The 72,089-nt window shown below is 47.1% G+C and overlaps 2 protein-coding genes across 3 annotated transcripts; one reads left to right on the top strand and one right to left on the bottom strand.

Annotated features, from left to right (window-relative positions):
* Positions 1–46,724: 46,724 nt before the first annotated feature.
* Positions 46,725–53,043, top strand: LOC136461907 (phosphate transporter PHO1-1-like). Of its 2 annotated transcripts, none has more exons than XR_010760484.1 (11): positions 46,725–47,599; positions 47,779–48,055; positions 49,740–50,160; positions 50,250–50,370; positions 50,500–51,100; positions 51,246–51,350; positions 51,478–51,522; positions 51,641–51,793; positions 51,869–52,147; positions 52,489–52,625; positions 52,728–53,043. XR_010760484.1 is itself a non-coding variant. In XM_066461271.1 (11 exons), the coding sequence occupies exons 1-11, from the start codon at positions 47,300–47,302 to the stop codon at positions 52,813–52,815; spliced, it is 2,511 nt and encodes an 836-aa protein (XP_066317368.1). In that variant the 5' UTR covers positions 46,728–47,299; the 3' UTR covers positions 52,816–53,043. The 2 variants fall into 2 exon arrangements, 1 of the variants encoding a protein (XP_066317368.1); XM_066461271.1 differs by having other exon boundaries at positions 46,728–47,599; positions 50,500–51,084.
* On the bottom strand, positions 53,044–54,263 carry LOC136461908 (classical arabinogalactan protein 9-like). The gene is made up of 2 exons (XM_066461272.1): positions 53,437–54,263; positions 53,044–53,345 (listed from the first exon to the last, which is right to left on the bottom strand). The coding sequence occupies exons 1-2, from the start codon at positions 54,157–54,159 to the stop codon at positions 53,259–53,261; spliced, it is 810 nt and encodes a 269-aa protein (XP_066317369.1). The 5' UTR covers positions 54,160–54,263; the 3' UTR covers positions 53,044–53,258.
* Between the last annotated feature and the right edge of the window lie 17,826 nt (positions 54,264–72,089).

The following is a 72,089-nucleotide window of genomic DNA, read 5'->3' as shown; positions in this document are numbered from 1 at the left end:
TTAGAAGATAGAAAAAGACAACACCAAAGTATTATCCCTATCAACTAAAAGGAAACAAGTGGTGGTGGTGGTGAAAGTGGAATGCAAAATCACAAGCGGCTTACCACCGTCTTGCCTGTATTCTTACCAACGCCAAACAGGAGCAAAACCAAAGTGGCGAAGCAATCTGTTGTTGAGCGTGGGTAACAGTTGCAAGATGAACCTGTGCTGACAGAAGAATATGTGGAGCTATGGGTAGGCACACAATATGACAGCAAGGATTAGCAATTAACGAGTGCAGAGTAGCGATTGTTCAATCTGGATCCAAAGTGCAAATCATAGTTGCTGGCTAAGACGTGTCGAGACGTAGCGCAACAAGGTGAAAACAAAGGACAATCGAAAGAACTCACAGAACAAGCAAATAACCCGGATTTCTCCTTTTTCCTGAATTTTTCCCGGATTTTCCCAAAAGGCACTAGTAGGAAACAAACTTTTTTTTACTATTTTTTTTATACTTTTCTCTGAACAAGGATCACAAAAGATGCAACCACAAAAATTGGCACCTACAACTGAGGTGGGATGTGGTCTACAGAAATTCAGCACGTTCTCTGAAAAGCGTGCAAAAACTTTGACAATTTTTTTTCTATATTTTCCCGAATTTTTTTGGCAATTCTGATGAAACTAGCCCTGTTTGGGTCGGGTCCAAATGGTGTCAAGAAGCTGCACAAAAAATTTTAGATTTTTCTGATAAACGAGCGAAAAGTTATGCCTGTTTTACCGAAGGTATCTCAAGGTATGTTTTTCGGGAGGCACAACACGGCGGCGGCAGTTAGGGCAAAGCGTCCCTAAACTCTAACACCGATCACAGCAGTAGGTATTCGCCTGATGATGTAAGGAGGGCTGCGATGCAGGCAAAATAAGAGCGGCTGGCAACCTATCTAGGGTTTGCGCGGCGGCGAGAAGTTACACAAGGCGGCTAGCGGGGCAAGTCGAGTAATGTGGTGGCTTCGACTTGTTGTTTGGGAACGGTGGATGGGATAGCGGCGGAAAACAAAATCACATCAACGGGCGATTGAACTACGACCACGAACACAATCCTAAACCAGCAACAAGACTCGACCACGGACACAAACTCAACAACACGAATCTGAAACAAAATTGCAAAGGCACAAAGGGCGATAGGACAGCGGAAATTGAAATATTTTTGGGTTTTTTTGTGGACTCTAGGTAATGAACAAATATGAATCTAAGGCAAACGAGATTATACCTCACGGTAAACCTAAAAGCTCTGATACCAATTGATGAGTATAGGCCCGATCTTCCGAGAGGTAGCCGGTAAGTTCGATTTGTGGAGATCTCGACGTTGGCGATCCGGCTTCAAATCAGACACGATTCGAACCCTGCAACCGTTACACCACCGCTCCGTTGGTTATCAACCAAGCACAACTTGATTGACTTCGCCAAGAAGGCTTTTCCTGCAAGCGAATCGAAGAGCACAAGCAAGAAGGTAAAACACGCAATCTGAAATTGCAAATATGAATGACGCGAATATCAATAGAGGGTTCAAGAACTCGGTTCCAAAGGACTAATCGACACAGTGGAGGAGATCAAGAACGGGGGCCCTGGATCACTGTAAAAGGATTTGTCACCACAGTTACAATGAACGATTCAGTTTCTCGAGGGAAAACTAAACTCTAAACAAAACCCAATTGTATAGCAGCGGCAGTGGCTGTGTTTATAGTCTAAGACTCGACCTAGGGTTGGGGACGGCCAGGGGTTGGGCGCCCACAACTTGGGCTTAAGGCCCGACACGATACATGGCCAAGTTGGCCCAAATAGGTGACGCAGCACCTTGCCGTGGTCACACAGAATGATCCACGGACCTTCTGGAGCTGGGACCAGATCCAAAACGACAGCATCGTCGTCCCCTTTCCAACGCATCCAAGAACGGCCCGTTTCGATGTCGTATGAGGAAGTTATGACCGAAACAGTAACGACGTGTCTGCTGAATCCGAGGACGACGTGGCAGCTGAGTTGGAAATGAATTGCAACTTGGGGAAGACCATGGCGTCGGTGTGTCCCACGTGGCGATGTCCTCATCATCCTCCCCTTCTCGAATTGGAGTCGTCCTCGACTCCATCTTGGCAATGTCCTCATTAGTAGACCCATCTTGTGTCGAAGGCAGAGATGGGCCATCGTTAGGGCTCCCACGGCCCCATGGAGGCCCCCATGAGGCACCACCTCCTTGATCTAGGTTAGAAGGGAGCGGAGCCGATCAGGAATGCTCATCTTGACTGGCAGCACCATCATGATTGTGGTAACTACCGCATCATGAAGTGTTGAATAATGCTCACCACTAGAGTGCGCCAGGGCAGTAGAGGAGTGCGCCCATGCGATCGCCTTGTTCTGCTCACGGGCAGCCTCCATCAACTGCCTAACTTGATCCTCATGGCCTGTCGTAGTCCCGCCACCTTCGCTTGTGCAGTAGCCAACCGCTCCTGAACACCTAGGAAGAAGAAGGGTAAAACTCAGAGCTACCCCCATCAAGATGCAGATTGAACAAATCTCAAAGGAAATGGAATCCAACTCACTAACAAACTTTGCCCGGATTGCCATTGCTACGGCCTTAGCCTCAGCAGCCTCTCCATTCATGGCGTCGAGCACGGCCTTCGTGACTGAGATATACTCTCTCAGTCGCCTCTCTTCCTGAGAGACATCGTGAAGGGCTTCACGCGTCACATCGGCCTCCTACACTACATCAAGGACACCTCCTCCCTAGCCGCCTCACCTTGATGGAAGCTACGATGATGATGGAGTGCCCCCATCAATAGGGGGCCTTGGAGCAGGATGCGATGTCGAGATCGCCCTGCAATAGACGACTGGCTCAAATAGCCCCTCTTCCCGACAAGGCCAAGGGATGGATCTATACTTACCCGAGTGGCACCAACTCCTCACGAAGAAGAACATGGCCCTAGAACACACGCTTCCTGGTGGCCCCCTCATCCGTCTCCACCCTCGCATGCTTGTCATCGGCCATGGATGATGAACAAAAGCTTGGGGGAAGTCACAGCAGGTGATGGAATGTAAGAATACATAAGCTATAGCACATACTTACTAACTTTCCTCTGTTTTCGTTGTTTTTATAGGCAAGGGACGCACATGGCCAATGGAATTCTAGTAGTCTCTCTAAGCTGGGGTGCCAGTTGAGGCCAGGCCATGTCCCCATAATCTCTGAGGGGGCGCCTTTCGAGAAAAATGCATGGGGAAATGAGCCGCAAAAACTAATGCCTCAGCTTCACCGAGAAGGAATCCATCTAAGCAACCATGGGAATCGTGGGGTCCAATGATCCAAAACTCTATGTACCATCACCTGAGGTGGTGTAGGCAAGTGATCTAACACTCAGGTCGAGTACTCGGCCTGGCTCACCTCTTCAATAGGTGTAAGCGGTAGTGATTCATTCACTATCGACCCTATCCCACTAGAGTCAGGGGGTATTTGGGAGGGTCGCCAGTATGATCCTAAACCCTCTAATACTCGGTGTTATGTAAATCTCGCAATACCCGGATGAGCTCAAAGTACCTTATTTCAGTGGATGTGTGCCCCTTTGTGGGAAACTAGAAAACTAGTTAGCCCATGGTTGTAACCAAAGTACGAGCTCCTAGAATCTGGAAAAAGAGTTTTATGGCATGCCCATTGTTGAAAACTAGTTAGCCCTTTGTGGGCCTCGAAGAAAAACGTGACGCCATTAGTATTTGTTAACAAACGACCCGCATCGCGTCACCCTAAAAACCAATTGGCATAGTGACATACGAGTGATGGTGGTGCAATTACCCCATCCTCATTATGGTTCTACGACTAGGACTTAATGATGCGCAACCAATCAATACATGTCGAAATACTTCGGGAACCAACTTCCAAAGTACAGTGGTGTTATCACCCAAACATGGCGCCTATGGATGTCCTGGAGGCCACGCTTCTAGTTATCAGGTGCCACCACCTAAACATGGCGTTGACAACATCTCGAGGGCTATGCCTAGGAAACCACGTTTCTCGATATAGGGTGTACCACCTAAGCCAGGTGCTCACAGTGGCTAGGGGGCTACGTCCCCTGATGTATGGTGTACCGCCGCCTCACTCAAACTTGAAGAAGATTCTTGGGACCCAAGAAATTCTCTTGGTACTCGAATGGAAACATACTAGCTCCTCAATACTTGGGAATATCTAGCTGCACTGCTCAAAATCTCAGCACCCAATGGAAACACTCATTGGTACTTATAGTTGAAAGCCCTAGTTTGTTTTTGGATAATTGATGAAACCTATGACTAACATTTGATCTAAGTGTGTGAATTAGATAGGGTGGTCCAATCCAAGTGGTGAAGCTAGATGATGGTCATGGTGAAGGTGATGGCCACAAAAGAGATTATCAAGTGCTTCACATTTGGAAAAGAAGAAAGAGAAAAACAAAAATGGGCTCAAGGCAAAGGTATAATGATAGGATCCATTTTTGGTTTGCACTCAAGACACCATAGAGGGTGTGAGTGATTTAGGATCGATAGCCATACTATAAAGAGGGGAAATCTTTGGCTAAGCGGTTATCGAGTGCCACTAGGTGACATGACTCTTGCATATGCATTTAGGAAACTAGTGTTCTAACAATTTACCCATGAAAATGCTTTGTGCAAATGTTAACACACATGCACATTGGTGATACACTTGGTGGTTAGCACATGGAAGCAAGGGTGGTGAAGTTTGAGTTGAAAAGGAGGATTTTAGGTGTGACTGGACGCTGCAACTTGGATCAGACGCTAGTGCAACATGCGTCTGATGCTAATGAAACATTGACCGGATGCTAATGCAACATGTGACCGGACGCGCCTGTGCAACTATTAATAGATAGGCAACACACGCACTTGCATGATCTAACATTGGGTGAGTCTGGTCAGTAGTAACCGAATGCGTCCGGTCATCAAAATACCTGTCTGGAACCTCTCTAGATCGCACCAGACATAGATGCAACAATGATCGGATGCTACTGCAACAAATGACTGGACGCTACTACAACAAGAGGACCGTTGGGTGCCAATAGTCAAATTCAAATAATCTACGACTGGACGCTACTGCAACAATGATCGGACGCTACTGCAACTTTGATCAGACGCTACTGCAACTTGCATCATAGGCTATTGCAACAATGCACCAGACACGTCTGGTCATCCTAACCAGCGAGTCCGATCGTTACGCAGGGAACCCCCTCTTGTGCCTAACGGCTCTATTTCATTTAGGGGTCTTTAAATAAACCATGGCTGGCCTTGGGCTCCCTCTCTTGGCACTTTGACATACTTGACATCCTTGTGATCCTAGGCAAACACCTCCCACTCATCTCCATCATTGATTCATCATCATAGTGACATTGGGAGTGATTCCAAGTGCATTTGCTTGAGTGATTACATCTAGTGGCACTTGGGGATCGTTGTGGCTACGGATTTCTTGTTTCTCTTGGTGGTTGCCGCCACCTAGATGGCTTGGAGTAGCGGAGGAGCTTCAGTACATGTTGGTGATTGTTCGTGGTTGGCTCTGGTGATTATGAGGGGTCTTGCACCTTCCCCGATGAAGAGCCATAAGGTAACTCTAGTAAATTACTCATGTCATTGAGTTACCTCACTTGTGGATAGGTTCTTCTGGTGTCTATTTGTTGGATGAGGTTTGTGCAACACTTCTTAGCTGCCAAACTACCAAGTGTTGGTCGACACAACGGGGACTAGCGTACCGACAAGCATGTGAAACTCGAGACAAAATATTGTGTCTCTTGTGGGATTGGATTTCTCCCGGTGATTGGTTATCTTCATATTGTGATTGGTTCATTTATCTATATGGTGGTATAATCACCCTACTCACTATATTACTTTTGTACAAACTAGCTGTAGCAAGCTCTTTAGTGTAGCTAGTTTTGAGAGTTTGCTTGGTAGTTTAGTTTCATCTAGTGGAGCTTTTTATTGTAGCCTTGTTGAGAGCTCTTAGTGAGTAGTGACTTAGCCCCTTGTGTGCCAAGAGATCATAGCAACTAGAATTATTGGGTAGGTGGCTTGCAACCCTTGTAGAGCTAGAGCAAGTTTGCATTTTGCCATTTAGTTTACTAACAAATGGCTCTAGTGAATTTGTAGAGTTTTAAATAGGTTATTCACCCCCTCTAGCCATACTAGGACCTTTCAACAGTACACATAACTTGTAGGGGTCTACGATGTCTCTAGGGCTAAAGCTACATGCTAGCTTATCATTAAGTCCTATGGGGGCTACTGTCCGATATATGGGCTAGGGGGATGAAACGATCCATGATTTCCTTGAAGGGAAATCCATAGATTACATCATAATGTGATAGTCTAGAAAGATCAAGCGGTCACATTATTATTATTCAGTTGATACCAAAGTTCATACATCACAGAATTACAAGGTATTACAACACTTGGCAACACACTAAGTGCATCGTTATTCTAGCGGTAATGCACACAGATCTTCATCAGAGTCGGTGTAGCACGTCAGCGAGTGAAGGCCCCTCCTTCGAGTGCAATCATCAAAGTTGGCATAGAATGTCAGCGGGCATAGAATTCATCTCCTCAACCAAACTTGAGTGCAAGAAGGAGACCACCTAATCCTTCTAATCTCTATTGTCATTATCGTAGAAGACATCCAAACCGGCCAAATATCTTTCAATACGATTTGTACTGGCCACTGGCTCCCACCCTATGCTTTGCGTTGCTTTGTGGTAAGTGGAATGCATGGGTAGAGCAAATGACCTTTTTATGGCTGTAGTTTTCCTATGCAAGTTCATCAATATTTTAAAATAGTTCATCAAGTTTTAACCCATCTCATCCACACATTGACCCATCACATCACACATATCTCACCACACTCTCACTCTGTAGGTGGCAAGGATGACTCTATCTCGTGCCTTGCCTTATTAGCTAACAACCAAAATCCAACAAATCCAGGGCGAAGAAGAAGAAAGGACTCCTCTCACTAATCAAGGGAAGTGTAGGTCATGACATGACTATATGTATAGATCGATCAACTATGCAGAGCGTGTACACCTAGAAATCCACAAGATCACCATCATCGACGCATGCACTGCCTAGGTTGATACCGGGCTGCCTTCCAAACTAGTGTGATACCACCCTGCCACTTAGCCCTAAGTCACCTTGGAGTCCACCGGCACGCTGAGACTGTGAGACGTAGTACCGGGCCCCTAAGGTCACTACACTATCTTAGGAGGGTGTGAGCCATATGCATGTACCTCCTTACACTATCACCTACATCCTAGGTAGTCGTGGCACTGCCCCAGTAGGTTAACATCCGTCCCCACCCATCTAGGAGTGAGTGGTGTGTACGAAGGGTCCTATGATCTGGTTCTCATGACATACTAGTCCTTAGGGGGACCAGACAAGACATCTTATCAAGTGGGGTTCACTGACACCCTGTGCCTTGACGGCACCTCCTCCCCATGGGCTCACCCCTGCAAGGCATCCCAAGGTCTAATCCACTCACATGTACCTGCCATAGGTACCTCTCATAGAGGATGCTCAGGTCACACCCTCCCAGCAAGACTTGCCCCAAGGACTCATCGTGGAATCATGTTCGGTTGACTCAACCCTCACCACACACCCAAGACACACGCCAAGATCTCCCCAAGTTATCACCAATTTTAGTGGCACCATGTGCCTTAGCCACTCACAAACAATCCCCCACCAAGCATCACATCATAGATATAATGCATAGTAGAAGTAAGCAGTAAGTAGTAAGCAAGCGTCTAGCCTATCAGCGGGTGTGTAGGGGTAAAGGTTGTGTCAAGGTAATGGCTTTCAAGCAATTCTACCATGCAACCTATCATAGATTATTGCATAAAATAAAGCACTAGCAGCTATATTATTGCATGTCTAATAGGATTCTACTAGGTTGGGTGGGATGTGGCACCTATTGACTGATCATCTCTGAGATCCTCAGTGTAGCCATTTCCCTCCAAGTCCTAGTGTCATTCATGTGTCCTTCCTCCCATGGGTTTCAGTCCGATCAACATCATCCTCGATGCATCTACCTCGCTTAGAGCGACAAACACGGCACAAAGCAATCAATACTCTAAAAAGGTAGCAAGACACCGAAAGAACAAGCTACACTGAAAGAACACCAAAGGGAAAATGACTTAGCCCTCTCGATGGATGTCCGATCCCTAGGCCAAAAGAAATAGAAGTGGTTGTTTGCTAAGCACAAGCTTAAGGCTTAGCCTAGCCAGTACTTACCATGCCAATTGTGTCGACCTGTATGGCTTTAATAAAAATGGCATGGACCCTAGCTCATCTTAAGCAAACACCATAGTTCATGGTCTTCCTATCCGGGTGTCATGGAGATTGACGGGAATCAAAAAGAGTGGCTAAGGGGGAAAGGAAGCAGTTCCGGTCTCTCTTAATCCATCTGCCATTATAATTGATGGGAACCAAGAGAGGGTGGAATGAGGGAGAGAAGAGAAGGGAGGTAGTCTACTTCTTCCAATCCACACGCCATGGCAAGAGATGGGGCATCAAAAAGGAGCGACATACAAGAGAACACGAGTGCCCAAACTACTTGTAGGGTACCATGACTTAGGTGCACTAAATGCATTGAGACATCCCTAGGGTTCTTAGCGGTGCGGTTGTCACCGCAAGAACCCAAAAAATGCTACGGTCTAAATAGGTACAAGCATACAAGGGCTTAAGCATGATAGAACCAAAAGAGGGGCACGGGATTCAGCTTCCTTTGATCCATTCGCCATAGCAAACGATGGGAATTGAAGGAATGGAATCAAGAGAGCAATAAACATCAAACAAGCAAAGGGCTCAATCCACATCTTATTGGATCGACGAGGATTGAGAACAAGAGAGGAGAGAAGAATGGAATCCACACTCCTTCGACCAACTTATCATGGAACGGACGAAGGTTGGAAGAAAGGAGACATGGTCCCATGATCCAAACCCACTTGTAGGGTACCACAACCGTGCAACTAAATTGGCACAAGGCTATCCCTAAGGTCCATAGCGATGCGGTTGTCACCAGTAGATCCGAAGGAACGCTATGGTCAAAGTGGTACAAGCATATGAGGTGGTTAGGAGAAACAAGCGAGCAAAAGAGGTAAAGCCTGATGGTCATGGCGAGGCAACTCATGGCCATGAGCTTCACCTAAACGAGTTGGCTTCTAACGGTTCCACAAAGGTTGTCCCCTAATTTGTATCCCACTAGATTAGGTCACATAGGTCTTGAAATGTGCGGGTAAGAACCGCATCGATATCGACATTGAGTCCACAATGGCCATGTCCTAGGGACGTGGATAGGGGCTATCGATCGTAGTACTATAAAGCCAACTAACAAGCGAGGGAACAAGTTACACTCGGTGTTACGGCCACGGCAGGATGAACCCATGACCAAAACTATTGAACAAAGTACGATCTCTCGACCGGCTCGAAGGCACGGTCCTCAAACAAACAACACAAATGACACAAAAGAACCATGACACAAACAACACAACAACTAACAGAAGAGTAGCACATATATCCATAGCATGAAGAAATAGACCGATGATGAAGGCACGACACATGCATTTATAGACATAGATGGATGATCACATATCAAGTGCATGAGTAAGTACAGATGATAGAAGATAAAATGATGTATGAACAAGTGAATGAAATGAAAAGCGGAGCTTTGCCGATGCCGAGGATGGCATTGGCTGGGTTAAAAAGGGTCGACCTTGCTACGATGAGGAAGAAGGGCTATAGTGGCACATTCTAGTGAGCTATGGCTAGCTGCAGCTTGTTGTGGCCTACTACTGGTTGGCTGCGGCTAGCTACGACTGGTTGCTATCTTGCTGCGACTGGCCGATGGCCGGCTGTGACTGGTCGGAGCTTGCTGGAGGCGGCTGCTACTGCTAGACGTGACCCTAATGGTGAGGAAGGAGGCTGGCGAGGTTGACGGCAACGTCTAGCTCCTTCGATTGTCATAGCAGGGTCGATAGCTTCCTATGACAGTGAAAACAGCGACACGAAGGCCAGTCTCAGCATGACAATGTTAGAAAGGGAGAAAGATAGGAGCTTGGCCCTTGGGAGCTCATCAGTGGCAGAGGAGATGGTGCTCTGGTGAGGTGGTCAGCACTGTAGTCAGCAGCTTTAGCACCAGGTTCTGCAGCAGGAGCGAGTCGAGGTGGGGGACACAGGGGCGCTGTAGGATGATGGCTTAGAGCAGGAGCTCACCATGGCTGAGGAGTGGGGGTATGCCTTCCTTGTGGTAGTGAAGAATCATGGCGTGAAGGCTGATTTTAGACAAAGACGCTGGCAAGGTCATCGACGGGGAGGAAAAGGCAGAGCTTTTGGGGTTTGGGGGCTCACCGTCGATAGAGGAGCTACGGCGAGGGTGAGGCAGCAGCTCGACGTAGACGTGGCGATGTCACGTGGTCAGAGAAGGAGCTCACAGTAGCGGTGCTGCTGCCCGGTGAGGTGGTCACAGAGAGGAGCAGAAGAGACCGATAGGGTGGTGCTGTAGGACAGAGGCGAAGGGGGTCATGATGGTATTCAGTGGCCCGGCGAGGAAGAGGAAGGCGATGGTGCTATGGCGTGGCTCCAATGTTGGTCAGCAAGGAGGAAGAGGCCGATGGTGTGGTCATAGAGGTGGTTAGGGCAGTGGAGGCGCTTACGGACGGAGAGGTGCATGGCGTCACCAGTGGAAGGAGCGGACACGGTTGGAGTAGAGCCGATCAGTGTCGAGGTTGCTAGGCTCAGGGCGGTGCGGTATGTCACGAATGAGGAGGCGGGATCACGGACGTAGCTGGGTCACCAGGGCATCATGATGGTGGAAGGAGCAGCTCGGTTAGATGACGTCCCGGTGGTGAGGTGCAGCATGATGTCGAGGTGGTGGCGACATTCGTGGCTTCCACCAAGACACGAACAGAGGAGGGGGAAGCACGATGAGGCAAGGGCGATGGTGGTCATGATGAGCTCATGGTGGCCGGCTACGACGTCGCGGTCGTGACCGTTGGTGGCCGAGGTAGAGAACGCTAGTGAGGAGGAGTAGGAGCTCGTGGTGGGGAAGCTCACGGTGGAGGGCGAGCTCGGCACGAGTGGTGGAAGCTCGATGTTGTGGCTTTGGCACAGCGTGGCGAGCTCATGGTGGCACCCTGCTTGGAGGAAGGAGAGCAGCAATGGGCTAGGGTGGCGCGGCGACTGCCTATGGCCCTACGGTGGCCGACAGCGGTGGACAAAGTGGCGGCTAGGGCTTGGCTTCGCAAAGAAGAGGAGGGAGCAGGTGTGTGCGGTGGTGGTGGTGGGGGAACAGGGGAAGATAGCAGTGGTGGGGCTTCTTATAGGCGCGGCCGTGGCTAGGGTTTGGTGCGGATGGCGATGCGCCTCGGTGTCCGTACCGTGGGACGCGTGCGTGTATCGAGCGGTGGGGCACGGGCGCCTAGGTTGTGGGGCACTGAGCGAGCAGAGGCGGCACCTAGGAGTGGTTGGGAGTGGGTCATGCCTAGGGTTTCCAAACCCAAGCGTGGCGCCTCAGGCCGGTGAGGCCGAGCGATGCATTGGTGGGCTCACGAGGCTAGAGCTCAGGCCTGCGGGGGTCGGTGGGCTCGCAAGCCACGTGCACTAGCAGGCCAGGCCAGGAGATGGCTTGGGCTACTAGTGAGGCAGGCGAAAGGGAGGAGGTGAGTTGGGCCGTGGCCTTGGCTAGGCCTGGCGTGAGGAGTGGGAGAGGAGGTGGGCCGCGGGGTGAGGGAGAGGGGAGGAGGAGGCCGTTTAGGCCGAAAGTGAAGGAAGGGAGGGGCTGCTGATGGGTCAGCTCAAGGGGTTTTAGCCCAAGGGCGAAGGAGATGTTTTCCCATTTTTGATTTAAGGATTTTGAGATTGGAATCAAAGGAATTTGAATGGGATTTTAAAGGAGATTTGAGACGAATTCAAAGAGGGATTTAGAATAATTCAAGGAGAGAAGGAAAATGATTTTTCCTTTATGAATTATGACTCAGGGGATTTGAGACGGAGAGTTCAAGAGAAGGATTGAGAAGGATTTGAAGGGATTGGGAGTAATTCGAGAGGAGGGAAAAGGATATCACGATTCCTTTTTGGAAAAAGGTAGGAGTGGTTTCCCATGTATAATTCAAGGAACTTGAGAGATTCGAAAGGGATTTTGAGAGGACTTTGCTACGGATTTGAGATGGATCCAATGAGGGGACTTTGCTATGGCTTTGTGCACTCCGAACAAAACACAAAACCCAAAACTGATTCAAGAACAAGGCACACACCTACAATCAAATCTAGATGGATGCAACGGTTTAGTGGTAAATCCTTCTAGGTTTGACTCAGGTTTGACCTAGCAACTACATGATTCACACATTGTAGGAAAATTTTTAAAAAGTTCGTATTTTTGGTTGTACGAAAACCCAGGATGTTACAGGGGACCTGCACTGCCCGTATATATGTGACCGTCACCAGGCTATCGGCTCAGTAGCCGCCAAGGAGGAGGCCCGCGAGGGCTGATGCGATTGACCAACGTGGAAATCAAGGCAAACCAAGACAGTTGTATCTAGACGATAGCTAGGACCAATCTATAGCGCATACCATGTAACAAACTAGAAAACTAATCTGTTAGCCTGATCGCCCTCTTTGTAACCCTACCTCCTCTGCCTATATAAAGGAGGGTAGGGGCCTTGGGCTCGGGATCCATCTTCCACCATTCCAATCTACTGCGTAGCTAGGAGCAATAGCCCCTATAATTGAGCATATGAATACAAGAGCAACTGTGCCACTAGAGTAGGGTTTAGCGCGCTATGGCGCCCTAAACCAGTATAAATCTCTGTGTCTCGTGTGCTACCATCTGATTTCATCTACGCGATCACGTTGCAAGTTATTGGCGGAGCAAAACAATCCGACACTTGGATCAACATATCACGAGTTGATACGTGTGACTCTGATAATTAGAAGAGAGGCTGTTGGGTTGAATTTTTTAATTGGCTCTAATTCACCCCCTCTCATTGCCTGCTCAGTCCTTCATGTTTTAAAAACATTGTTGATTTTTTCTCGTTAACTTTAGGATCGGCATGCATGCAGCAATGCAAACTAAGCAAAAGTTCAAGTTCTTGATTTGGCATAGGTGTTTGCATTTTTTAGATTTATTTAGAATTTAGCGGTATTAGGCGTGCATGTCTCGATGTGATGGCTTCATCAATTTTGAAATCTATCGACTTAGTCTTTTGAATCTGCTCCAATGGGTAAGGTTTGCGTGTGTTCATAGGAGGTGAATGTACATGCGCATTTGTGGACCAGTGGTGACTGGTTATCACCAGGACTCTCATACACTGGATTTGATTGCTAAGCTATCCATTGACCCTTAGGCTGTCCCTAATTATACTTTATTTGATGGGGTGTTGCGCTACAAGAATCGGATTTGAATTGGTGCCAACCATACCTTACAGCAGCAGTTGTTGATTGCTTGCCATTCAAGCGCTGTCAGCGACCACTTTGGCATCATGTTACTTATTTGCTAATGAAGAAGCTTTTTGCTTGGACAAAAATGAAAGTAGTTGTTGCGTCATTTGTCTGCTCTCGCCTGATTTGTCAACAAGCCAAACCAGACCGTGCCCGCCTTCCTGGATTGCTCCAGCCATTACCGGTGCCCAATGCCGCTTGGCAGCTTATTCCTCTGAATTTTGTGGAAGGCTAGCCACTTTCAGGATCTGCTAATTGTATATTTGTGGTCGTGGATTCTTTCACGGTTTCACCAAGTACGGCCACTTCATACCACTCTGTCACCCATTCACTGCAAGTTCCGTCGCCAAGGTATTTCTGTCCTCCATATATTGTTTGCATGGTACACCTACAACAATTATTTCTGACTGAGACCGTGTGTTTACGTCCATGTTCTGGCAAGAACTATTTCCCTTGGCTGATGTGCCACTCCGCATGAGTACCAATTATAACCCTCAGTCTAATAGATAGACCGAGCACTTAAACTAGACAATGGAGATGTTACTGCGATGCTTTGTGAATGCCTGTCCATAGAAATGGGTGTAGTGGCTTCCTTTGGCAGCGTATTGGTACAACAATTACCACCATTCCGCTATTGGTCGTAGTCCTTTTGAAGCCCTCTATGGTTAGACACCTCGTCCCTTTGGTGTGGCGCCTCAGATGCGATATGTGTGCAAGAGTTGTTTCACTGGATTGATCAGCGTCGTGTCATGGATGAGTTGATCAAGCAACATCTCTCTCGTTCCAAGCTCCACATGAAGAAACAAGCTGCAAACACCGATCCGAGCGTGTCTTCTAGGTCGGAGACTTCGTCTTTCTCAAGCTCCAGCCCTATGTTCAAGCCTCTCTAGCACCAAAACTGAACCAGAAATTTGCTTTCAAGTTTTTTGACCCTTTTCGTATTCTGGAACATGTTGGGGAGGTCGCATACAAATTGGAGCTTCCTGCAACTACTTCCATCAACCCAGTCTTCCATGTGTCTCAACTGAAGGTCGAAGTGCATTATATCCTGCTCAGGTGGTGCCTACATTGCAGGATGATCTGGCCGGTCCAAGAGTTCCACAACGCTTTCTACAGAGGCGTATTGTTTCTAGAGGTGTTAATACGATTCGTCAGGTCTTGGTGTAGCGGTCTCATTGGTCTCCAGAGCTTGCAACCTGGGAGGATCTCGAATACATGAAATAGGTGTTTCCTTATGCGTCTGCTTGGTCAAGCGGCGTCTCAAGGAGGAGAGAATGTGAAGGCTTCTACATCGAAGTCTAAAGCTCTAGTGTTGCCGGACAAGGAATATGAGAGAATCCCTTGGCGCAGCGCTCCTCTTGGCAAGCCTAGTACCAGATTGGCCGGAGAGGAGTGGTCCAGCTAAGTGGCCCAACCTAGCCGATGGAAGGTTTTATGCATTTCTTGTGTGCTTATCGCCATCCTGTGCGCTGAGCTATATAGGAGAGAGTTTCCTCTATGAGAAGGGACATCTAAGAACTGAAGAAGAATTCTATCAATACAATCATGCCCTTGCTATCTTCTTCTTCTCCTTCTTCTCCTTCTTCTGCTTCTCCTTCTCCTTCTTCTCCTTATTTTTCTTCTTCTCCTTCTTGTTCTTCAACTTATTCTCCTCCATCTCCTCCTCCTCCCCCTTCTTCTTCTTCTTCTTCTTCTCAACCCTCTCCCTCCCGCAGCAACATGAGAGGCACTCTCCCTCATGGCCTCGACGTGATGGCCTCGGCGCGATGGCCTCACCGTTGGGAGCTGGGGCTCCCTCTCGCTTGGCGACGCGACGGCCTGTGTGTGGGGAGCGGCGATGCGGGGAGCAGGCTCCCTCGCGCGCGGCGGCCATGGCACGAGATGGCGGCGCGGCATGCTCACCATAGGAGGAGCTCAGTGTGGCCTCGGTGAGATGAGCTCAGCACGGCGTCGCAACTGCCGCTCCAGCATGGTCCTATCGGGCCGTCGTGCCTATTGGCACGGCACTGCACGGCTGAGTCCCCGTAAGGCTGTGCCTGGGCCAAGGGTTAGGCATCGTGACACGACACGGCATGGCACGACAGCGCCGCCGTGCCCCATCGTGTCGTGCTTCACCGTGTCAGTGTCATGCCATGCGTCTATTTAGACATCTATAGCAGAAGCTAGGAGATCTTAGTCGTATCACGGTCTAGTTTTTTCTCCTTGTTTGTTGCGCTCACTAGTTGGGCTAAACTTTCTTTTTTCACGTGTGTGCAAGCTTAATGGCTTTGGTTTGTATTCTGACTATCATTTGTGTACCATCTACGGATGGTAGAGACGGAACTTTGTTCCCTTTATAAAAAAAATCCTACACCAAAAGTTGTAGTGCTTGACAAGATTTAAAACTTTGTAGTTAAAACTTTTTTCATTTGAGTTCATTTAGTAGCCAAAATGTTCAATATAAAATTAGAAAATATTAATATAAAAATATCATCTTTTATATGTAGTCACAAATGAGTGTGTGATGTAGTGATAAAGAGATGCTAGTGTTTTTTAAATCAGGCAGGAGAGCTGCTGATTATATTAAAAAGAAGATGAAGCCTAGACTGAGCAAAATAAGAAAACAATACAACTGTGGTCGGTTGGATTGGTCCATCAACACGAACTGAACTCAAACTCAAGAGAAGAAGAAAAACAACTCGGTCCTGTCGAAATGGGACATCGACATGAACCACGGAACACACGCTCAACCACCTTCGAACCACCACAAGCATGTCACCACACTGCACCGCAAAAAACCGGGTGATAGAGTCGTCAAGACGAGAACGCCGTCATCATCGCTCTCGTTGTCGTTGTCGATGTTGTCCCACACCAAGGTAGCCTGCTGCTGAGCAGGGCTAACCGCTGTAGTCTGATGCAAGCCATCATTGCCTCTAGCGCTCACCAAGCCGACCCGTCCATTGAGATCCAAGCGCTCACACCATAGCATCCAGTACCTAGCTGCCCCATTGAAGATAGAAGTGCCACACACATCCTCCAACTGTCAGTCAGAATGCCTCCTTGTGTCAGAAATAGCTGTCACTGAATGGGACCGCCTGCCGCCACACCACGTAGGTCACCTCGGTAACGCAAATATGCTGGCCACCACCTCCCATGTCAGCCTCATCGCCAACTCTGTGGCGACCTCCCACGTCGGCCTCCTCGCCAACTTGTGGTCGCAACTCGCATATGCTCCCACCAAACCATCGCCCTCCAATGCCAAGCAGAAGCAACACCCTCTAATCGTCACGCCAACGCCCTCCTCCTAACCACCTTCCTTGTGGGGATATCACCCCCGATATCCATAGGACAAGACATGGGCCGCACCACTAGGGGAGGTCCAGCCCACAAGATCAAGGCGTGCGGTGCTCGGCACTGGTCGGCGTGCACCGCAAGGCTACAAGATATGATATTGTATAATGCCAAATAGGATACTTTCCTTATAACCCTATCCCTCTAGAGTATATAAGGAGGGGCAGGGGTTTCCTAGTCGACAGGTACATGGTCATCCAGATCAATACAATCCAACAAAGACACAGGACATAGGGTATTACATCGATCAGATGGCCCGAACCTGTCGAAATTGTTGTCTCTGCTCCTTGTGTCACCATCTAGTTCCTGGTCACGCGCACCTCTGTCGATCAATTTACCATCGTGGGTTGCCCTCTCGGTGGACTATCGAGCATCTTTTATCGACAGTTGACGCACCAGGTAGGGGCTGTGCGTGCTGATCCATGACGAACCAGATGGCTTACCTCAAGATCGACACCACTCGTGGCAACTTGACTTCCCATGGCGGCGTGCTTCAGCAGCCTGACAGGCTCGATATCACTCGGCGATGGAATCAATCTACTACGGCGGCAACCCATGACTTGACCGATCAACTCTGGCTCTCCTAGATTGTTTCCGAAGTCAACACCGAATCATCAGATCGACAAAAGAAAAGCACCATGCATACGAGGTACAACTATCGCGCCAGCCGAGTCCGATTTCGACTTGCAGCAATCCAGCCTGCGCCTGAACACTGGCTTCCAAGTCAGGCAGCGGCACCAAGTCTCGGCTGAGTTTTCAACGATTCGGGACCCAGATGTGTCCATCATGAAACTAGAGCTCTGACCAGACATTTTGACTAAAGCTAAGTACATCCATTATATCTGCATTTATTACAGCTTTCTCTAATTATTTTCTCTGAGTTTTCACCATGCTTCTCCAATTATTATTTCTCCGGTTATTCTCCATAATTAAATGTCTACACGTTTAATATCTCCGTGTTTAAGATGCTCCATGCAATATCTTCTCCATAAACTCACCGACCAACCACGTTCTCACTTGCGTTACTAGAAACAACCATGTTCTTGATCTCACTCCTACACATGCACGAGCGCCAGCCCTCTGCGTTATGGGTGGTTGGCAGTGGCTCCTCGGCAACGCCTGTGCTTTTATGCATACATAGGTGCTAGCCACTCCGTGCTATAGAGTTTGGGCTAGTTGGGGTTGGTGATGCGATATAGAACCAACTGGCAGGAAGTTACTCATATTTAAAATATGAACACTTCAAACAAACATAATGTTTATCTACTCCGCTCTGTTGCCTTCATCGCCGAGTTAATATATGTCGATGGGGAACCCTACGGGCCCCCCATAGACCATACTGTAGGGAGGTAGGCCTTGGTAACAAGGCCTACAGCCCAATCACCAAGAAAGAATGCAGAGCAAAGCAACGTGCAAAACCGAAACTCCAACTCAAACTATACAAGGAAAGGCGCCCAAAGCGTAGCTTAGGACTCTGACCTTATATCCGAATAGGACACAAACAATGCCTCTCAGCGCCTGGACTATAAAGGGCTGGAGAGGGTACCCATTGTAAGAAAAAAAAGCATACCCGATACTCAAAGCAATACAATGCAAATAGGCTAACGCCAAAACTGGACGTAAGGTTATTACTCGATCAAGTCGAGGGCCTAAACCAGTATAAATCGTGAGTCTCTTTGCGTAACCACCGAATTCTGCTATTCACCAAAGCCTGAACAACTGTCCTGGGTACCCCCATGGCAGGCTATCGGTGGTAAAACATCGACAGCTGGCGCGCCAGGTAGGGGCTTTCGATGAATTTTTTTCTCGAGAGTTCGGCGGACCTCAACCTCAAGATGACCTTTTCGGCGGGAACAACCTTTGTCTTTGGATCCTGGATCTGTATGGCTGACGGCGACGGCAAGCTTCGTACCCGTCTCTGAGAAGAAAAAGAATTCGATGACGAAGTTCAATACAAACTCGCCGAGAAGATGACGAAACTCTCAGCTTCGGATACAACTCGGAATAAGGAAGAAAGCGGATATGAAACCGACTCTGAAAAAGAGATACAACCCGATTCCAAGACAATCTTCACGGCACAAGAGCCAAGCCTAATTGGACTCGGAGACACAACAACGATCGTGAAGGGATACGACCCGTATAACTCAAAGAAGAACTTGGGAACTTACGGACTGCGCAACGCGGCATCAGTCTATCAACACTTTACCCAAAACAAGATGAACTCAGCAAGAAGAATACTCCTGGAGGGAGCACAAGAAGGGATGATCATGATAGTGACCCCACAAGATTGTGTGGTGCATTGGCCAGGTTCTTTCACCTCAAGCAAAGTCCAGACTGGCACGCGCATTGAAGAACTACCTTATCAAGAGGGAAAAGAACTCGGATCCAGTTCAGAAGCTACAGACAGCTCAACTAAATGAAGGATGGAATACCGTACAAGAAGAGCTTGGAAGAGGTATACTGTATACATGGCAGAGCAGTTAGAACAACCTTTGGAACCACCACAGATACCAGATATAAAATCTTCAGATGAATCAGAAGGCAACATCTCGCCAAATGAGAAAAGCAACAGCAACGAAAATGATGAGCAAAGACTAGCAAGGCTAAAGAAGAACAAATTGAAAGCTGGAAGGAGGAACCGGGCTAAACAAAGGAAGCAAGTCTAGAATAAATACAAAGCGGAGCTAACGGAATATAACAGAAAGAAGGCAGAAAAAGAAGGCACAAAAATACAAAAAGAGAAAGAATTGAAGAATTAACAAAGGAGTTGTACACCCTCACAAATAACGGGAAAGCAAAGGAAGACCAGAAGAAAGAAGTCGGGGGATCAGAAAAACAACCCGGCGAAGAAATTCCACAGGAGCCACAAAGGGAGCCACAAAGGGAGCAGCCACCCAAAAAATCAAATTTTCAAAGGATAGGACTAGTAGAAAGTGCTGATATCAATGGAAGGAAGGAACACTACTCAAAGCAACAAGAAAGAGACAAACCAGAATTGAGCCAACGCTACCAAGAAATATCAAGAAGATTTGACAAAGAAGATGACTACAGAGAGTCTGAGTTAAAAGAAGACAGGTCTTATTACAGAAGGGCAAGATCGTCAGATTATGGAAGAACGGAACCATACGACAGATTCCCTTGTTTCACGGGAAGACTACAAACTTTAAAGCTACCGCACAAGTTTAAACCAGCAAATCATTCCAAGTATGATGGCAAAGTCAAACCAAGACAATGGCTAAGGGTTTACTCCCAATCTATTGAATTAGCTGGAGGAGACGACGACATCAAGGCTCTATTCTTCCCAATGGCCCTCGAAGCAATGCCGTTGCAATGGTTTGACAAATTGAGGCCTAGATCAATCAGGTATTGGGAAGACTTGCAAGAAGCTTTCTACAACAACTTTGCAGGCATTATTACCCATCCAATGACTACAGCCGAATTGAAAGGAGTAAAGCAAAGGAGAGGAGAAAGTCTAAGGGAATACTATAGAAGATTTGGAGAATTCAGGGCTCAAGTCCACGACATTACTGATAGGGAGGTGATAGAGGCCTTTGTAGAAGGAATCTGGGCAAACTGGCAATACAAGGACTATTTCAATGAAAACCCAAGAACAAATGAAGACTTCAAGAGGGTTGTTGAGAAGCTAATTTCGTCAGAAGAAAGAACTTGGCATAGATTTGCTAGGGACAACCCAGAGAATAGAAGACCCGATTACAGACAGCAAGACAAAAGACCAAGGCAGGACAATATGGTGGCACCACAGACAACAAAAGAAGATACAATGGCAATGGCAATGATAGCAATGGTAGCGATCACAATGGCAACTACAACAATAGCAACAATCGTAACAACAGCGGTTACAACAGTAATAGCAACTATCAAAGTAACAACTACCGAGGAAGAGCGCCAGAAAACATAGAAAACATGCCGTGTCACATACACCCAGGGGCTAGACACAAGTTAGTTGAATGCAGCACTTTTCAGTGGCAATTCATGAAGAGAGAAAACAGGAATCAAAACAACTCAGAACCAAAGCAAGAAGAATCCAAGAAGGAGGAAAAGAGAGCTAAAGGAGATTATCAAGAACCCCAACGCCAATTAGCGGTGATATTTTTAGGTGTTCCTAACACACGAAGCAAAAGACAAGAGAAACTAGCTCACAGAGCCATCATGGCAGCTGAACTAGCCATCCCAAGATATCTAGATTGGTCAGAGTACCCCATCCACTTCACAAGAGAAGACCAATGGACCAGTGCAGCAAACGCAGGATGCTACCCACTGGTACTAGGTCCGACTATCGCAGGAGTAGCAGTAACTAAAGTCCTCATCGATGGAGGAGCCGGGCTTAACATAATTTTCGTAGATACTCTCAAAAGCATGAATCTAGATTGTGAAGGTCTAATGACACCCACAAGCACACCATTCTACGGAATAGTACTCGGCAGAGCAGCTATGCCCCTCGAACAGATAACCCTACCCATCACCTTTGGCACACCAGACAAATACCAGACGAAATTCATCAAATTCGAAGTTGCAAACTTTGAATCATGCTACCACACAATACTTGGGAGACCAGCTTTAACAAAATACATGGCAGTACCACATTATCCATACCTACTGCTCAAGATGCCAACAACAAAGGGCGTATTATCATTGAAAGGAGATCTAAAGAAAGCACATGATTGCAACGTACAAGCAGTACAGATATCCAAAAGATTACAAGATATAAAGGAAGGAAAGGAGATTGCAATGCTGGCCAACGAAATGAACCCAGATGAGATTAAGATACTGGCTAAGAAGCCAAGCAACTTTGCACCACCAAAAGAAGCTGCTACCAAGACTATTGACCTACTGACTGGTGATCCAGAGAAGACGGCAATCATCAGTGCAAATCTTGACCCCAAATAGGAACTCGCGCTCACCAACTTTCTTCAGGACAACAAAGATATTTTCGCTTGGAAGCCAACAGACATGCCAGGGGTCCCAAGGGAGTTGGCTGAGCACATAATTGATGTGAACAAAGGGTCCAAACCCGTTAAGCAGAAGTTACGAAGATTTGCTCTAGACAGAAAAGCAGCAATCAAAAAAGAGATCACCAAGCTCATGGCAGCAGGATTCATCAGAGAAATAATCAACCCGGATTGGCTTGCCAACCCGGTCTTAGTAGAGAAGAAGAATTCAAAAGAATGACGCATGTGCATTGACTACACAGACCTCAACAAACATTGCTCAAAAGATCCATATGTCCCACCAAGGATTGATCAAATCATCGACTCAACAGCAGGATCAGCTCTGTTATCCTTTCTAGATTGCTATTCAGGCTATCATCAAATATCCTTAAGAGAAGAAGACCAAAGCAAGACTTCGTTCATTACACCCTTTGGGGCATATTGCTATAAATCAATGCCTTTTGGGCTAAAAATGCAGGGGTAACATATCAAATAGCAATTCAAACTTGCTTGGGGAGTCAAGTCGGAAGAAATGCAGAAGCATACATTGATGATGTAGTAATCAAGACAAAAGAACCTAGATCATTGATAGAAGACCTCGAGGAGACTTTCAAGAATCTAAAAGCATGGCAGTGGAAGCTAAACCCCACAAAGTGTGTTTTTGGGGTACCATCAGGACAACTACTCGGGTTTCTAGTCAGTAACCGAGGAATTGAAGCAAGTACAAAGCAGGTTAAAGCCATCATGGATATGAAACCTCCAAAGAAAGTTAAAGACATACAGAAGCTTATAGGATGCATGGCAGTACTCAACAGATTCATCTCCTGACTAGGAGAAAAAGGGCTACCTTTCTTTAAATTATTGAAAAAGGTAGAAAATTTTGAATGGACAGAAGAGGTAGAAGAAGCATTCCAAATGTTAAAAGAATACTTGGCATCATCACCAGTAATGACACCACCAAAAGACAAAGAGGACATGATGCTATACATTACAGCAACCAAGAACGTTGTCAGCACAGCAATTGTGGTTGAGAGAGAAGAACCCGGACACGCATACAAAATACAAAGACCAGTCTGTTACATAAGCGAAGTACTAACAAAATCAAAAGTGAGATACCCACATGTGCAAAAACTACTTTATGCAGTGTTGATATCATCAAGAAAGCTGAGACATTATTTCCATGAACACAAGATTACAGTGGTAACCAATTTTCCACTTCAAGACCATCTATGCAACAAAGATGCAACAGGTCGGATATCAAAATGGGTAGTAGAACTCGGTGCTCTCAACCTAGACTTCAAACCAAGAACACAATCAAATCTCAAGCATTATCCGATTTCATTGCTAAATGGACAGAAATCAGTCAAAAAGAACCCAAACCAATACTTGATCATTGGAAAATGTATTTTGACGGTTCCCTAAAGTTAGGAGGAGCTGGAGCAGAAGTACTATTCATATCACCAGAAGGGAGACAATTAAAATATATGCTACAAATACTTTGGCAGGCAACTAACAATGAGGCAGAATACGAGGCATTAATACACGGTCTAAGAGTTGCAAGCTCGCTTGAGATCAAAAGACTACTTGTCTACGGTGATTTAGTTGTAGTAATCAATCAAGTCAACAAGGATTGGGATTGTACAAAAGATAATATGGATGCGTACTGTGCAGAAGTCAGAAAATTGGAGAAAATTTTCCAAGCGCTTGAAATCCATCATGTACTAAGAGATTCCAATGTTGCAGCAGATGTGCTAGCCAAATTAGGATCAGATAGAGTAAAAGTACCACCCGGTATATTTGTGGAAGAACTCACAGCCCCATCCATCAAACAACTTGGAAACACAGAAAAAGAGAAGGAGACAACAGATCCAATGGAAATAGATCAAGCAGAAGAACCAGACCAGTCAAGACAAATCATGGTCATACAAAGTGATTGGAGACAAACATACATTGATTTTATCAAAGAGAAGAAACTACCCGAAGACAAAGCAGAAGCAACTCGGGTTGTACGAAGAAGCAAAAACTATGTTTTGGTGGGGGATAAACTATACAAAAGAGCAGCAGCATCAGGAGTACTGCTTAAATGTGTTCCAATAGATAAAGGAAAGGAAATCTTGGACGAAATCCACTCAGGATGCTGTGGAAATCATACAACCTCTAGGACACTAGTCGGCAAAGTATTCAGAACCAGTTTCTATTGGCCAACAACACTCAAAGATGCAGAAGAGCTCGTTAGAACATGCAAGAATTGCCAAATGTTTGCTAGGCAATCACATGTGCCGGCTCACAACTTAATATGCATACTGTCGGCTTGGCCGTTCTCATGCTAGGGGCTGGATCAAATCAGACCACTCAAAAAAGCAAAAGGAGGCTTCGAATACATATTTGTGGCAATCGACAAATTTACAAAGTGGATTGAATACAAACCTTTGGTCAAATATAGTGCAGAAAAGGCAGTGGAATTCATACAAGACATCATGCATAGGTTTGGCATGCCCAACAGAATAATCACAGATCTTGGTTCACCATTTACAACAAGAGAATTCCAATACTGGGCAAGAGATTATGGGATAGAAATCGACTTTGCATCAGTAGCACACCCGCAGGCCAATGGACAAGTCAAAAGAGCAAATGGACTCATATTACAAGGTTTAAAACCAAGATTATATGAAGATTTGAAAGATTATGGTGGAAAATGGATCAACAAATTACCAAAAGTAGTATGGGGTCTAAGAACCCAGATCAGCAGAGCAACTGGATACTCACCATTCTTTCTGGTCTATGGATCAGAGGCAATACTACCAGCCGACTTAATATGGCTATCTCCAAGAATAGAACAATATGAAGAAGGTGAAGCAGAAGAAACAAGGCGGTTAGAAATTGATTCAATAGAAGAAATAAGAGACAGTGCAATCATACAAAATGCAAGATATCAACAAGGGTTACGAAGACATTATGACAAAAGTACTCAACCCCGATCACTAAAGCCAGGGGACTCAGCACTACGACTAATCCAGAAGAAAGATGGACGACACAAACTACTCAGTCCATGGGAAGGACCCTTCATCATGAAGACAGCAACAGGACCCGGCACATACGAGTTGATGACTCCAGATGAAATACCTTTAAAGAACACTTGGCATATCAGCCAGCTCAAAAGATTCTACAATTAATTACAACAGATTGTACTCAAGTTTCAAGAGAAATAAAACAGAGATTATTCAAGAAGAATAGCTTCAAATATGAGCCCTGTCCAACGGACAGAACCAACCCGTAATCAGGTTGGGGAAAAAGGGGCTTCCCTATTAACAGCCAACCCGGAAATGGTTGCACTACACGGGTAATCTTGTCACTCAACCATATGGAGATGGTGAAAGGGTCAAGATGGCGACTAGAGGGGGGTGAATAGTCCTTTTTGAAACTTAATCACGTTGGCTAACCAAACCAAGTGCGGAATTAAAACTATCGGTCTAGCCAAGACTACACCCCTCTATCTATGTTCACTAGCACCTTGCAAAGATAACAATTATGCAACAAAGGTGCCGGGCTAGCTAGATCTCTCTTAATCAATTCTAGGAGCAAGGTCACACAAACCTATGCCACTAGTACTTTAAGCAATAAGAGAGCTCCTACACATGCTAGTAAGCAAAAGCACAAAGCTAACTAAGCTCACTAGCAATGCTCAATAACAAGACAACCAATGCCTAATTAGAGAGCGCAAATACTTAGCTACACAAACTAAGCAATGTGACTAATAAGGTTACTAAAACCAAATTAGCCACGCACGGGAGCTACTTCTATGCTACACAAGCAAGAAGATAATTAGCAAGCTACACAAGCTATCTAATCATAAGAGCAACTACACAAGCTTAATATATATAAAGGTAATCACAAGCTTGTGTAACGGGGATGCAAACCAACGGGAAGAACAAGGTTGACACGGTGATTTTTCTCCTGAGGTTCACGTGTTTGCCAACACGCTAGTCCCCGTTGTGTCGACCGCTCACTTGGTGGTTCGGCGGCTAATTGGCATCACCCACCAAGCCCGCACGTCGGGCGCCGCAAGAACCTACCCCTTGAGTGAGGGTAGCTCAATGACACGCTTTACTAAAGTTGCTCTTTGCGACTCCCACGGGGTGAGCATAATGCCCCTCACAAGCTCTTCTCTAGAGCGCCGCACAAGCTTCTTGCGGGCTTCCACGGAGACCACCACCAAGCCATCTAGGAGGTGGCAACCTCCAAGAGTAACAAGCACCACTGGCTTGCAACTTGATCACCTAGTGCCACTCGATGCAACCTCATGATGCAATCGCACTAGAATCACTCACTCACACAATCGGATAATCACTATCAAGTATGTGTGAGATGGAGGGCTCCTAAGCACTCTCAAGCATGGACACAAAGTCCCCCAAGGTGCTCTCTCTCAGCCATGGCTGAAGGCCACTTCTATTTATAGCCCTAAGGGCTAAACTAGCCGTTACCCCTTCACTGGGCAATTGTCGGGTCGACCGGACACTCCGGTCGTGTTGACCGGACGCTGGACCTCAGCGTCCGGTTGCCCACAGATGGCCACGTGTCCCGATTCCAATGGTCACTTGACCTGACCGGACGCAGCAGCTTCAACTGACCGGACATTGGACCTCAGCGTCCGGCCGTTTACAGTAAGGTACCGACCTTGACCGGACACGCCCGGTCGCACTTGATCGGACGCAGCTCAGCGTCCGGTCACACTCTAGCTCGTGCGTCACCATACGTTAGCCTGACCAAACATGCCCTGCCAGCGTCCGGTCACTTCTAGTGCCAGCGTTCGGTGCACCCAGTGAGACCCAGTCTTTTCTGTCTAGGGTGCCGGTGGCACCGTCGGACTGTCCATACTCTACGGGCGGACACTCCGCCGGTGGAGTTTCTTCACCAAGTTGATCCACATCAACTCCAACTCCATCTCCTTTGTAAATGTGCCAACACCACCAAGTGTACACCACCATGTGTATGTGTGTTAGCTTTTCACAATCATTTCCCAAAGGATGTTAGCCACTCAACTTGCCACGCCACTCGATCCTAGCGATGATGCAAAGTTAGATCACTCGAGTGGCACTAGATGACCAATATGCAAACAAGTTTGCCCCTCTTGATAGTACGGCCATCTATCCTAAACACAGTCATAAACTTCTCTACACACCTATGACCTGTGAAATGAAATGCCCTAGGTTATACCTTTGCCTTACGCATTCCATTCCATATCCTCCAATGTTGATGCAACACATGCACCAACATGATCAACAATGATATGATCCACTTCATATCATCATGTGATCATATTGGTTCATCGATCTTGACTTTACTTGCTCTTCACCATTGCCATCGTCCATCGGCGCCAGGTCTTGCTCAAGCTTCACCGCCACACGGTCCATCACTCCAAAGCCTTCGACTTGCCCTTCATGCTTGCAACCGGTCCATCAAGCCAAGTCTTATCTTGATCTTCTCCACATGGCATATGTTGCTCACACACATGTACCTGTGGACTAATCACCTGTGTATCTCATATAAACACAATTAGTCCACCTAGTCACTCAATTACCAAAACCAAACAAGGACCTTTCAATCTCCCCCTTTTTGGTAATTGATGACAACTCTATAAAGATATGGAAATTAAGCTCTTTTGGATTCATATTGCTTGCCCAAGCAATTTTACCATGTGAAAATGATTTTGGACAAGTACCACAAACCCGAAATGGTAGTATTAGCTCCCCCTACATATGTGCTAGAATGTTTGATTTGAGGCTCGCACATATGCATAGATTAAAAATGTGGGAGAGTAAATACCACAAAATGATGCTAAGATGTATAGAATAAACCTTTGAAGTACCAATCGAAGTTGTACCTTTAAGTTCATCCTTAGCACCATGGTTAGCTAGATATCACTTGGACATAAAAGCACTAGATACCTCATGAGATCAACATTAGAAGCAAGGTACTAGCATTACTTTGAAAAACGTACCAAGTGTCTAGCTATCATCCTATGCATGCTAGTTATCAAATCATCATTCAAGTTCTACAACTAGCATACACCACACAAGCATGCATATTGAATTTGAAAGTTTATGCAATGCAAGCAAGCACATGAATATGCACATATCAAATGCAATCAAACATATCAAATGCAATCAATCAAGGTTCATGAGCTTGCTCCCCCTACTTGTGTGCTTCTTTTGTCCAAGAATTTTGATCCATCTCTTTTCTTCAATGTTGCTCCCTCTTTGTCCATGTCCATGTCCAACCTCTATTTCTTTTATATCTCATCTCTCCCCTTGTACAATCTTAATCTCTCCCCCATTCAATCAAGCTTTCATATCTTTGTACAATCTCTCCCCCTTTGTCATCAATTTTCATAAAAGGTGAGTTTCTTATTGATGCAAAGGTATGCACTTTGGGGTAGATGGTTGAGACTTGCATTTTTTGATGGACATTACTTGAATATTGGAATGACACCACAAGTAGATACCATTTAGAATTTGCAACTTATACTACTTGTATCTTATCAATCTTATGCATGGGTCATCCATTTTATACACTTAAGTTCTTGTAGGTGAGGGATGCATTCTTCATTTTATGATCACTTAAAGTTGAGGATCACTTGTGGAACCATCGTCTTTTATGATTGATACCAATTGTAGGATACCAATTGAAGGTGTGATATCTTTTTAAAGAATTTTCTAGTATGGAACCACTTGTTGGATTTATCAAATTTTAATCATTTTCTTGAACATTTGTTATCTTTATGAGTACCACTTATAGGATATCACTTGTGAGTTGATCTAGACATTATTTTTAGATTCTTGATAAAATACTTGAGTCTAGATACCATTTAAAACAAACTAGATATCCATTTGCATTGTTGTCTTGTGCTTGTACTCTTATCACTATCATGAGCTTCTATGATTGACTTGAACTAAAAAGATTTGCCTAAGCTTCCAAGTTTGGTTTGAACCAATGACAAGCTTCTTCACACCTCTTGTAAGGGTTATCTTGCCAATGTTGTACTTGTCACTTGTTAGCAATCCAAATTGAGTCAAGTACTTAGGTTTGCTAGTTCATGAACAAATTCATATACTAACCACTAGATCAAGTAATCATTCAAACAATAGTGGTAGGCTATGAATTTAAACATTTCATTTGTTATGCATGATCCTATGAAGCATGTACTATATGCACTAACCGCATACTAGTAAGGGATGAAATGATCATGCACATTACAATGATACCTTTGCTATGTTGGAGTGAAGGATAGTCATATAGATTCTAATTCATTACTCCAATAGTAATGTGAAGTCCAATTATAAGCTTGGTGAAGACCAATAGATACCAATTTGAATTTCATTCTTCACCCCTATGACATGAATACCACTTATGATCAAGTGCACTTTCTTGTTGTGGTTGACTTGCTTCATCTTTTGATCTTTGCTTGTATGAGAGCATCAATTTGAGAATACCACTTGAAATATCATGATTAGCTCTCTTTTGGGTGTTGCTTGCTTTTCTTGATCAACCCTTTTGATTGCTTCAACTAAGCATCTCAAATGTTCCTCGGATCACCACTTCCATGTTAGCCTTTCAAGTACTACACTTGGTTTACCTACACATAGGCGGCAAGCCCCTACACTAAGGAGAAGTGACCTTTCTCCAAGAATCATTCTTGATACTCACTTGAAATGACTTGATTGATTGATCCAAGTGATGGACTTAACTTGGTGAATAACCTTGATTCCTTCTTTAAGTCCTTTTCTTTCTACCAAATGATTTCCAATAGTCACTAGAACTTAACCTTCAACTTCATCTTTGAGTTTGATCTTGATCTTCCAATTTGAGTACCAAATATGTGCAAAACACACTCCACAATCAAATAGCCTTGTACTCATATCTTGTCATGCTTCTAGATTATTTCAAAACCAAACTTAGGTATCTCAAACACTTGTAAACATGTTTCCAACTTGAGGACCTTTCAATCAAAGTGACTCTAGATCAATCCAACATTTGTCACTTTTCTGACAGATTTTGTACCCTTCAAAGAAATGAGCATATATCCCAAAGTACAAATCCAAATACCACGAAATTTGGTGAAGATGTTCTTTACTAAGTTATCTATCAGCTGTAAAAATTTGAGCTTTATTTGACTTCTAGATTGCTTCCATATATCAATTCTTCCACCACTGCTACATGCTGAAAAACTGCTGCACTATAGCTGACAAGAACCACTCTAAAACCGAAGCATTTCTTATCTAATTTTCATAAAATTTCTACAGCATCTTATACCATAAGTCTAGAGCATGTACACCAATTTTTATTCCAATCCAATAGGTTTTGATCTCTCAAATATGGCTAAGTTCACAGCTAGCTCAGATTTTGCAATATAGGATAGATTTCAACAATTGAGCTATACTTCATCAAATATGAATCAAACTTGATACTAACTTGTTTGAATACTTCCATAAGACATATATCCATTCAAACCACTTACTAAAAGTCATCTCATGAATTTATCCAACACAAATCAATCCAAACTTGATTACTAAGCAATTATCCATTCAAACATCTCATAGCAAGCAATATTGCATATTTATCCAATTCAATCAACTCATATCCATCCAAATGAAATGATCAACAAGAGATATACCTTGGTTAGCTCATGATCATCCAACTAGCAAGCTTTAACTCAATTATTCGCAAGTCATCAAATATTCCAATAAATCACCACAACTTGAATATGACACTTGTATGTTGTAGCACTTGGACTTCATTCAATTTTCATTTAGCATTGGGTTAAATATGCACTAAGCTTCAATGCTTGATTCAACATATGATGATTAATATGAACACAATTGAATCAAGTCTCCAATGCCGATGGTACCTACAATCAATCATCCACTTTTTGATGGTACCCAAACAAGTTTGGGTCCTCTCAAGTTAGGAGCAACATACTTAGGCATAGCGGTAGTATGAATAGCGGGATGTTTTGCAATTGCAACCAATGAGGTACCATTGCCATCCTTTCTAAGCACATTATTATCAATAATTGAAATAGGCTTAGGAGTGTTACCTAGAGGACATGAATATGCCATGTGTCCCCTTTCCCGGCATGAGTAGCACTTTCTTTTTGCTTGAGCCTTCTCTTCTTTGCTCATGTGGTGCTTCTCATTGCCTTGCCTCTCATGGATTGCTTGAGCCTTCTTCTCAAGCTTGGTAGGACACTTAGAGGCAAAGTGTCCCAGACTTCCACACTTGAAGCACTTGATATGAGCATAATCTTTCTTCTCATCTTCATTCTTGCTCATCATCTTGGCATCTTGAGTTTGCATTGGATGCCTTGCCTTTCCACCCCTTCTTGTTTTCTTCTTCTTTATCATCAAAGCATCACCATCTTCATGGTTGATCTTGATTTGCTCTTGGGGTGTCTTCTCTCGCTCAACTTGTGGCTTTGGTTGAGGCTCTTTTAGTTGCTTCACCAATTGCTTGGTTGGGCACATTGAGGTAAGATGACCCCAAGTGCGGCACTTGAAGCACTTGACATGCTTTAGCCTCTCTTCTTCTTTTATATTCTTGAGCTTCTCAATGTTAGGGCAACCACTTGCAAAGTGTCCCGCTTCATGGCACTTGAAGCACATGAAATGAGAGAGCTTCTCTTGTTCTTGCTTCTTCATCTCTCTTTCATATCTTTTCTTGCCCCATCTTTTGCCCTTGATCTTGCTCTTGTTGAAGCCAATGCCACTTGTGTCATTGTGGCTTTCTTGATGATTGACTTTGCTAGTCTTGAAGCTGACTCCACTCTTATCACCAAAGTTTCTTTGAGTCTTCAACATATGCTCAAAGGTGACTTGAGAGTTGTAGCACCTCTCTAACTTATTGCTCAATTTCTTCACTTCACTTTTGAGCTCAATGTTCTCCTTCAAAATGTTAGTCTCACAAGACATGGAAGTAGAACAAGCATCTATATGTGAAGAGCATGGCATATCTAATAAGTCATCACAAGAGGTGGATACATGCTTCTTTCCTACATCACAAGGGTTAGCAACATTTTGCAATTTATCATTTGATCCATGTGATGAGCTCTCATTATTTTTAAGTTTCTTTGTAAACACTTTAATGAGAGAAGCATGTTGTTCTAATAATTCATCATGAGATGCAAGTAGTGTCTCATGATTCAATTTAAGCTCATCAAGTGAAGATTTATATTCATCAAGTAATTTCTTATGTTCTTCACAAGAGTTCTTTAGAAATGAGTTTTCATTTTCTAATTTCAATGTTTTAGCTTTCTCATTTTCTAAAGACATGGTCATGCTAGCAAGTCTACTAACAAGCTCATCATATGAATCAACATAATCAACCACATCATCATTTGATACCTTGGTGTCACCTTGTGACATGAGACAATGTGGTGTGGTTGGAGAGCATGTAGTAGCATCTTCATCATGGCTTGAGCATGAACCATCATCACCATCAAGTGTGCAATGGGTAGCATCATCACTTGCAACACTTGTGGCATCATCATCAACCTTGTCAAGTGAACTTGTAGTTGATCGATCATCATCATCATCACTTGACCATGAGGTAGAGCAATCTTCCACAATTACCAAATTGTGGTTATGCTCAACACACTCATGCGCCTCCTTCTTTGGTTCATCCTCCTTGAATTTACCATCATCCCATGTGGAGGAGTCACCGTAAAAGGCTTGGAGTGCTAGCCACATATCATGAGCACTCTCCAAGTCCCACACACGTCTAAAAATATCATCATGTATAGCACACGTTAGATAATAAAGAGCACGATGATCAAGTTGTAAGCAATCCTCTTGCGCTTGGGTGAGGTTATCCTTATCCAAGGCATCACGAGAAAAACCAACAACAATGATCCACCATGCCTTGGGACCCAATTCACGGAAATGATCAAGCATATGACATTTCCACCGTGCATAGTGTGTGTCACAAACAACTTCTAGCCCAAAGTTCGCCATCCTCTCGGGTCAGTGAAGACCACAAATGAGAGACCGGGCTTTGATACCAATTGAAAGGGTCGAGATGGCGACTAGAGGGGGGTGAATAGTCCTTTTTGAAACTTAATCACGTTGGCTAACCAAACCAAGTGCGGAATTAAAACTATCGGTCTAGCTAAGACTACACCCCTCTATCTATGTTCACTAGCACCTTGCAAAGATAACAATTATGCAACAAAGGTGCCGGGCTAGCTAGATCTCTCTTAATCAATTCTAGGAGCAAGGTCATACAAACCTATGCAACTAGTACTTTAAGCAATGAGAGAGCTCCTACACATGCTAGTAAACAAAAGCACAAAGCTAACTAAGCTCACTAGCAATGCTCAATAACAAGACAACCAATGCCTAATTAGAGAGCGCAAATACTTAGCTACACAAACTAAGCAATGTGACTAACAAGGTTACTAAAACCAAATTAGCCACGCACGGGAGCTACTTCTATGCTACACAAGCAAGAAGATAATTAGCAAGCTACACAAGCTATCTAATCATAAGAGCAACTACACAAGCTTAATATATATAAAGGTAATCACAAGCTTGTGTAACGGGGATGCAAACCAACGGGAAGAACAAGGTTGACACGATGATTTTTCTCCCGAGGTTCACGTGTTTGCCAACACGCTAGTCCCCGTTGTGTCGACCGCTCACTTGGTGGTTCGGTGGCTAATTGGCATCACCCGTCAAGCCCGCACGTCGGGCGCCGCAAGAACCTACCCCTTGAGTGAGGGTAGCTCAATGACACGCTTTACTAAAGTTGCTCTTCGCGACTCCCGCGGGGCGAGCACAATGCCCCTCACAAGCTCTTCTCCGGAGCACCGCACAAGCTTCTTGCGGGCTTCCACGGAGACCACCACCAAGCCGTCTAGGAGGTGGCAACCTCCAAGAGTAACAAGCACCACTAGTTTGCAACTCGATCACCTAGTGCCACTCGATGCAACCTCACGATGCAATTGCACTAGAATCACTCACTCACACAATCGGATGATCACTATCAAGTATGTGTGAGATGGAGGGCTCCTAAGCACTCTCAAGCATAGACACAAAGTCCCCCAAGGTGCTCTCTCTCAGCCATGGCTGAAGGCCACTTCTATTTATAGCCCCAAGGGCTAAACTAGCCGTTACCCCTTCACTGGGCAACTGTCGGGTCGACCGGACGCTCTAGTCGTGTTGACCGGACGCTGGACCTCAGCGTCCGGTTGCCCACAGACGGCCATGTGTCCTGATTCCAACGGTCACTTGACCTGACCGGACATAGCAGCTTCAACTGACCGGACGCTGGACCTTAGTGTCCGGCCATTTACAGTAAGGTACCGACCTTGACCGGACACATCCGGTCGCACTTGATCGGACACAGCTCAGCGTCTAGTCACACTCCAGCTCCTGCGTCACCATACGTCAGCCTGACCAGACGCGCCCTACCAGTGTCCGGTCACTTCTAGTGCCAGCATTCGATGCACCTAGTGAGATCCGGTCTTTTCTGTCTAGGGTGTCGATGGCACCGTCGGACTGTCCGCACTCTACGGGCGGACACTCCACCGGTGGAGTTTCTTCACCAAGTTGATCCACATCAACTCCAACTCCATCTCCTTTGTAAATGTGCCAACACCACCAAGTGTACACCACCATGTGTATGTGTGTTAGCTTTTCACAATCATTTCCCAAAGGATGTTATCCACTCAACTTGCCACGCCACTCGATCCTAGCGACGATGCAAAGTTAGATCACTCGAGTGGCACTAGATGACCGATATGCAAACAAGTTTGCCCCTCTTGATAGTATGGCCATCTATCCTAAACCCAGTCATAAACTTCTCTACACACCTATGACCGATGAAATGAAATGCCCTAGGTTATACCTTTGCCTTGCGCATTCCATTCCATCTCCTCCAATGTTGATGCAACACATGCACCAACATGATCAACAATGATATGATCCACTTCATATCATCATGTGATCATATTGGTTCATCGATCTTGACTTTACTTGCTCTTCACCATTGCCATTGTCCATCAGCGTCAAGTCTTGCTCAAGCTTCACCGCCACGCGGTCCATCACTCCAAAGCCTTCGACTTGCCCTTCATGCTTGCAACCGGTCCATCAAGCCAAGTCTTGTCTTGATCTTCTCCACATGTCATATGTTGCTCACACACATGTACCTATGGACTAATCACCTATGTATCTCACATAAATACAATTAGTCCATCTAGGTTATCACTCAATTACCAAAACCAAACAAGGACCTTTCAGATGGTCTGACTGACGGCCAATGGCCAAATAGTTTCTTGGGTAAGGAGACCCAAGCTAGCATTTGTCACTCTACCATAAAGAGATGGTATGACTGACAGCCCTATCCAATGAACAGAACCAACCCGTAATTAGGTTGGGGAAAAAGGGGCAGCCCTGCAAATAGCTCAACCCAGAAACGGTTGTTGCTATACGGGCGCAATCGCTTACCCCAAGAGCTGGTACGATTGCTTACTTACCTTACAAACAGCCAACCCAAAAATGGTTGTGCTATACGGGTCTAGTCGCCTACCCCAAGAGTGGTACGATCGAATACTTCGCCCAAGAAGCGGCACAAACACTCCGACAACACGGTCGCCTACCCCAAGAGTGGTATGATTGACTACTTCACCCAAGAAGCGGCATAAGCACTCCAATAGCTCGGTCGCCTACCCCAAGAGTGGTACGATCGACTACTTCGCCCAAGAAGCAGCACAAGCACTCCAACAACTCGATCGCCTACCCCAAGAGTGGTATGATCAACTACTTTGCCTAGAGAGGGACACAAGCACTCCAACAATCCGGTCGCCTACCCCAAGAGTGGTACGATCGAATACTTCGCCCAAGAAGCGACACAAGCACTCCAACAACTCGGTCGCCTACCCCAAGAGTGGTACGATCGACTACTTCGCCCAAGAAGTGGCACAAGCACTCCAACAACTCGGTCGCCTACCCCAAGAGTGGTACGATCGACTACTTCGCCCAAAAAGCGGCACAAGCACTCCAACAGCTCGGTCGCCTACCACAAGAGTGGTACGATCAACTACTTCGCCCAGAGAGGGACACAAGCACTCCAACAACTCAGTCGCCTACCCCAAGAGTGGCACGATTGACTACGTTGCCCAAGGAGGGGCACAAACACTCCAACAATTCGATCGTCTACCCCAAGAGTGGTACAATCAACTACTTCGCCCAAAGAGCGGCACAAACACTCCAAACAACTCAGTCACCGACCCAAAGAGTGGTACGATCGACTACTTTGCCCAAGGAGCGATCTATAGTACAAATTGGTTGATTACCCCAAGAAAAGTATAATCAACTCCATCAACTCTACTACATCACAAGAAGAAACAAGCTATGGCAAAGCAGAAAAAAGCCACAAGGAAAGACAGAGCGAAACTTTTCCATATTATTCAAAGACATCTCAGAAGAAAAAGAAAGACAGGTCGAAGCCTGCTCATTTCAGTCAAAGACAAATTCAAAAGTAGGGCAAAGCCTGATCATATTTTTAGAGACAAGTATATATTACAAGAAACCACAATTCATTACACAAAACATCTAAGGAGCTGGAGGCACAGCAGGAAGCACATCCATCTATTCCAAGATTTGGTCTGTAAGACCACCAAGCTCCACCTTCGCCTCCTCCCATCGCTGCACAAACTCTGCAGTCATGGAAGGATCTATAATCTGCTGAAGCGGAGCATCAGGAGTGGCAACCCGGATGAAGGATATAACATTGTTTACACAACGGTAAAAACCACCCTTGATAAACTCAAAAAATCGAGTTGACAACACTGGGATAATGCCTCTCAACCCTTGAGCAAAGTCCTCCTGGCGACAAACAGCAGTAATAATAGGCTTCACAGCTTCATAAAGAGCCCGGAATTAATCTTGGGCACCTGTCAGCTTAGTTTGGAGAGCCCAGAATTGATCATGGGCAGCTGCTAACTTCTCCTACAAATCTTGCACTGACTTCAAAGCCTGGACAAGGTCACGGTCAGCTCCAGATCTAATCAGCTTGGCCTGAGCAAATAAATCTTGGGCCTCTTTCAATTTGATATCAGAAGAAGAACTTACAGACTCGGCTTGATTTTGAGAAGTACAGAGGGTATTGACCATCTCCTCTCATTCTTTCTACCAACTCTCCTTATCCTTAACAAGAGCTGAAAAGAAAGCAGACAAAGAACTCAAAGAAAGAAAGAAAAAACAAGGCAGAAAAAGCAAGTATGCAAAGAAAGGAGAACCCACCAGTTTTTTCTTTCTTCAATGAGGAGACCTCATTCTGAGCAGCAGTAACAGCCTGCAAAGATGAGTCGCGCACCTTCTTAGCCTCAAGCACCTTAGCATTGAGGGCAGACTCCATTAGAGCACGCTACGCCTTCTCATAAGTCAGGACAACTTCAGTCCGAGCCAGCTCATCTTCCTTTCTTTTCAAATTGGCTTCAGTAATGGTAGTAAATTGCGCCTCATGAGGACCGAACAAGACATCCTAATCTTGAAATAAAGACTGCAAAGCAAAAATATGTGAGATAGCAGCAGAAAAAACCAATATCAAAAGTTAAAAAGAACTCGAATACCTTGAGTTTGGCGCCATACGCGCCCAAGAAATTCTCCCACAAAGAAACCAACTCAGACAGCCGCTCAACACGACCGAGTTGGACCAACTCCTCCCCACCCTGAGTTAATAGGAGAGTACTTGGAGTAGAAGTCAAAGGCTGGCTAGCACTAGAAGTACCAGCAGCATCCACAGCAGCAATAGACGAAGGATTATTATCAGCCGGCTCCATATTCACTGCATCCTCCCGAGCAGCTACTTCAAGGTTGTCCAACAGGGACAACCCGGTCGTCAGAATAGGAGCAACAAAAGGGCTGCCTAAGTTCACTTCAACTTAGTGCTCCATTGGAGGAGACACCGGAGTTCCAATAGCCTCCTCCTCAACACGCAGAGCAGGAGAGGCAATACGTGGAAGAGAAGCTACAAAGAAATCAACCCGTCAGACGGAAAAGAAAAAACCAAGAAAGCAAGCATAAACGGGAAAATAACTTACCAGCAGTAAAATCTTGTAGAGGTCCACCAGCATCAAGAGCCAGGGAAGAAGAAGTATCCTCCGAAGGCCTACATTCAAAAAAAGAGCTCAGACCAGTCAGAGACAAAAGCAAAAATGGCGAATCAGAAGACAAGATAAATATACTTACTTGATAACCTTCTTAAAGTTTCCAGCCACCCCTGAGAAGCCAAGATTTGGGAGAGGCACATCGAACAAATCATCCTCAACCACCTCAAAGGAGGGGATTGGGAGGGCCTCCAGGACAGAAGTAGATACAACTGTCACAGAAGGGGCACAAGGTGCTGGTTTCCGACTATAATGAAAAAGCAATTTAGTTACTTAGGAAAAGAGCAAAAAGACAAGCACAAGAAAATTTACAGCGGAAGACTTACGGTCGAGTGATCAAGGGGACCTCATCCTCAGTCTCCACCTCGCTCAAGACAATAGACCGGCCTTCTATCAAGACAACAAAAGCTGGGATCAGTAAAACAAAGCAAACCAAAAGATAGAGGCAAAAACAACACAGGAGAAAGCACAAGCTCACCTATGAGAACATTACCTGTTGAGGCAATCTGACGAATTGAACATTGCCTCTTGGGTAAAATATGCTTAGCAGCAACCTCTGACTTCCACTTCCTGGATGACAAGATATATTGAGCAATTCGAGGATCAGGAACATACTCAACGTAGGAGTGGTGACCTTCAAACAAGCCAGTACTCAACCTGGCAGAAGAAGAACCCGGTCCGGTAGCAGCAACTACCACAGGACCGGCAACAGCATCATCATCTTCATCTCCTTCTTCGGTGGGCTCTTCAACAACAGCCCCGCCACCACCAGCAACAGCTATCTCAAGCTTAAAAGCTTGACCAAAACCCTGCAAGAGAAGAAGAAAGAAGTCAAAAATAGAATACGAATTACAAAAACCCAAAAGAACTCGGAGGAGATTACCACTTACCTCAGGAGGAGGATGAGCAGCATCATACTCTTCAACACGAGCAGGCATCACAGAGACCCCACCCAGAATACGCCCCAGGCATTCAAGAATGACCTCCTCAGGCAACTCGACATCAGGAACAAGTCAGGAAGGATCTGAGGGCCCAGTATATTCAAAGCCGTAATGCACCCTCTGCATAAGAGGTTGCACCTGGCGACACAAGAAACTAGCAACTATACAATTGCCACTTAAGCTTGCATGTTTAAGCACTGCAACTCGAGTGAGTACAGGCTTCAGAGCAGCACGCTCAGCAGAAGAGATTTTATCTTTCCAAATAGAGAGGGGAACGGGAAGAACAAAAAGATCATGAGAAAAGGAAAGAGCAGGTTTTGAAATATAAAACCACTTCTTCGCCCAATTCTTGATAGAATCAGAAAGGGTAAGAGAAGGGAAAGAAACTCCCTGACGGGATTGGATAAGGCAGCAGCTGAGAAAAGGAGTATTATTTCCGTCTGACAAATGCACACGGAAAAAATGACGAAAAAGAAGAAGATTTGGAGGAATTCCAACAAAAACTTCACAAAAATGCATGAAGGTAGAAAGAAAAAGAACCCCGTTAGGGGTAAGATGATGGATTTGAATCCCATAGGATCCAAGAAACTCAAGCAAGAAATCGGACGGGGGATAACAGAGCCCCGCCCGCACAAAAGGAACAAAAAAATAGATTGATTCGGAGTGGGAGAAGGGACATCGTGCTCACCAGGACCAGAGAAATTAGAGAGACATTTCTCCTGAAGAAAGCCATGAGCAACAAGCAGATCCAACTCTGCCTCTGAAGTCGATGGCTTGGGGAGTTGCCTCTGCATTTTCCGCATCGCAACAAATTCAGTGTTCTCGATCACCATGAGCGACGCCTCCTCATCGACAGATTTGCCCTTATTCTTTCTCTTGTTCTTCGCCACCATCTCAGAAAAATAAAGACAAGATTTGGACGGAAATAGCAGGAGATCAAAGGCACAATGGAGCTAGGGTTTTGGCTGAGATTGGGGAATTTTTTACTACAAAGGCAAGTTAAGCCAACAGTAACAGAGCAGTTATCTTTATACAAGAAAAATACGCGGCCCACGAGGCCCAAAATCACGCGGATTGCCAGAAGAGGCCCTTCAAAGTTACCGTTCCACAATTACCGTGCACACAAAATGAAAAGGTAACGGTCTGTTCAGACTATAACGGATACATGACGAATTAACACATTCACAAGGAGGCAACCAGGAAAGAAGGATGCAACAAGTCAGTCATGACAAAACACCACAGTACAAACATACAAAAGAGCTTGGCCACATCAATAAACAACTCAGTCACAGAGCAAAAAGGAATATTTTTTATTTCATCAAAGGTACATTGAGATTACAATAGAATACAAGATCTGATGAATTCGACGAAGAAAGCAAAGGAAATCATTCAGCATGAGGAAAGGCGCACATCCAAGATTGCTATAGGTGACAGAGAAGGAACCCACAAGTCATCCAAGATTGACAACGACAACCATGTCAATATGGAAGAACCCAGCACCATCTCTCAACACGTGCTGATCTGTATTGGACTGAACCTAAATGGCACAACAGAAGACTGAATAATGGCTGATCTACAACGGACTATCGAAGAACAAGCTAGAACACACGCCAATCATCACTATAAGAAGAACAAAAAAGAAAGGGCAGGCACTGGAAGATGAGGCAACGCAACATGCATCACTCACATCACAAGTCCTACACCATTTGCCTCAATATCCCTTACAGCTAAATACCACCTCGAGACTAGCCTGCTACTAGTCTCTATCACAAGACCTACACCATTTACTAGCAGAAGAAAACAGAAGAAAGAGAATAGGCCCGGGGGCTCGTCGAGCTCCCAAACTATAATATCCATGACTACAAAAAGAAGAAGAAGAAACTACACAGCAGGGTATCAGCAATAGGCCATATTTATAGCACAACTCAGATGCACATATGCCAGACTCATGGAAGAAAAAAGAACTCCAAAAGGACAACCATGTGAACCACTGCAGAGCCAGGACTTCAGTAAAAAATCAGATGTGACTAGACCATCACAAAGGAACAGTACATACCCAGAACAACCACAGTACAAGATAAAGCATATCCAAGAGAATATTCCACAGCAGCAATACAACCCATGAAGACACATTGAATTCTCCAACAACCAGAATGACAGTAGCAATAAGCAGCCAAACAAACAACTCGGAGACGTGTGAAGGATCACATACAAAATTACAGTGTCAAAGGATTACAGTTGAAAAAGAACTCGGACGGAGAAAAATTATAAATCTCATTGATCGAAGACAAATACAAAGGTTACAGACGGCCAAACAGGACTGGATAAACTCAGACATAAGATAGAGACAAGATTCTTAAATATTGCAACAAGGAACCTAGTGACGGCAGCAGCGGCAGCTCGAATGCAGAAGAACAGATAGAGCAGCATGATCATTACCAACCAAGCATAAGCCCGGGGGCTGCTCAAACTCACACACCAGCATATCTACGAATGAAGAAAGAATTGAAGAAGAAATTTCCTACTCAAGGAAGAACCACAACCAACAAAGAAGGTATTTATAGCAAACCAGAGGTAAACAAGGCTAAAGATCACAAGAAAGAAAGAGGAAAAGAACAAAAGAGCAAAGCAACAAAGATGAATAGTACCCAAAAGCAAGATTCCTGACAAAAAGTAAAAGAAGACGCTCACTCATGGCTATACAAGACCCATCAATGACCAGCAAAAGACAAAGATCAAAGGAGTACAAATCAAGACCCTTCTTCTGGCTTCTTTTCAACAGAAAAGAACCCGGAGAAGGCTCGGGGGCTGCAAGTACCTACCACAGAAAAACATATTTTCAAATTTTTTGACCCTCTAGCTTTTTGTACCAAAAAACAGAAGGCTCGGGGGCTACACTCAATGAGTGCAATTTTTGCAAAATTGCACTCGCTACACTCAAAGGAAAAAGAACCCGGAGGACATCAAACAAAAGTGCACATTAGCCAAAAGAAGAATCAAAGAAGACCATCTCAAGATTTCACTTCAAGAAGGACCCAGATCAAGACTACAACAACTCAGCCCTTGAAGCTCAATCATGAAATGCTCGGGGGCTTGTCGATGGGGAACCCTATGGGCCCCCCATAGACCATACTGCAGGGAGGTAGGCCTTGGTAACAAGGCCTACAGCCCAATCACCAAGAAAAAACATGGAGCAAAGCAACGTGCAAAACCGAAACTCCAACTCAAACTATACAAGGAAAAGCGCCCGAAGCGTAGCTTAGGACTCTAACCTTGTATCCGAATAGGACACAAACAACGCCTCTCAGCGCCTGTACTATAAAGGGCTAGAGAGGGTACCCATTGTAAGAAAAAAATGCATACCCGATACTCAAAGCAATACAACACAAACAGGCTAACGCCAAAACTGGACGTAAGGTTATTACTCGACCAAGTTGAGGGCCTGAACCAGTATAAATCATGAGTCTCTTTGCATAACCGCCGAATTAGTATAAGTCGTGGCAGGCTATCGGTGGTAAAACATCGACAATATATTTATTTTTACATCATATACTACCCATTCTGCACATATTTATTCCGTAGGGGCATGGCTCGGTCAACGAGCTTACGCTCAGGGACAAGACAAGATGATTATCGCTCGACTGGTCAGACCACCTACCGGATGGACTTCACCACCAACCAACTGGTCGGACTGCTCAGCACTCACTCCTGCTCGGCGTTCACTTTGCCGCCGACCAGTTGGTTGGACTACCCATCACATGGGCTTTATCGCTAGCCACGCTAGGGACTTCTTGGTGTTCGGACTTCTTCACCGATCAACTGGTCGGACCGCTAGGTTCATGGACTTTGTCGCCGACCAGTTGATCGGACTGTTCGGCGTTCACTTCTACTCAGCACTGACTTCACCGCTGACCAGTTGGTTGGGTTGCTCGGTGCACGGTTCTTCACCAACCAACAGGTCGGATTGTCCATCGCTTCATCGCCAGCTATGCTAGGGCTCGCTAACTAAGTTGGGGACTCCTTGGCGTTCTGATTCTTTGCCACCGACCAGTTGGTTGGGCTACTTGGTGCACGGTTCTTCACCAACCACCTAGTCGGATTGTCCGTCGCTTCATCGTCAGCTACGCTGGGGCTCACCAGCTAAGCTGGAGACTCCTCGGTGTTCTGATTCTTTGCCGCCGACCAGTTGGTTGGGCTGCTCGGTGCATGATTCTTCACCAACCAACTGGTCGGATTGTCCGTCGCTTCATCACCAGCCATGCTGGGGACTCCTCGACATTCAGATTCTTCGTGCAAGCATCGCCAGCCATGCTAGGGACTCCTCGGCGTTTGGATTCTTTGTACAAGTGTCACCAGCTAAGCTGGGGACTCCCTTGGTGGTCGGATCTTGCTACTTCTCATTGGTATGCTATAACTTGCTCCATGCTGTTCAGATCAGGGTGTTGATCTTGGGTAGCACGTCTAGGGTCTTGATAGGCACATGACAGATGACGTTGGCAAGCTTTCAGATTTATTTTCTTTGCCCTACAACAAGATTCATTCTTCATCTTCTAGTAGGCTCGGGGACAAAGTGGCTACACTTCACCTAGCAGCGAATGTAGTGCTCTTTTCTTGATTTACCCTCCTTATTGACTAAGTCATGGATGATTCCTCGCAAACGGAGTCTAAGTGGCTACACTTTGCCTGGAGAATTTTTTAATTTTTATCTTGAGCCCCTTACATCCTTCTGGCAAGCCTTACTTGGCTAAGTCCGAGGTCTCCAAACTAGTTTAACTAGTCAACTACAACTTTCACCTGGGTCACCAGTTTAACTAGTCGGCTATGACTTTCACCGCCGAGGTCACCAGTTTAACTGGTCAGCTACGACTTTCACCGCCTAGGACACTAGTTTAACTGGTCGGCTTCAAATTCCACCGCTTGGATCACCAGTTAAACCAGTCGGCTTCACGTTGAAAGCATCTAGGCCCCTTGTTGGGTTTCAGTGATTAATGACAATACAAGATTACTATGACTAACGTGTGTTTTGCAGAGGCAATTAAGTTAGGTCATGGTAATGGAGATCGATTGGGCAATCGAGGTGGTCATGCCCCTACGATGGAAATCATTTTGGTTTTCAAAGGATGGACGACAAGGTTAAGGACGACTAGTTCTAAGTGTCGATTGGAGTTGGAGAGACACTTAGAGTAGTTTAGGACTTTGTTTTTCCTTTGGCCGTACTATTAAGGGGGGTATGGATGGGTAGCTTGACCTAGGTGAGTCTAGTGAGTTAGGTGTGGTGTACACTTGTTAAAACTAGCACTAGGTAGCTCCACAATAGCCCTATGATCCTATGGAGCAAACTTCATTCACATATGTTCGAGAGTTGGAAGTGAATGGAGGGTCAAATGCTGACCGGACGTTGGCTCCGGTGCGACCGGACACTGGCTGCAGGGTCCGGTCAGTACATTTGATCAAGGAGATTGCATTCGGTGCGACCGAACGCTGAGAGGCAATGTTCGTTCGACTCCAGTCAGGTTCTAGAGAAGGAAATCTGTGACCGGACGCGTCCGGTCAATACTGATCGGACCCTAGGATCTAGCGTCCGGTCGAGTACAGTAAGCATCCAGTGAGGGTTTAATGCGATCAGACGCGTCCGGTTAGTGGTGATCGGACCCTGCCAGCGTCCGGTCAACACTTAAATATTGGTGTGCGGGTTGAACTGACCGGAGCGTCCGGTCAACATGACCGGAGCATCCGGTCACCCCGTAGAGGCACATAACGGTTCGTTTTTTAGGTTGCCTTATAAATAGAAGCTCCACTCGTGTGTGGTCACTTTTGCTCACTTCAACAGCTAAGAAACACGTTTGTAAGTGCCAAGAAGAGCAAGGTCCTAATGAGGTGATTGAGATTCATGAATCCAAGAGAGTAGCCTCATTAGTGAATCAAGAGTAGCAAAGTGTGCATCCACCGTTCTCATTAGGCTTCGAGTGGTCAAGTGAGAGTTCGTGCTTGTTACTCTTGCTGATCGCCATCACCTAGACGGCTTGGTGGTGATTGGGAGCTTGGTGATCACCCGGCGGAGCTTATGGGTGACCTTACTCAAGTTGTGAGCGGTTTTGGGTGATTCGCCGCAACGGAGTGTCGAAGAATCAACACGTAGAGAGCACTTGATCCTTGCGTGGATCAAGGGGGAGCTACACCCTTGCGCGGGTGCTCTAACGAGGACTAGTGGGGAGTGGCGACTCTCCGATACCTCGGCAAAATATCACCGCGTTCCTCTCTCTCTATTTACTTTGAGCATTTACTTTAAGCATTTACTTTGAGCAATTCAATACTTGTCTTTACATTCATAGAATTACCATGCTAGAGTAAGTTTGGAAGATAGGTTGCAAGTCCGTTGTGCGTTAGATTAATAGAAACACTTTTCTAGGCACAAGGGGTTAATTGGGCTAACCGTAAGATTTAATTATTGCAAGAAAATTTAGAATTAGTCCAATTCACCCCCCTCCTTAGGCATCTTGATCCTTTCACACGTCAAACTGCTCGGACTTGTTCAAGACAGCGTTGCTCAAAGGATACAAGGCACTCAGGGACTAGCTGTGGGGGATACGACCCCCAGTATCCATAGGACAAGACATTGGCCGCACCACCAGGGGAGGTCCAGCCCACAAGATCAAGGCGTGCGGTACTCGGCACTAGTCGGCGTGCACCGTAAGGCTACAACATGTGATATTGTATAATACCAAATAGGATACTTTTCTTGTAACCCTATCCCTCTAGAGCATATAAGGAGGGGCAGGGGTTCCCTAGTCGACAGGTACATGGTCATCCAGATCAATACAATCCAACAAAGATACAGGATGATCACGCGCACCTCTGCCGATCAAGTTACCATCGTGGGTTGCCCCCTCGTTGGACTGTCGAGCATCTTTTGTCGACATTCCTCCATCGTGGCACCGCAAACTTGAATCCTCAACTACGCATCCACCTTCCTTGCCACGATGTTGGCCGCTGCAGCAAATTGACCGAGATGAGCTTCCAAAACGACGCCTACAAGGAGGGACGCGATGCCACCGGTGCTTGACCAGAAGGTCAAGGTTTTCACCCAGGGAAGACAGCACAAAAGGGAGAGGACCGTTCGATTGACGCTTCCGAGGAAGAAAACGGTGCCCGGAGACGTCACCGTCATCGACCCAAGAGGGACAAAGCTTTCACCATGGCGCCTCAACCTCATGCACAGCAACGGCCATGACCCGTCCGCTACGCCAGCCGCTGCCCCGCCCGGCCAAGCCACCCACTGTCGTTGATGCTAGTGTTGAACCAAGGGTCATGATGAGTTGGATTCCTCAAAGATGTATTTTTTTATTTTTTGGCTTTTTGAAATTATTTACTGAGGTGGGCATCTTAACGTGTCTGTCTCCTAAGCCGGGCGTGAACATGGTATCCAAAAAGTCTTCTGCATGAAAGGGCATTTTTGCGTGAAAATGCATGTAGCCTGATGGTTACAACAGCCTCACTAGCACCTCAAGTCTTGGGTTCGACTCCCAGTAGGAGCGAATATTCTAGGAATTATCGGCGTTGTGTTTTCAGTGGTAAACGACTTTTTCGTCGACAACGAGGTGCATGTGGTAACTTCGTCAATCTCGATGATAGTCTTTGAAGATGCTTATAGGGGTAGAATTTACGTACGTGCTTTCATAAGAGTGAGTGTGCATGCGTTGTGAGCATCTGTGTTCTAATCTAGAAAAGGGTATTTTTGCGAGCCACACGACCATAGAACAATAGGTGGAAGTAGGTGGATAATTGGTTCATGTTCCCGGTAGAGTACTTGTGCTCTACACCTTTACATATACCCAAGTAATTGTTGAGCACCATGCAATTAGCATGAAGGGGGCCCACCCACTAGCTAAACTATTCATTCTGCTGTGCTACTATACTATACCACCTTTGTCCACTCACTCACCACATACTCTCTCTTGCCACCACCATATATGCAGTTGCACGCAGTTTCATCGTCGTCCTTCTCTCCATAGAAACACACACACCTGCTTCTTGTTCACCTCGATCATCTCCCTCCCTTCCACCGTACTACCACCCTCGCCCTGGATTATTACCTCCATAGCTTTGATATTTGATATCTCTCGCCGATCGATTCCCTCCTGGAATCCAATCCGATGCGGCGGCCACCACCACCACCATTGCCAACCTAAGTGGCGTCCTCGTGAGAGATTGGCAGCGAGCTACATCAGCGAGAAGCCTCGGACGCGCAGTATATCTCGGAATGTGCTGTCTCCCAACATCCGCCAAGCGATTCTCCCTCACCCTCGAGCCCGCCTATATAACCATCGCCATGGCTCCCCCTCCCAACCCCCACCAGAGCTAGCTAGCTACCTACATCACTGTTATCGAGCTCGGTCGGTCCCCATCATCGGCGTAGACGACGACGGCATAACTAGCCAGAGCTAGCCATGGTGAAGTTCTCCAAGCAGTTCGAGGGGCAGCTCGTCCCCGAGTGGAAGCATGCCTTCGTGGACTATTGCCTGCTCAAAAAGGATCTGAAGAGGATGCAGCAGCAGCACGCCCGGCCGTTGCTTGGCCGGCATCATGCTGCCGACCGTTGCGAAGCAGGCCTAACCGACACACAAGAAACAGCCGGTCATCACGCGGAACGGGCCTCTCTCTCCCTGTCCCAGTGGCTCTTGGACAGGCTCCCTGCTGCTCTCTTCGGCGGCTCCAATGCTCCCAACAAGGATCATGGGGTCATACACGTACGATACCAACTAACACTTGCAAGCTGCACCGTATTGTACATGCACCATGCGTCCATGCATCATAGTCCTTGACTCCTAGCTATGTTCTGTCTCCATCCTACTAGACCTCACGTCAAAATAGATCTTACTTGTTCGCGTTCAGTAATTCGTCACACATATTGACATATATGCTGCAGGTGCACCGGCGGAAGCTGGCGGGGTCGGCGAGCAGCGGCGGCGACGAGTACCAGACGGAGCTGCTGGAGCCGCCGTTGGCGGACGCCGACGCGGCCGCGGCGCGGGAGTTCTTCGCGCGGCTGGACGCGCAGCTCAACAAAGTGAACCAGTTCTACAAGGGCAAGGAGCAGGAGTTCCTGGAGCGGGGCCGGTCCCTGCGGCGGCAGATGGACATACTCGCCGACCTCAGGGCGGCCAGGGAGGACCCCTCCGCTGCCTCCGCCTCCGCCTCCTCCGGTGAGTAGCAGTGTACATAAAGGCGAAGCTCTGATCGACTCGACGACGACTGTAGCCAGCTAGAAATTAGGATGCCGGCCGGCATAGGTAGCGTGCGTGCGAGCGTCGTCGTGTCGTCGCATGGATGGCGAGAGCGCGAGGTTACGTGAGACGACATGTCACGCAGCCAACGCGGCGAACGGGGGCGCTGAGCTTGAGTGGTGAGGTGACTGCTGACTGGTGAGGTCAAATCCACCGTCCATGTCGAATGCTTTGCTTTGCTTGAGCTTGAGGCGTGTGAGCAAGGAGTCACTAAGCCTGCCCAGGAAGATATCGGCCCCTCTCCCCTTTTTATCGTCTCGTCGTGTGCGATGTCTTTAGTTAGTTGTGTCTGCATTTGGCACGACCGCACTCACATTGTTCTATTGTTTTATTTCATCTCGACTTTATTTAGTGTTGCCTTGGCTTTTAGAACCCCTTTAACTGAGTCCTTGCCCGTCTGCGCATAATAAAACAGAAAATCATGGACCTGATGCATTCACATGTAGTCACATGAGCAAAAACTAGATATTATTTATACGATACATAACATCTGGATGCCTCTGTGATTATAGAAAGATAAGAAGCATCATACAAAATTCCATGCATTATTTGTGCTCTGCTGGTAGACCATGACTCCGGAAAAGGCAGAATTCCTTCCTTTCAATAATACTAGTACTAGTGCAGCGCATCTATAGTTTATCATCATGTTTCCTCAGTGATAAAATAATATACTCACTCCGTTCCAATTAGCCCTGCTAATGGGTCGGGTGGAAACGGGTTTTTTGGGTTGGGTGCTGGCGTGGGGTTTGTTTGGATGGGTTAGAACGGGTTTCAGTACCTAGCGGGTCGGGGTGGGTCGGGTTAACAGCAAACGCGGGTTGGGGCGGGTTTGAATGGGGAGCGCCGGCGGCGGCCGGCGAGAGCGGGAGCGAGATGGCAGAACCCGCGGTGGGCGCCGAGAGGCAACTGCTGGTCGTGATTCGCAAGGAGGCAGCCCTGCTGGGCGGCATGGGTGCCGACGTGCTGTGAGATGCAGAGCATGAAGAGCTTTCTGGCGCCTCGGGCATGATCCGCAAGGAGGCGAGGACAGCCAGCTCGGCTCGGGCGTCGCCTGGGGGAGAGGAGGAGGGCCAGGGGCCACCGCGCGCGGCGCGGACGTCACCGGTGGTTGAGGGGAAGGGGGGAGGGCGCGGCATCCTCGCGCCGTAGCTGCGAGGGCAGCTGGCGCGGCTCGAGCGTCGCCGGGGGGACCTGGTGGTGACTCCTGATCGGACTGCAGTACGACCCACAGCGGCCGCCGAAGCCGTTTTCGGCTCTCTCCTCGACGGCGCCGATTTGGTCGCGGCTCTCTCCGGTTGGGGAGGGTTATTTGCTTCAATTTTTTGGTAGGGCTGGGTTTGGGGAACATCCTGATAGCCTGCGGGTCGGGGTGGGTTTCGCCCAAAGCGTCTTCGTTTTCTACGTGTATATATATATATATATATATATATATATATATATATATATATATATATATATAGACAGTGTACATCTATAGCAAAATCTGTGTATATGTAAAAGACAAAACGTCTTAAATTTCGAACGGAGTGAGTAATAATGATCTTAAGATAATTCCTTTATCTGATAGTATATATCATCTTTCTTTTCTTCCTACTCAAAACAGAGGACGAGTTCACGAGGTATGCGATGACGTCATCATCAGACACGGACCAGCTCCAGCTGACCGAGCAAGAAGAAACCACAGCGACCATGAGCAATGATCCTGGCGTCGTCACTGCTCAAGAGGACCAGCAGCAGCAGGATCTAGAAGGCTCTGGAACCTTGGTGGGGAGGCCGTTGAGCGGGTGCGGGAGGAAGAGCCTGAAGATCACCATCCCCCTGACCACCCCCTCCAGGACGATCTCCGCGCTGACGGACATCTTATGGGACGAGCTCGCCAGCAGCCAGTCCTCCAAGAAATGCGACCCCGACGGGGGCGTCGGGAAACAGAGCATCAACAAAACCAAGCTCCGGCACGCGGAGAAGATGATCAAGCGCGCCTTCGTCGAGCTCTACAAGGGCCTGGGCTACCTCGCCACCTACCGGTAAGCGCGGAAGCGCCGCTCATTTCTTCGTCGTTCTCCTGCAGCCAGAACTGCAAAATGGCAACACTGAATGTTTTGGTGATGTGCAGGAACCTGAACATGATGGCATTTGTCAAGATTTTGAAGAAGTTCGAGAAGATTACTGGGAAACAGGTCCTGTCCATATATCTCAAGGTGGTCGAGAGCTCCTACTTCAACAGCTCCGATCAGGCATGTGTCACCCACATATAGATACTACATTTGCTCTGTCTCTCTGTCAGTCTACGAGTATTCTGGAATCTGGAGCACTGAAGCTGACGAGCAGAGGACACGCTGCTCTTCCATCCGAGTTCACTGCAGGCGCTGAAGCTGATGGACGAGGTCGAGGACATCTTCGTCCGGCACTTCGCCGGCGACAACCGGCGCAAGGCCATGAAGTACCTCAGGCCCGCGCAGCGCAGGGACTCGCACGCCGCCACCTTCTTCACGGGGCTCACGGCCGGCTGCTTCGCCGCGCTGTTCGTGGGCTACTGCGTCATGGCGCACATGGCGGGGATGTACTACTACTCCACCCCGGCGCCACCGCCACCCCGCGCGCGCGGTGTTGTCGCCGGCGGCGGTACCGGCTTTGGCGACTCGGTGTCGGTGTACATGGAGACCGCGTACCCGGTGCTGAGCATGTTCGCGCTGCTGTTCCTGCACCTGCTCCTCTACGGGTGCAACATGGTGGCGTGGCGCAGGTGCCGCGTCAACTACGGCTTCATCTTCGAGTCGTCGCCGCGGCCCGCCGGCGGCGGGGAGCTCGGGCCCCGGGACGTGTTCCTCGTCTGCGCCGCGTCCATGGCCGCCGTCGCCGGCGTCATGTTCGCGCACCTCGCCCTCGTGCTCAGGTGGGGCTACCACGCGTCGCCTCACGTCCAGGCCATCCCCGGATTCTTGCTCCTGGTGAGCCTCTCTCTAGGTGCCCACTGCTACAACTATTTCTGTCCTGATGCTCCTCGTGTCCTGGCTTCTGGAGAATCGAAGAACATGCTTCCGCATATGCTCCTGCTGCAGCTGCTCACGATCGAGAATGAGAATCATGGAATGTGTTCGATGCACTGTAGGTGTTTCTGCTCCTGCTGCTGTGCCCGATCAACGTCGTGTACCGGTCCAGTCGGTTTCAGTTCCTCAGCATACTGAGGAACATTGTGTTGTCACCGCTCTACAAGGTACAGCATCAGCAGCACTTGCACTTGTTCTGTTCTGACCAGTTATTCCCTGATACGAGTCTTTGCACGATCTTCTTTGGACCAGACTGGACCAATGCGCAGCCTGATTGTTTCTGAATGTTTGCAGGTTGTAATGGTAGACTTCTTCATGGCCGATCAGCTTTGCAGCCAGGTACGTACTACAACTAGTCAGTTCAAGAACTTGACAAATTTCTGTCGATCGCTTGAATGAATCCATAGATGATGAAGTTGAACATCTAATCTGACAAAAGAGATGGCAAAATGTGCAGGTGCCTATGCTACGAAGCCTGGAGTACCTGGCGTGCTATTACATCAGTGGGAGCTACTGGACACAGGAGTACGGCTACTGCACCAACACCAAGCACATCAGAGACCTGGCCTACGCCGTCTCCTTCCTGCCTTACTATTGGAGAGCCATGCAGGTCACGAGTTCTTTCCTGCTGCAGAGTGCAGAGTCCTGAACTCTGAATGTCTGAAATGTATTGTTGGGTGTGCAGTGCGCAAGGCGGTGGTTCGACGAGGGGGACACGAGCCACCTGGTGAACCTGGGCAAGTACGTCTCCGCCATGCTCGCCGCCGGCGCCAAGGTGGCGTACGAGAAGGACAAGAGCCTGGCGTCGCTGTCGCTCCTCGTCGCCGTGTCGAGCGGCGCCACGTTGTACCAGCTGTACTGGGACTTCGTCAAGGACTGGGGCCTGCTCCAGCCCAACTCCAAGAACCCCTGGCTCAGGAACGACCTCATCCTCAAGAGGAAATCCATATACTACTTGTCAATGGTACGTCCCTCAGCTAATCACCGTGCTGAGGAAGGTTCGGTTGCAGTGTCTTGCAGAACAAAGTGCTTGCTTGTTCAGAGTTTCAGTCTGTCCGACCGAGCGATATCAAGGATCAAAACAAAACCCTGATCACGCACGAAGATTACAACAACAACAACAACAACAACAAAAAAAAAAAAAAAAAAACAAAACAAAACTCAGTATCCAATAGTAAATTTCCGACCATAATCTCTAGATGGACGAGCATGCTGTTTGTTCTGCACTAGTGAAGCATCACGTTCCAGAAGAACCAATGGCTCGAGTGAAATGTTCTGATTCCTGTCTGAACTTTTTTTTTTCAGGGACTGAACCTTGTGCTGAGGCTTGCTTGGCTGCAGACCGTCATCCATCCAAATTTTGGTAGTTTGGATTCTAGGGTCACTTCCTTCTTTCTAGCAGCTCTCGAGGTGATCCGTCGTGGCCATTGGAACTTCTATAGGTAAAAGCCTTATAATACTACAGTTCTGCACAATCTCATTAATTCTTGAAACAACAAACACATTTGAAAGTCAGAGACTGAACCAGATACTGAAAATTTCAGGCTGGAGAATGAGCATCTGAACAACGCGGGCAAGTTTCGGGCGGTAAAGACGGTTCCACTGCCTTTTCATGAAGTGGACGAGGACTAATGCACAGCTACTGAACCATCTGACCATCACTGCTAGATCAAACACTTTGTTCCTTCAACATTCTGCTGAATTTTTTTGAACTCAAGAGGTGGAGAGGTCCTTAGCTGTTCATGCGTGTAATTCCTTCAGGGGATGGAATGGCATCTCTATGTAACCGAAGATGCTGAAATCATTTGTTCGTTCCTAGATGCGTCAAGGTGTAAATAAGAGGCACCGCATTTCGCAGTATTTTGTCTGAGGAAGTGTGAGTCTTTATTCCAAAATTAACGAAAAAAATGGATACAGAACATGTCAAAAAATTACCACAAGCCACAATCCAATGGTTCCTATAACAAATCCCGCAGATAAACCTCACCGGCCTATAATGGTGCAACATGAACAGAAACAGAGGAAATAATTACACCATGAGCTCGAACACTGATATATGGATCTCTCTCTGGGATTTACCACGCTAGCGATAGCAAAATCGCCGCCATGGCGGTCTGCAGGACGACGGAGGCCCAGTGCTGGTGCTGCCGGCTGCTCGCATTCTGCAGAAAAGAAGCAAAAAAACATTGTGATCATTCCAACTGAGAAAATGTGAAGTGCTGTCGCCTAATAGGATAGTGATTCGGGCATTACCACATCGGACGCTGACGGTGCAGGGCCGGACACGTCTTCCAGATCAGCCGGCGACGGCGCGGCGGGAGCAGGTGGGCTCAGCGGCTGCGGCGCTTCCGCGGGCGCCTCCTTCTTGCCGTGTTGCTTCTTCCTCCTCTTGTGCTTGTTCTTGCCCTTGGACGGCGCCTCGGCGGGCGGTATCTCCGCGGGCGGCGCGGGGGCCTCGGCCACGGGCGGGGGCGTCGTCGCGGGAGGCAGCGACGCGGGCGCCTCGGCCGGGGGCGGTGTGGCCGTCGGCGGAGGCGCCGCGGCGGGCGGCAGCACGGCGGGTGGGAGCACCGCGGGCGGCGTCGTGGGAGGTGGCGTGACCGGTGGCGGCGTCACCGGCGGGGGTTTGGCCGGCGCGACCGGCGGCGGCTTTGCTGGTGCGACAGGGGTGGCGGTGGGCGCTGGTGTTGTCGGGGTGGCAGTGGGCGCCGGCGTCGCCGGGGTCGTGGGTGCAGCCGGGGTCGTGGGTGCGGCAGGGGTCGTCGGTGCAGCCGGAGTCGTCGGTGCGGCCGGGGTCGTGGGAGCAGCAGGGGTCGTCGGTGCAGCCGGAGTCGTGGGCGCGGCAGGGGTCGTGGGTGCGGCCGGGGTCGTGGGTGAAGTTGGCGGTGACTGCGCCACGGCGGCGGCGAGGTGGAGCACGAGGAGGGCGCCGAGCACGGCGAGGCGGCGCCATTGCCGGAGCAGCGGCGCGGCCATGCTGCCGGCGGTGGCGGTCTGCTTGTTGGGGGTGCGTGCGGATGCTGAGCTCCCTGGTGGTGGTGGGAATGCGATCGATGGATCTCGTGGTGATGAGGAGCGTAGCAAGCGAGCAGAGTATATATGAGCCCTGAGCGTGCGCGCGCGCGGGGGATGTATGGAGTTTGGAGTATGGTAGTGGCTTGGGAGTGAAGGGAGTCGGGTGAGCGTGCAGCGCGACGCGACAACTGCCTTGCCACGCTAACCGACTGCCTTGTTCTAGTTCCTAATCTTTTTTTTCTTCTTCCTTGTTTAACCAAACCAATTGAACGGGCAACAGAAGCTTCCTTTTTGCCTTTAAAAATTGGGAAAGCTATTGCTACTTTCGGGTATTTCATTTCATCTTCGTCTCAGCACGTGGATCTCTTCTTCCTCACTCTTCTCCAAATCCGAGTGTTCTGAGGCCATCAAAAAAAAAAAAAAAAAAAAAAAAAAAAAAAAAAAAAAAAAAAACGGGAAACACTCTTTGCCATATGTGTGACCAACTCTTTCTTCGCCCCTCAGGAAAAGCTAGCAAAGAACATTTTTTTTTGTGGAGAGCCGCACATAATAGTCACCCTCTCAGGTCTAACCTGGAGTTTAGAGGCATAGACATTGAAGAACAGATGTGTTGTCTGTAATCGGAATGGCGAGGACGGAGGTCATCTTTTCTTCAAATGGCAAATGGCAAATGGCAAATGGCAAATGGCAAAAGGAACTATGGGCTGGATTGGGTGTCGAAGAACATCAAGAACGATGTACTAGCTGCCATTGTCTCTGCATGTGAGGCAGTCCGATACATTCTATGTTTGAAAAGGGATCCTCAAATGAAAATTGCGAACGGGGTGCGGCTGTGGTGGTCAGAAAGGAATAGAATCAGGGAGGAGGGGAAAAGAAGACCTATTTCGCTCATTGTTAAATCAATGGAAGCTTATGTGGGAGAGATTATATAGTCAACTTCAAAAGAACCAAGGGGCAGAACTAAAAGGAAACAGGTGTGGATGAAACCAGCTTTGGACTTCCTGGAGATCAATTGCGATGCCTCCTTTCGGAAGGGAACCGGAGATAGAGGGTGGGGTTACATCATTCGAGATAATGAGGGAGACATGTCATAGCAGGAAGGGGCGGTTAGCTCATCGGAATCACAAGGCTCATGGTTGAAACAGATGCTCTACTGGCGAAGCAAGCGATGGAATCGAAAGGCTACGGTCTATCAATAGCGGGAAGGTTCATCCAAGAAATTCAAGAAATAGCCGACTGAATTTTGTTTCTTTTCATATCAATGTTGTCTCTAAATCATGTAATAGGGTTGCCCACGCTTTAGCAGCGTTGGGATGCGAGAGTGGAGAGGATGATGATCCAATAGTGGATCCTCTTCCAGAATCCAGATTGTATTCAGCTGATAGTGCAGCACATGAGTAATGGAATCCATTTTCATTTAAAAAAAGCTAACTTAAGAAACTGTGACATGGGCCTGTTCGCTTGAACTTATCAGCCAGCTTATCAGCTAGAATCTACAGCATTTTTCTCTCATAATAAATCAGCCCAGAACGGTTTATCAGCCGACTTTAATACCAGCCAAACAAACCTAGTGTAGCAATGTTTGACCATGAACCAAACAAGATTTTGGATTAAGTTAACTTTTATTAGAGGCCAATGCCAAAGGCTAAGCGAATTGTCCAATAGACGGACACTTTAAAGGCATCTTAAATAAATAGGTAATACAACCTAGAATTTTTGAGCTTGGGTATTCGAAATAGAAAGGATACCAAAATAACTTTTTGACAACCAAAACCTAATATTTGGCGTGCATAATATCATATAGTTGTAATTGTATCGGTGCGAAAAGTGATCAACAAGTAAATATTTGTAGTTTTGCCGTGCGTTGTGATTGGATGTGGCCTAGCACTCAATGACATAGGATTTATACTGGTTCAGGCAACAGCCCTTACGTTCAGTTGAGGTCGGTCGGTGACTTTATTCCTGAGTCCAGGTGCTCGAAGTTTGTTGTGGGGTTACAAACGAGTAAGAAATGAGAAGGGGTGTTAGAAGCCAGGTCAGACTCTGAGCCGAGTGGCAGAGAGTGACAGATGCTCAAACGTGCGCTAAATATTAGAACGTATGCTCTGTGTGTCCGAACTTATCAGCTGTTGAGAGCGTGTAGACTATGTAGTTGTCGAGTCCTAGAGCTATTGAGTTGTCGAGTTGACCAGTCTTTGGGGGGCTTTTAGGAGAGAGCTCATCCCCTTTTATAGTTGAAGGGGATGGCCTTACAAGTCAGAGAAAAATAGAGAGAGTGTATATGTGTGTTGCCTAGTCTTGTTGCTCACATCATCGGGTACGAGATGGTCGTTGTGGGGGATATACCCCCGGGTACCACAAGATGGTACATGGGCCGCACCATCCGAGGTGGCCCGGCCCGTAAGATCAAGGCGTGCACATCAAGATTACAAGTTGTACTAGATATTGTAATAGTACCAAATTGGATACTTTACTTGTAACCTTGTCTCTTCAGAGTATATAAGGAGAGACAAGGGTCCCCTAGAGGACAGATCATACAGGACAATCCATCTACACCTCAATACAATACACCAAAGACAGAGGACGTAGGGTATTACGTCGATCAGACGGCCCGAACCTGTCTAAATCGCTGTCTCTGCGCCTTATGTCACCATCTGGTTCCTGATCACACGCATCCTACCGATAATCTACCACCACGGGCACCCCCCTCGGTGGACTGCCGACCATATTTCGTCGACAGTGGCGCGCCAGGTAGGGGACCCCTTTAGGGGATCGTGCGCGCTGATCTACGGCGAACCAGATGGGATCTAAAGATCGACGCCGCTCGTGGCGACCTGACTTCCTACGGCGACGTGCTTCAGAAGCCTGACAGGCTTGATATCACTCGACGACGGAATCAATCTACTACGGCGGCAACCCGTGCTTCACGACGGCAACCCTCCAGCTTGTGTCGGGACTTCACCCAGTAGACTAGCCTGCGCCCAAGTACTAGCTTTCGAGTCAGGCGGCGGCACCAAGTCTCGACTGGGTTCTCGACGATTCAAGACCCAGATGCGTCCATGAAACTAGAGCTCCGACCCAGCGTATCCACCTACTTCAACGAGTCAGCCGAACGAACAACAAGCCAATAAGGAAGGAGCAAGATAGAAGGCATGCAAGCTAATCATGCATATACTTGTATATGCATCACGTACAGTCTAATCTCGCTTGCTGTCTTCATCCAAGGACTACGTGATCAACATGGCTACGTACGCAAGCTAATTAAGCCTGCATGTATGTGCGTGAGCCGCATACACGCGTACGGCGGCATGCAAGCTAATTAAGTCTTGAGGCTTGTATACATGTGCACATGCACGGATGCATCTAACATGCATGCAACGCGTATGTCAAGCTTCGATACATGCACATATGCCAGACGTCACGGCGCAAATTTTGCGAACTCACAACTGCAAGCTTCGATACATGGAAAGCGACGGATCCTCTGATCGGTGCACACGGCTCTGTATCCTCTACTAATCAGGCTGGGCATATCGGCAATAGGACATGGTGCTCCTATTTTCCTTGTCAATCTACGTCCGGCTCTATGCGTCGTCAACCGTAGCCCTAGGCTACGTAGCCCTGGAGTACTGCCGGCACCGCTCGTACACCGACTGACAAGATCTGGAGGCAAATAATCAAGATGTATCTCATGTGAGGTAACGGTGCATGCATATACACGTATGTCATCCATGCATACACGTATATCATCCATGGGGAAATTCTCCACTTGATCATGCGAAGCTTCCGCTCAACCTCGCACAAGCTAAGTCAACTTTTTAATCTTAAAAGTAATATATCATATGACATAGTATGTGTCCAGATATCTACATATACGTATGATTATTTTGTCAGGAATCCAACTATGCTCGTCATCGTTCTGCGGATCTCATCGGCAAACCTCTAGCTCATTCGTGAGGGCATCGAATTTGATGCCAAAGTACAACCTGAACAAGCGCAGTCTAGTACATGGAGGTCTGGTGACGGCCTTGTGCTCCTGCCCGTGCGGAGTAGCCCGTGAAGATCGGAAGCAGAAACAAGGACAAGAACGTGGAACATCGCCAGCACCGTGGCGGTGGTCGTATCCTTCAAGATCCAATCGGCTGGGAGTCACCAGCATGTACATGCATGATACCCTGGTGTCCGATAGCCTCAAGAGTGAAGACTCGATCAATAGAAGACGTGCATGATCTAGGGAAGCCATGCAAAGCTAACAACACATGTAGCTTGTATATATGTATATACATCTACAAGGAAGAAAGCGAGCCGCCAAGCGAGCCGACCGAGCCGTCTAGCGAGCCGTGTCGAATCACGAACAAGTCACGCCCATCCACACAAGCCAACGACGACGACGAATACTCCATCGACGGCAAAGGCTTTTCCTACTGCTCCTACACCATCGCCGATCGCGAGCAACACCGAGCTACGACCACGTCGACCACGTCCCGAACAGCTTTGCCGAGCTCCGACCACATCGACTGCGACCACGTCGACCACGTCCCGAGCAGCTCGCTGAGCTCCGACCACGTCGACCACGTCCCGAACGGCTCCGCCGAGCTCCGACCACGTCGACCACGTCCCGAGCGGCTCCGCCAAGCTCCGACCACATCGACCACCAGACCACGTCGCAATAATGATCGCCGCGAAGAACGGCGCTACGACAATCGCGACCACAGTCATGACGACAAGTCGAAAAGCTCGAGGACCGGATGACTTCATCGCCACCGACCAGATTTCTATCTAAAGATAAGTACACTTCTAATATTTATATTTAATATAATTTTCATTACGACGTTTCTCCACAGCGTCCTCGTCATGATTATTCTTCAAATAATATTTGTCCATGTATACCATCTTAAAGATGACATACATCTATACTTAATGCAAATCCTCGACCAGTCCTGTTGACGCTCGGACGCCTCCAGAGACGGCTCTGTCTCCGGCTCCTCCCTACACGTGCATGAGCGTCTGCCCTCTGCGTTATGGGTGGTCGGCAGTGGCTCTTTAGCGACGCTTTGTTCTTCCTACACGTGCACGGGCTCCGCGCCCCGCGTTATGGTTAACGGGCTAGCTAGGGCTGGAGACTCAGCTACATACTAACTGGTCGGACAGTTTATATTAAGTATAAACACAAACTTCACATTAATACTGATGTTTACAAAGCACCAACTGCTTTATCACATCATGCTCATTTACAAATGACTGCTGAGCGTCATTTTCTCTATAATTTATTACTTTGTACATCATGTACTACCGTTCTATATATTTATATTGCAGGGATCTCGAGCTACGCTCGGGGATTTCGTCGCTCGCTCCTCGACATGTGCTCGGGGACTGCCTCGACCACTCTCCGACCACGGCTCGGGGACTTCGTCGCTCGCTCCTCGACCCGTGCTCGGGGACTGCATCGACCACTCTCCGACCACGGCTCGGGGACTTCATCGCTCGCTCCTCGACTTGTGCTCGGGGACTGCCTGCCTCGATCACTCTCCGACCACGGCTCGGGGACTTCGGCGCTCGCTCCTCGACCTGTGCTCGGGGACTGCCTCGACCACTCTTCGACCACGGCTCGGGGACTTTGCGTCTCGACTACATGTGACTGGCAACTCGCATACAGTTGGGATATTTTTTTCTCACTTAGACCTTGCTACAAGGCTCGTACCTCACCTTCCAGCAAGCTCGGGGACTACATCGGTACGATGCACCTGTCGGTGCATCTTGTATCGCCTGTACGACAATTGGGTTCTCAATTTAACTGGGAATTCTTTTTAGACCCTAGCACCACGTGCCTAAGTCACCTACTACCAGGCTCGAGGACTAAGTGGGCACACTTCACCTTGCGGTGAATGTGCTTGTTTTTCGACCACTACGCCTCTGATGATCAAAGATGCTACGCTTCAAGACGCACTTACATTTCTTTTCAGAAATACAAGTGGGCACACTTCCCAGGATAGAAATCTTTTTCTTTCTTCTTAAGAGCACCATACATTCTTCGGACAACCTACTTCTTCGGCGATAACGGTGGTCGGAGATGTCAAGAACTCAAGCCTCACTGTTCGGAGAAGGTTGAAATGGCGTGTCGCATCAGAATACATGGCGCTCGGGGACTAGCTGTGGGGGATATACCCCGGGTACCACAAGATGGTACATGGGCCGCACCATCCGAGGTGGCCCGGCCCGTGAGATCAAGGCGTACATGGCAAGATTACAAGTTGTACTAGATACTGTAATAGTACCAAATTGGATACTTTACTTGTAACCTTGTCTCTTCGGAGTATATAAGGAGAGACAAGGGTCCCCTAGAGGACAGGTTAATCTATATACATCCCAATACAATACACCAAAGACACAGGACGTAGGGTATTACATCGATCAGACGGCCCGAACCTATCTAAATCGCTGTCTCTGTGCCTTGTGTCACCATCTGGTTCCTGATCACACGCATCCTACCGATAATCTACCACCACGGGCACCCCCCCTCGGTGGACTGCCGACCATATTTCGTCGACAGTCGTCGACGCCCACAATACTGTTTATGTTCAGACACATCTGGCGGACTCTACCATGTTTACCCAGTACGGCAAACGACGGCGCCCACAATACTGTTTATACTCTGACGCGTCTGACAGGCTCTACCGTGTTCACCTGACATGCCCCGATGGCACCGTCCTGCAGGTGCGTAGGGCATGGCAGAGTACAGTCCTCGGTATTATGGGCCTTACCTTATCTGCTCCGCCTGCTCCCCGGGCCCACACCGAGCGGGTGTCCCCGACCAGTCGTTCCTAGTCGGTCCCGACTGTGTCGGTCGGGAAAGAGCAAAGAGCAGAGGTCCGGCGTATCCTCGGTCGAAGAAGGGGGTCGGAGTCGGACTGCGATCCCACCATGGCTTGGCCTTTTGATCGGAGACTAGATCATTGTCTTGGCCTATCATTATGTATCTGGGCCAGCCTAGACGCGTGCTGTCGCTGCGCCGCCTGCTGGGCCAGGTTTTGCAGGGAAGCGGGTCCATTAGGAACTCCGGGTTTATGAACCCGACAGGAGCCTGTAACACCCTCGGTGTTACACTGTACAGTTTTTGCTAAAACACTACATGAGCATCATATTTATGTGTAAATGTGTGTAATATAGGGTGCAAAGCAATGTACGTAACTTGAAACGTTCATCGAAAATATGAAACGGATGTTATATTTCATGTCGCATTGTATCACTTAGGGTTTAAATGAATTGTTATTGAACGAAAATGATATAGAACACATATAAGACACTTTAATAAAGTCTGTAGTATAAGCTTCATAGGTGGCGATGAAATACTTGAGGTCGCGAAAGGAATTCACTAGCTAGCGTATCGAATAACATGGAAATCAAATTCGACGCGAAACCGATCAAGACTTAGTCGAAATTCCTAAGTCGGAAAGTGGTTCGACAAAGCCGTGTTTGGCAATTTTTGTAGGTGAATTGGATTTAGAAGTAGTGTAAATTCATGGCTGGTTTTAGTAGCTTGATATGCCATCTCGAGTGTAAAATAGATGGTTTAGCAACTGGATCTTTGAGATGGGTTTTTGGGACGCTTTAAAAAGCATGCAAGGCACGTTCCCGGTCGGCTTTAGCGTTTGGACGCGGTCACCAGGCCTCGGGTCGGCTCGGCACCACAACACTGGCTTGCCCAAGGGCACACACGCGCACCGCCACGCAAACCCGCAATGTCGTTGTCGTGCCCTGGCACGCGACTCACACACGTGCGCGCACGCCACGCCCGGTGCCCTGGCCGCTCGGCCACCACCGCCGTCGTCATGGGTCCGCTGCCCTAGCTAGTCTACTGCCACCCGCTTCGCTGTATCGGTGCCTCCGTTACGTCGTGTCACCACGCTGCTGCTAGCCGCGGTCGCGAGTGCTGAGTTGCTCTGCCACCGCCGTCGTGTCCGCCTGGCCGCTCTATCACCTCACGCTCGCCTACGCTGGACCGTGCGGGTGTGGACACACTTAGCCTGCTACGGCCGGCACATGGCCCTACCTACACATCGCCTTGCTGCGCGTGGGTTTGCCCCACCTACCCATTGCCATCCCATCCGCGCTCGATGCGATGCTGCGCTGCTGCCCTCCCTAGACCGGCGCCAGCCACTGCGGAACATAGGGCCAAGCCGCCATCGTCGACTTGCGATTTATGGCCATGCGGCCAACCGTTCTTGAGCATGTTTCATTGTCCCTCCCATTGCCCTATAGCCATGCACGCTTGTGCACCGAGTTGACAGCCACGTCCCACCACAGTAGCGACGACCGAACCCATGCCAGCTCTTCCCATGTTCCTCTGTCGCCATGGTCACCGGACCCACGCCTTCAATTTGGCTTGGTGGAGTCACCTCGGTCTAATTAGTTGTGTCCATGGCTTCGCTGTGTAGTCAGCCAGCCACCCGACCCCATCGTGTAGTGATCCTTGCTGTGCCATGCTCCAATTTAGAGCTTTCCTCTCATCGGGTCGTTAAGTCCATCTCGGCACGCGTCGACGGCAAGGCCCCCACTACAGAGCTGATTGTGTTCATTCCGTTGCACCACCAGCTTTGCCTCCACCTACCCACCACCCGGCGCACCCTTGCCAAGTTGTTACCATCCTCTAGCCACCCCTAACGTAGCCTTGCCACCGTGGTGCACCACCGCACCGTCCGTGCGCACACGACCAGCTTGGCTCAGGCCACCTTCGGTCGAACCACCACCTCGTCTGGGTCCATGGTGAGTGCCTAGAGCTCGCTCGCTACCCTATTTACTCCGACGTTGTTGTAACTCACCGGAACGCCACCGTCTTGTTGCAGGAGCTCCGTCGCTATGGTCTGGCTTTACTATGGCATCCCAGCTTGTGCTTTCTTCGCCTAGTGATTCGTGTTCACGCCTAGGCAGGTATCGACTTGCTGTTGGGGGTGGGGAGGGGCTGGTCTGGCCGGCGTGACCGCCCTATGTCAGCGCCGCCGCGCCGGTGCGCGCGCGGGTGCCCGAGGGAATCGTCGTTGCGAAGATAGATTGTTTCGAGGGATTATCTAAAAAGTAGATGACCGTAGGAATAGTGTCGTAGGTCTTAGGGTGATTCGTCGGTAGGTCGGGACATTTTCGCAAAACGGTCGTAGCGCGCGGGCCTCCCCATCGCGGGTCGTCGTCGCACGTCTGGGCCGCGACCGCGTGGGCCGCGCTGGTGGGTCACATAGGCGCACGCGCTGCGCGGGAGTGGGCCGAGCCGCTCGTGCGATGGGTCGCACGGGTGGATTAGGTTTTTCATTACCGGTGAATTAATAAATGTTTATTGAATTTAGTTTGGAGCTGAACTTTAAAAATTTATAGTAAATTCTATAGATGTCTAAAAATAGTGAAACAAAATTTGTTAGGTTCACAAAAATGCTATCTATCTGTTGGTGTGTAGTTAGTTTACAGTTAGCTGTGATAATGATAGATTCATAAATTCAATTTAGAAAGCTTAGTATTATTTAGCTTAATATTTATAGGAATTTTTGTGGCAAATTGATGATAGCTGTAGCCATGAAATTTTTACAGTTAGCTCAATAAATTATTATGTACTCACTATAATTTTTGTAGCCCTAGAGTAGATTGATAAATATAGTAGCTAGTACTTCTTGCTTTATCATATATAGAGTAAATCGGTATTAAGAATAAGAATACTTTTAGTTTCTAAGATAGTACATGTCATGCTTCATACTTGTTAGTGGTAACAATAGGTAACTTAGCACCTTAGTCGGTAGAACTAGTTTAGTAGCTTGATAAGTGTGTTCGTATTTTAAGAGTTGCTATTGCCGTATTACTAAATGTTGCATCATCATTTCATGCATGTAGAAAATGAGTTGGTAGAGTTTGTGCCTGCGGACGAATAGGACTATGAGATTACTGAGGAGCACAAGGAGGAAACTCTCATACAGGAGGGAGCCCCAGAGCCATTCATTGCTGACTTTGTTGACACACTGCCTGCCTAAGGCAAGCCCCGGTGTATAACCCCTATTTTTGAATGATCACTGATTATATATATGATGTGCATTTACGTTTCAGGCATTTTATGAAAACTATATGCATAGATGTACTTACCTATGAGTCCTATTAGTATAGGTCAAGTAGCTGCTATGCTCAGGGTATCGGTAGCGTGAGTAACCTGCTGTTACTCACAATAGGTGAAAATTATGATCACTCATGATAAAATAATGAAAAGAAAAAATGGAGACTGGGTAGGGATATGGTTTGGGTATTTGTGGGTGTAAAAGGTTGTGTCCTGCGGCCAACAAGGCATAGCTTGGTTACACTTTTTCCCTATCTATGTCGATTAAGGACCGGCCATTGCATTGGGTTCTAGGACAAGTCACAGACTTATTATCCCAAGCACATACTTGGGTATGAGCGCAGGGAAGACTTGCTGCTCTCTTATCGTGGGTTCTGGCTCTTTCTGGACCGACTGATTAGAGGCAGAGATGGTGGAGGTCTAAGCACCGCACTGAGTTCGGGACTCAGGAGCGAAGGCTTGGAGTCCAAGTTTGGACGGGGACTAGACCCTGTGACAGGAGAGTGATGGGTTAGTCCCGCCTATGCTTGGAGTACAAGTGGGGTGTGTGTTTTTGGGGTACCCAACTGAGGGCATTAATTCATGAATCGTCGGCGTTCTAGTATGGCTTGTCTACAGTCTAGCACCGTAGTAAAAACTGAAAGATGAAAGGTGGTGAAATTAAACTGATTGCTCAACCCATGCTTGAAAGTAGAACATATGCTTACATAGAATGGCTAGATAATAAATTAATCATGACTACTAATAATAACATAAATAAGGATTCACTACTAGAATTGCTTTCTGCAAAAAAAAACCTAGCAAACCATAAAGCTTATCATATCCCTTGGAGTTAGAAAATTATTCCCATTAGTCGGATAAGTCCTGCGAGTACATTGTGTACTCAGGGTTTATTTACCCCTATTGCAGGTTCCACTTGAGGAGTACTGGTTGTGTGAAGGATTCTTCTGGTGAGCATAGATGGATCCTTGTTCTTTATCGATAGATGTTTATTATCATTCTACTGTTTAATATTCCACACTCTGAATTTGACAATGTAATAATACATTTCTAAGAACTCTGGATGTATGAAATGGACTAAGTATTGTAACTCATTCTCATTATTGGATCCTTGGGGGAAAATGTGGACTATTCGGGCTCTCCCTTAGGGTGTGCCCGATAGAACCCGCCCGCTGTAGCTTGCTTTCGAGGTGCTTAGTGTCTGGTGGTAGACGAGCGCCTCCGTAAGTGTGTTATTTTGGGCAGTTTTGCCACAGTTAGTACCAGAGCCAATAATGAGTCTACGAGTTTCATCACTCTTTTCCAAAGCTTAAAAATTGACCAACAAAAGTTTTGCGAAAAGTACGATGCGATAAAATTATCTAAATAAGTATAAGCCTTAGCAATATGGTCTATCTAGGATAGCGGTACTGGTTTTATCTAATCAGTTTTCTGCAGGTACACTGACTTATGTTGCATAAAAAATTGCTTAGCATACGGAAAGTGAGTGTGCGATGTGCCAAAATTTTGTGAATGCCGCTATATTCCGGCTTGAGTGAGCGTACAGGCCAATGCATGCATCATGATAAGAGAATCTTGCTAAAACTAAATTCCCCCTACACGTATAAATTGGATTAGTAAATTGATAGGATAAATTAAAAGAATGCTTTAATAAATGTCTTATCATTTCTCTAATCCCTTATTTCTAAACTGGAGGGTTGCCCTAAATGGTTGGTTTCTATCTGTTATAGATGAACCTGAGATCCGGTCGTGGGAGCACCAGTGCCGGAGTGGGCCACGGTCTTGGCGAAGGCCAAGGTGAAAGTGGCCGGGGCAATGAGCACGGCAACGGGGAGAGCCATGAGGCTCCACTTCTGGCTCCTCCTCCTTCGCCACTGTCACCTCCGATGACTCATGCGGAGATGATGGCGGAGATGTTGGCTGCTCATCGCGAGTCAGCCCGTGCTATGGAGCTGCTGACATAGGCTATCGATGGCTTCGCCCCTGGAGGCCACAGGGGTAATGGTGGGAACAGGGGTGGTGCCCGCAGTTCTGAGGGACCCTGCTCTTATTAGGATTTCTTAAAGATGCATGCACCCATGTTCACACCCACGGCTGAGCCCCTGGATGCAGAGCATTGGCTTCGCATTCTAGAGCAAAAGTTTCTGTTGCTCATCGTGACTGATGAGCAGAAGGTGCGCTTTGTAGCGCAACAGTTGTTGGGGTCCGCGAGTGCATGGTGGGATACATTCAATGCCATGCAGCAGGCGAATCATTGGGTGACCTAGCAGGAGTTCACGGCGGCCTTTAGAGAGTATTATATTCCTGCTGGTGTTCTCAATAGAAAGTTGATAGGGTTTTTGGACCTTCGTCAAGGGAGTATGTCTGTGATGGACTACGTCAACAAGTTCAATCACTTGTCGTAGTATGTTGGGACTCATGTTGATACAGATGAGAAGAAGAGGGACCGCTTCTATCATGGCCTCTCTTGTAGCCTACAAAAGGAGTTATATACTGGGAACTATCAAACCTTTGGGGCAATGATGAATGTTGCTATTGCCATGGAGGGCTTGCAGCGTGACTCTCAAGCAGAATGGAAGCACAAGCGAGTGGCTACTAGGTCTTCTAGTCACCCCTAGGCATAGAAACTACAGGTGGTCAGGCGGGTGCCCTATCAATCTTCCGGCGGGCATTCGTTTCGACAGCATCAATAGACTTTTTAGGCACCTTCCACTCAGTATCGTGCACCTACTCAGCAGGTGCAACATTAGTAGCCTCAGGGACAGTAGGTCCCACCCCGTCAAGGACTCGAGAACAAGCCTGGTGCTTGTTTCAAATGTGGCAAGGAAAGCCACTATGCTCGAGAATGTCCACAAAATTAGCTAGCCTAGTCTGCTCAACTATCAGCTAACTCCAAGCTAATCAAGTGGACAGTTATCAAGAAGAAGGTGCTAGTCAGTCGATCTGGATAGGTTAATTTCATGGAGGCTGAGGAAATATTAAAAATGAACCTGTGATGGCTAGTATGTTCACTATTCATTCCCATCCAGCTTATGTGCTGTTTGATTCTAATGCATCAAATTAATTCTTGAGCATGGGATTTGCACGCCGGCACAATATACCTCTTATGGCTATACCTTTTGCCTATAGAATCAGTACTCCGAGTGTGTAGATGTGCGTTAATACTTAGACGGACACAGTGAGCTTGGTATTAGCCACTCACACTTACCATCTCCAGTTCATGGTGCTGCCTGGACAAGGCATTGATGTAATTCTAGGAATGAAGTGGTTGTGGGTATATGGGGTAGTCTTAGATCTGAAGCAGAGAGTTGTTGGGTTATGGCTTCCTTCTTCTGAGGATAGGATGTCTCTTCTTGTACTCTTAGATCTAGCCTTACCTGTTGCTGCTCATGCTAAAGCCTCTCCTGATCTTACCTCTATTCCTGTGGTATATGAGTTCCTAGATGTTTTTCCTAAAGATCTGCCTAGGTTGCCACTGGACAGAGATGTGGAATTCTCCACTGAGTTAGAGCCTGGTACTGCTCCTATCTCTTGATGTCCATACCACATGGCCCTAAAGGAATTGGCTGAAATGAAGAAGCAGTTGGAAGAGTTGTTGGAAAAGGGCTTCATCTGTCCTAGCTCTTCACCATGGGGTTGTCCAGCCATTTTTGTGAAGAAGGATGGCACTCTTCGAATGTGTGTGGATTACCACCCTCTCAATGCGGTAACCATTAAGAATAAGTATCCTTTACCTCATATTGATACTTTGTTCAATCAACTAGCTAGTGCCAAGGTATTCTCCAAGATTGATCTCCGTTCGGGATATCATCAAATCAAGATTAGACCACAAGATATACCAAAGATAGCTTTTTCTACTAGGTATGGGTTGTATGAATACCTAGTCATGTCTTTTGGTCTCACCAATGCTCCTGCATTCTTCATGTACCTGATGAATTCAATTTTTATGCTGGAGCTAGACAAGTTTGTAGTGGTATTCATTGATGATATCCTGATATATTCCAAGAACAAGGAAGAGCATGCCCAACACCTTCAGATAGTACTGACTCGATTGAGGGAACACAAGTTGTATGCTAAATTCAGCAAGTGTGAGTTCTAGTTAGATTGAGTGCAGTTTTTGGGGTATGTTTTAACACCTAATGATATCTCCATTGACCCCAGCAAGGTGCAAGATGTGCTAAATTGGAAGTCTCCTAAGTCAGTGCACTAGATTCATCAGTTCCTTGGTCTAGCTAGATACTATCGGCGTTTCATTCTAGATTTCTCCAAGATAGTTCAACCGATGACCAAGTTTCTCTAGAAAGAAGCCAAGTTTGATTGGAGCCCGGCCTGTGAAGAAGCCTTCCAAGCTTTGAAGAACTTTCTTACCACTGCTCTTATTTTGGCCCAACCAGACATTGACAGAACTTTTGATGTATATCATGATGCCTCGAAGATGGGGTTGGGATGTGTGCTTATGCAGGATGGGCATGTGATAGCTTATGCTTCGCGCCAACTAAAAAAGCACAAAGTGAATTACCCCACCCATGATTTAGAGCTGGTTGTTGTGGTCCGCGCTCTAAAAATTTGGAGGCATTACTTGTTGGGTAACAAAGTCACATCTTTACAGATCACAAGAGCCTCAAGTATATTTTTACTCAGTCTGAGTTAAATATGAGGCAAAGGAGATGGTTGGAATTGATCATGGATTATAACTTGGAGATAAAGAAAAGGCTAATGTGGTAGCTGATGCTTTGAGCCAAAAGTCATATCAGGTTGAAGAAACACCTTTGTCTCTTAACCATGTAGAGGTGTTGGCTCACATTGCCTTAGTCTTAGAATTACTTGAGCAGATTATTATGGAGCAAAGGCAAGACACTTTAGAAATTCCTCACATCAAGAAACTAATTGCCGAAGGGAGTGGTCCTCAGTTCAGTATTGATGAGCAAGGTATAGTGAGATACAAGAATAGATTGGTGGTCCCATCAAATGAGGAGCTGAGAAGGAAGATTTTGAATGAAGCTCATCATTCCAAGTTGTCTATCCATCCTGGCAGCAACAAGATGTACCATGATTTGCGCCACTTGTATTGGTGGTCCAACATGAAGCAGGACATCACCAAGTATGTCACGGAGTGCGACACTTGTGGGAGAGTTAAAGCAGATCATATGCGTACCCCAGGATATTTGCAGCCCTTGCCCATTCCTGTTTGGAAATGGGAAGATATCTCCATGGACTTTGTGGTGGGTTTGCCCCGCACATCTAAGGGCTATGATTCTATTTGGGTCATTGTGGACCGTCTCACTAAGTCTACTCATTTTATCTCGATGGACACTAGATATGCAGCCAGGAAGTATGTCCAGATATATTTTGACCAGATTGTGACCTTGCACGGAGTTCCCCTTCCTATCATCTCTGATAGAAGGTTAGTTTTTGTCTCTCGTTTGGGACCAACTGCAGTAATGTCTTGGTACTTGTCTCCTTAGAAGCTTAGCTTATCATCCATAAACTGATGGCCAAATGGAAAGGGTGAACTAGATGCTCGAGGACATGTTGAGAGCTTGTGTCATTTCTTTTCCTAAGAAGTGGGATGAATGCCTGAAGTTAGCTGAGTTTTCTTACAACAATAGCTATCAAGAGAGCATCCGTATAGCACCATTTGAAGCTCTATATGGAAAAAAGTGTGGGACACCTCTTAATTGGGTCGAAGTGGGAGACCATGGATATTTTAGGCATGATTTCATCAAAGAAGCTTAAGAGCAAGTTAGCATTGTTCAGAGTCATTTGAAGGTAGCTCAGAGCCGACAGAAAGCTTATGCGGACAAGCGAAGAAGGCCTTTGTAGTTTGCAGTTGGGGATTATGTGTACCTCAAGGTGTCTCCTATGAGAGGGTTGCATTGGTTTGGTGTCCATGGCAAGCTAGCCCCTCGATATGTGGTCCATACAAGGTTTTGGAACAGTGTGTCCCAGTTGCTTATCGTCTCCAACTTCTCGATATTTTATCGGCGGTACACGATGTTTTTCACGTCTCAGTTGAAGAAATGTTTGTGGGTCCCTGATGAAGCTATAAAAATTGAAGGACTTCAACTCTAGCCTGACTTGATGTATATTGAGCACCCTATCAAAATCTTGGACGAAAAGAAAAGAGTGACAAGGAACAATGTGGTGAAGTTCTACAAGGTGTAGTGGCAAAACCACTTAGAGGATGAAGCCACGTGGGAACAAGAGAGCTATATATTGAAGCATTACCCCCACCTTCTCTCTAGTTCAGATAGGTAGTTGTGTTATATTGAAATGTAATTCTTATCTCTTTTCCCATACTAGACACATGAAATCTTGGGTCAAGATTTTTTTAGGGGGTTAGATTTGTAACACCCTTGATGTTACATTGTACAGTCTTTTGCTAAAACACTACATGAGCATCATATTTATGTGTAAATGTGTGTAATATAGGGTGCAAAGCAATGTACGTAACTTGAAACATTCATCAGAAATGTGAAACGGATGTTATATTTCATGTCGCATTGTATCACTTAGGGTTTAAATGATTTTTTATTGAACGGAAATGATATAGAACGCATATACAACACTTTAATAAACTCTATAGTATAAGCTTCATAGTGGTGATGAAATACTTGAGGTCGCAAAAGGAATTCACTAGCTAGCGTATCGAATAATGTGGAAATCGAATTCGACACAAAACCGATCAAGACTTAGTCAAAATTCCTAAGTCAGAAAGTGGTTCAACAAAGCCGTGTTTGGCAATTTTTGTAGGTGAATTGGATTAAGTAGTGTAAATTCATGGCTGGTTTTTGTATCTTGATATGCCATCTCGAGTGTAAAATAGGTGGTTTAGCAACTGGATCTTTGAGATGCGTTTTTGGGATGCTTTAAAAAGCGTGCAAGGCACGTTCCTAGCTGGCTTCAGCGTTTGGACGCAGTCACCAGGCCTCGAGTCGGCTCAGTGCCGCAACACTGACTTGCCCAAGGGTGCACACGCGCACCGCCGTGCAAACCCACACTATTGTTTCCGTGCCCTGACACGCGACTCACACACATGCGCGCACACCACGCCCGGTGGCCTGGTCGCTCGGCCACCCCCGTCGTCGTCACGGGTCCACTGCCCTGGCCAGTCTATCATCGCCCGCTTCACCACGGCAGCAACAAGCCAACCCATGCCGGCTCTTCCCCTGTTCCTCGATCACCATGGTTGCCAGACCCACGCCTTCAATTCGGCTTGGTGGAGTCACCTCGGTCTATTTAGTTGTGTCCACGGCTTCGTGGTGTAGTCAGCCAACCACCCGACCCCATCATGCAGTGATCCTTACTGTGCCATGCTCCAATTTAGAGCTTTCCTCTCGCCGGGTCATTAAGTCCGTCTCGGCACGCGTCGACGGCAAGGCCCCCACTCTAGAGCTAATCGTGTTTGTTCTGTTGCACCGCTAGCTTCGCCTCCACCTACCCACCACCCGGCGTACCCTTGCCAAGTCATTACCACCCTCTAGCCACCCCTAATGTAGCCTTGCCACCACGGTGCACCACTGTACCATCCGTGTGCACGCGACCAGCATGGCTCAAGACACCTCTGATCAAACCACCACCTTGTCTGGGTCTGTGGTGAGTGCTTGGAGCTCGCTCGCTACCCTATTTACTCCAGCGTTGTTGTAACTCACCAGAACGCCACCACCTTGTTGTAGGAGCTCCGCAACCATGGTCTGGCTTTAATGTGGCATCTTGGCTCATGCTTTCTTCGCCCAGTGATTCACGTTCGATCCTAGGAAGGTATCGACTTGCTGTTGGGGGCGGGAGGGGCTGGTCTGGCCGGTGTGAC

Source organism: Miscanthus floridulus, chromosome 6 (genome assembly GCF_019320115.1).
Source record: "Miscanthus floridulus cultivar M001 chromosome 6, ASM1932011v1, whole genome shotgun sequence".
In the NCBI taxonomy this organism is placed as follows: Eukaryota; Viridiplantae; Streptophyta; class Magnoliopsida; order Poales; family Poaceae; genus Miscanthus; species Miscanthus floridulus.
This window is presented reverse-complemented; position numbering and strand designations above follow the sequence as displayed.

Excerpts from the sequence above, each read along its gene's own strand:
- LOC136461907 (XM_066461271.1), top strand. The coding sequence starts at position 47,300 with ATGGTGAAGTTCTCCAAGCAGTTCGAGGGGCAGCTCGTCCCCGAGTGG. Across the intron at positions 51,523-51,640 it reads CCGATCAGCTTTGCAGCCAG|GTGCCTATGCTACGAAGCCT; the intron begins GTACGTACTACA and ends CAAAATGTGCAG. Across the intron at positions 52,626-52,727 it reads GGCCATTGGAACTTCTATAG|GCTGGAGAATGAGCATCTGA; the intron begins GTAAAAGCCTTA and ends TGAAAATTTCAG.
- LOC136461908 (XM_066461272.1), bottom strand. The coding sequence starts at position 54,159 with ATGGCCGCGCCGCTGCTCCGGCAATGGCGCCGCCTCGCCGTGCTCGGC. Across the intron at positions 53,346-53,436 it reads CACCGTCAGCGTCCGATGTG|AATGCGAGCAGCCGGCAGCA; the intron begins GTAATGCCCGAA and ends TCTTTTCTGCAG.